This window comes from Amblyomma americanum, chromosome 4 (genome assembly GCF_052857255.1).
Source record: "Amblyomma americanum isolate KBUSLIRL-KWMA chromosome 4, ASM5285725v1, whole genome shotgun sequence".
NCBI classification, from domain to species: Eukaryota; Metazoa; Arthropoda; class Arachnida; order Ixodida; family Ixodidae; genus Amblyomma; species Amblyomma americanum.
Window position 1 is genome coordinate 94,306,250 of NC_135500.1, and position 72,089 is coordinate 94,378,338.

The following is a 72,089-nucleotide window of genomic DNA, read 5'->3' on the forward strand; positions in this document are numbered from 1 at the left end:
CGCTCTCCGGGTATCCAGGACATCACCGCGAGCCGGTTGCCTGCTGATCCTCGGGTGAGGGGATGTACCTGCGCCGCTTTGTGCTTCGGCGCCGACGAGGACGGTCGCACCGGAACCCGTAGTAGGACTCTTGTGTTCATCTTGAAATCTTTAGGTTGTAAGTGCCCTGTAGTGTATGTGTGTGTGTCAGTGTGCAAGAGGGCGAAGTATGCTTTCGTCCTCATCGCTCAAGAAAAGTGTCGTGGTGCTGAATGCAGCCTGTTTATTGCCCAGAGCTCGTGCCCGTGCCTAGGCCCATTTATTACCTTGCTTTTTGCTAAGATTACATCTGTGGCATCGTCGCTATATTTATTTTCGACCTTCCCAACTCGGTCTTGGCAAAAGGTGTACCAATAAAACGCGACGAGCCTGAATTCCCCTCCTGCCTTTTTTATTAATTATGTGGGGTTTCTCATTCCTCCCACCTTTCACGATAGGCACCGTCACAAAGTAAGGAAGAGAGTCGACTGGTTTTTTGCAGCGAAGTACTGCAGTAGCAAATACTGCAAAGCAGGTCAGGCTGACTGATAGTTGGCGGAGTCACCATAATCTCTGTGGTCATTGTCTGATTTGTGATATCGAAGAACAAGACACGTCTACCAACATTTTCAGTGGTTGCCTCTTAAGGAACCATTGGACTCCAGTTAGCGCAGTGAAGCATTTTAGACCTTCGTAAGAAAGTGCACCGACTGCAAGACGAACGCAAGTAGCGCCCATTAACCGGAGGAAAAAAATTAGGAAGAGAAACCTACGTTAGGGTGGCTAGAATAGGGAAGTTGTGTAGACCGAGGCGCTTTCTCTCGGCCGCGCGTGAACCCTCTGCGCACTGATGCCGCTAGGGGAAATGTGGCTCTGCTACTAGCGGCGCGGTATGCTCACCCGGTCATCCGTGTCGGCCTTGCACACGCCGTAGGAGTTAGTCAGTTCAGTTCGTTTCGTCGCCTGTGTTGGAGTGTCTGTAGCAGTGTTTTATCATGCGAGGGCCAGATGCCTTCAACGGCAAAAGTGGCTGTAGACCATCACAGCCATGCTGTGCGACATTGCGATGCGCGGCTGATTTATTACTTTGCATTCTATGTGGCTAGGAAGCGTGTTTTGACAACTCATTGTGAAGCTTGCAGAGCAGCATGTGTCTGTTGTAAACGCAACATTCCCGAAGAACTTCAAGCTGAGGCAAGTAATGAGTTGGACCTCGGGGGCTTTTTTATATCCGTCAGTATCATTTTACAGTCTAGTGAACGTCCTTGAAAACACACTTACAGATGCGTTCAACTGAACGCGCTCGAATGCAGAATCTGCAACAGATATTTTACACAGAATTGGTGATGAGCCAAAAATTCGTTGTTCAACATTTTTAGTGGTTGCCTCTTAAGGAACCATTGGACTCCAGTTAGCGCAGTGAAGCATTTTAGACCTTCGTAAGAAAGTGCACCGACTGCAAGACGAACGCAAGTAGCGCCCATTAACCGGAGGAAAAAAATTAGGAAGAGAAACCTACGTTAGGGTGGCTAGAATAGGGAAGTTGTGTAGACCGAGGCGCTTTCTCTCGGCCGCGCGTGAACCCTCTGCGCACTGATGCCGCTAGGGGAAATGTGGCTCTGCTACTAGCGGCGCGGTATGCTCACCCGGTCATCCGTGTCGGCCTTGCACACGCCGTAGGAGTTAGTCAGTTCAGTTCGTTTCGTCGCCTGTGTTGGAGTCTCTGTAGCAGTGTTTTATCATGCGAGGGCCAGATGCCTTCAACGGCAAAAGTGGCTGTAGACCATCACAGCCATGCTGTGCGACATTGCGATGCGCGGCTGATTTATTACTTTGCATTCTATGTGGCTAGGAAGCGTGTTTTGACAACTCATTGTGAAGCTTGCAGAGCAGCATGTGTCTGTTGTAAACGCAACATTCCCGAAGAACTTCAAGCTGAGGCAAGTAATGAGTTGGACCTCGGGGGCTTTTTTATATCCGTCAGTATCATTTTACAGTCTAGTGAACGTCCTTGAAAACACACTTACAGATGCGTTCAACTGAACGCGCTCGAATGCAGAATCTGCAGCAGATATTTTACACACAATTGGTGATGAGCCAAAAATTCGTTGTTCTGATCATTCTGTTGCACTGACAGCATCGGTTGTACGTCTTTATTGCCTCACAAGGATTGTCTTTTTGCTTAAGGGTATAAATCAGGAGGATAGCGAGAACGGGCAAAAAGAAAACACTTAAACCTTGTGTGTTGTATTACTAATTCTGGACGTTTTCCCCCTCACTTGTAAATAAACGCTTTCCATGCCAGATGTGTTACTTCACTCTCTAGAATCGTCGGAGATTGCTTACAGGGATGAACCCCGAACATTTTGTTTTGAGTGAGGGGCAAGACTTCCAGCTTATTTTGTTATTCATTTAATGCTCATTTACACAATAAATTTTATATTTTGTTATTATTGATTTACCATATTTGAAAGGTTGATGCAAATTGTTTCGTTATCGTGAAGACGCTCCAGCAGAACGACAGACAACGAAAAGACTTCCAAATGAAACTGTTTAAGAAGCTGACTCGCGTCTACTCAGAACTGGATGACTCGGCGGTCATCGGGCTGAATGCCTGCAGTACTTGGCCGCGCTCAATTTAAAGCTTGCAAGGAACCTTCGAGATAAGGAACCAAAAGTAATTACAACAACCTAGAAAAATGTGGAAGCATTTGCACATGGCCACGATCAATGGAGATAAGTCTGGTCACATTTCGCATTAAAAAAAAATGATAAGGCCGCGTGCCAGCGGTTTTGAATTCGAACGAAGAAACGGTGCAAAGATTCAGGGCAATATAAATCGAATTGAAATGGGAAGCTTTCTAGACGGGAAGCTTTACGCACGAGGAGTGATCAATGGCAATAAAAGAGTTTGTGCAGTATGTTTAAATTATGCTAATCATGATCATGTACATGGGTCAGATAGTAAACTTCTTTTGGGACATGACTGGTTTCGGTTACTCATATACGAAATGTTTTACAACTGGGTATACGAAGCCAAGTAGCTCAGCCCAGCTCTGTTTTGCATTAAAAGAGTCCTAGAAATGAAGTATTTCAATTGTCAGCACTCTGATCTAAGTGCCAGCAAATGGAGACGGGGGCGCTGCCCCATCTGAAAAAATGAAAAAATGATTGGGGGAGAAGGGAGGCCCTCCTTGCCCACCCTCTTCCGTCTCTGCTTACATGAGCGTCAAGATGGAAAACATGCTACAGGTTGGCAAGCAGCGACAAAAACTGGTTTGTGCATTGGGGCGCCTTTAGCCAATACGACAGCAGTTTCGAGGTCATATGGCACGCATTACAACCTGCTCGTCTCACCGTAATGGCTGCGTTTCGATGGCGGCGCAAAGCAGAGAGTCAGTGCACGTTTAAGCAACCCAGGTGGTTCAAATTGTTCCGAAACCTTCCACTATGGCGTCCCAGACATCCTGTGCAGCTTGTCGAAATGTGCACGCACAAAACGCGCTTCAGCCCAGCTATTTAATGCAAACTGGGCTCGTGAAGCAGCATATTTCACTGGAATAATAATGCAAGTTGGCGAAACATTATTTTATGGTAAAGATTCATTCTTTGACACTCACAGAGAACGCGCGATAAGCGAAACGGGCTCATCCTCGCCCCAGTGGTAAAAATTGCCAGTGGCTTAGCTCCGCTATGCCAGCATATACGTAGCGAGAGGTACGTTTCCCTGGGTGAGCTTGTTGTGGTTACTGTATGTTTAGCAATGAGAGACAGTGGGTATACACATCTTTCATTCATTTTGCTTGACAGAGACGAAGACTGCCCGGCGATCTGTGAATTAGCATGCAGCGGTCTCAATTTTGTCGATGCAGTATTTCGATTTTGTAGAGCCTCTTTAGTATACACGCTCTATACTAGTTCTCCATTGTGTAGTCTGGACTTGAGGGTCCGAAGCTAAATTAAAGTCAAACATTTTTTTCATACGAGAGTCCTGTTTCTTGTTGAAATCACCCAAAGTCTCACACAACTGTGAAACCGTGCGGTAGGCTGGTATACACGTGGCAACGAAATCAATCGTCTGCTTGACAGATGTTCCCAATGCCACGTAGACTCCATGGATTATAAAGCCGCTTTCCAGAAGCCGAACACAGCAGGTTTCACCATTATTCACCGCGATCGAGGGGAGATGTCTTACAGCGGTGATTACTTTTTTCACATACACATAGCCTCCAGCTTTCTTATTTCGTTCAAGCCAACTGCTAGGCGACAACCTCAGGATCGGAAGAGATGATCTTTTCTTGTATATACCGCCGTTTAGCAGCGGCTGGACTTTCCTTTTTGCATGCATGCCAAACGTTGTGATACAGACGCCCACTACAACTCCGCCTTTTATACGCGATCCTGCTCATGCGACGCGGGGTTTGGGAGATAGAGAGGCGGGCGGCGAGTCGGCGACGAAGAACGCAGAGCACCTGTGGGGTCTCTCGTGTTACCATGGTATCGGCGCAAGCGGAAAACTGCTCATCCGCGTGACGTCACGCTCGGCTCTGACGCTGAAGCGGACGCACGGCCGCGGCGACGGCGAAGCGCACGCGGCACTTTGCTCCTCTTCGGTTGCCATGGCAACGGCGCATGCGCACAACTGTCCTCTCCCATGTACGGCGAAATGCTCGACAGGTAGTCTAGTGTAGCTCTCGCTACAAAATTTAGCCTACGCGATCAGCTCGGGACCATGCTTCCCCGGCCGCTTTTCACCCCTCCCCATTCTAACTACCTTACCTTCGTGCTCTCGATGTTTTCAGCTGCAACTCCACTGACACCATCAAGGTTCTTTATAAAGTTAACCCCCCAGAGCTTCTGCTTCCACGCTAGTGCCAACAGGTGGCGACACAACTGAAGGCATTGCAGGTCCTGCAGGGAAATCATTTCGGCTCGGTCCAATCAGAGCGCGTCATTTCGGGCTCCATAACTGACCAACTCTTTCCACGACCTACTTTCGAGTTTCTGATGTCTTTTTGTCTATATACTTATCCGCGCGACCGTAGTTCTTCAATTCGCGCTGGCTATATAATAACACGCATTTCCTGCTATGTCACAAGCCCCAAAAACATCGCGACCGACCGAGCGACCAGCCAACATATTAGCTGTTTTCTTTTTTCTTTTTATGAAACAGAACTGCTCCCGCATGCTAACTCCCGCATAATATCGTCCCGTAAAAATTGCTTTCAGCTCTTGAGACTGGTAAAACTCGTGGCGGAAAAACAACGATTTCCTCTCAGAAACAAATCCGCTCGCCAATGGCTCCTGAGTAAACAAGCTCCGGATATCGGTATTTATTCATTCAGCAGCATTTGGGTCGAAGTTTTCACTTGTTTTTAATAGAGAAACAAAATGAACCGGGAAAAATTCGGTCAGTTCCTGAACGTCAGGCATTAGAACGTCCCACCATTGTACTGTGCACAAGCTGTAAACATGCAGAATGTATCTGCATGTGGAGAGCTCGGGAGCAGCAACATGCGTCTGGCCTGCCCTAGTACTCTAGTGGTAAGAGGAAGGAGTAATGATTTTCTTAAGCGGATATAGAGAAAATGCAAATTTTTGCGAGGGTGGAGGGAGCCATATACTTAATCTCAACGACAAAATAGTGAAACCACCATCGCACACGCACTAACATGCACAAGTAACTCAAAGCCTTCATGAATGTTTCTGAGAGGAAAGTCCAGGGTGGTCTCTCATATGGTGTTCGAGGAAAAACGCACGCGTGCTTGTGCAGTTCACTACTGTCTCCACGTGATGATACCGAGACACGAGTTGGTCCAAGCATCTCTTGGCGCAAACCAAAAACCCTATACAGCCAACATTTCTGCCTTTTCTCCATCTTTTTACGTGTCGCTTTCAATACTTCACCAATATGTGGGATTATGCAATAACTATGACTGATCTTTGCGGCCGTAAGGATATACAGGCAGGTACGCAACATACAAGAAAATAACTAAGGATAACATATAGCCCTACATTGTTTCGTCGAGATTTTCAAAGAATTGCCTAAGCATGTTAATTGATGCTGTTATTTCTCTAAGCTCTGTATTTACCCTTGAAATGCTATAACAGAGGTCGAAGATATTCCTACATAAAAATAATCTTTAGTGCATCGATCGCTAGGCGTCGGCCTCGACCTGTTTTTATTAATTTTGTTTGCCTCGCACGCAGAGGCAACATGATTGGCCAGCCGGTGTACAGGGAAGGATGGCCCTGCTATCAGTGTGCCCAGAGCTCGACATACGCGTCGGTGGAAGGCGAAAATACGCATATGTGACTGCGTTGAGTCCGACGAAAACATTCCAAAGATAGTTTAAATGTTAGACGCTGTTTATGTCTTTGCTGTACGGGAAGTTTTTTTTTTCTGCATCCTTTTCTTTCCTGCCAAGCGAGTTTCTAACCCTGATATCGGAGTCTAAAGCTGTTGGGATGGGATGCCTGGGATGCTCGCGTGTCAGTAAAAGCCGCTCATGTGCGCACTTTTCGGCTGCGGCTGATGCGTCACAACCGACGGTCCTCGTAGTGCTAGGCCCAATAAGCTGGGTGCTCCACGAAAGAGATTTCTCTGGGAGTTTTGTAACTCGCTTAGAAGCTTGAAAGTTTTAAAGCTTGTTTGTTTAGCATAAAGCATGAAACACGAACGCCCACCTTCAGGGACCCAACACAAATTTCTCGACCGCTGTAAGCTAGCACATATCATGTAGGCGACAGCAAAAAAAAATAACTACTTTATTTAGCAGAAAACATGAACACTAGTGAAAACATTAAGTAAACGCATGTTATTTTTAGGCTAAAACACGAACCAAAACACTAAACATTACAAACTAGAATGTATTGATGCGAGAAAGTTTTGACGGATTAACAAACCCCAGTTTAACCGAAATTGCAGTGGAGTGTCAATGTGTGGTGGTGGCGTTACCATGTCAATACAAACAGGCTGTTTGGTCAGGAGACTTTCCTCTTTTTTTCTAATTGTCCGCGTGAATTTATTTAGCCACCGGACTCGCAGCGGTGATATTGGCAGATGTTACTAAGCAGGAACGATGTGGCACACTACGTTACGTAAAGGTGCTCTTTACACCTTTACACTGAGTTGACAATAATAAAATAAACTCTCATCAGAAAACAACAAATTTTCATTAGTGCTCAGTAAAAAAAAGGAGGGGATTAATTGATGTCACCTAATAGTTAATTTCGTGTTTTTCTTTTCTGGCGAATGCCCCATGCAAGCATCAGTTATCAATAAATGTATTCGCTGCTTAACAGGAAACAGTTAGTTTCTAACAAAGTGGTCACCTTCAATTAAAATGTTCATCGCGCGGAGGGCAAAAACTTCATGAACATCGCAGGAATCCCATGCAAACCTATTGGCGACAACCGTTTTTATTTTCGCGCACGTCTTGAATCGTCGAGCTGCATAGGTCCGAACAGTGCATTTGGGGACGACGAATATACGCTCACATATTTCACGCATCTCCTTTTTTTGTGATTTTCCTTGAATAGAGGAAACAGTGGCAACCATCATAAGAGAAAGAACATCTTATCGGAAGTATCGCTCGAGTTAATAGAAAGTGCTGCGTAATGTTTCCGCTCTCTGTGCAAGGCTCTTAGAGAGCACTGTACTCTTCCCTGCAACTTATAATTCTGAAAGCCATATTAACGCTGCAGCATCGGAAGCCCAATGGGGCCGAAGGGTGTCGTCGGTGATATAACTCACATATTGGCTGGAAGGAAGTGACGACACCAGTCCAGAACCTTGCGAGTGCCAGGAGGAAGCGGCGCCACCAGAATGGACCTTTCCAATGGGCAGGAGAAAAGTGGCGTCACCAGGCAGGAAGTGACGTCCCTACCGGTGAAGGCATAGACAGCTGCTAATGCTGCCCCATTGCCAACAAATATTAGAATTAATTTCCCCTCTGAATTCTGACGCATTGGTGGCGAATTGATGGATCGTGCACAGTACTACAGATGTAGGAGCCGGCTCTAGCTCAGGCACTCTGGTTCGCGGAAGCAAGGCACATTTTATTAATATTATGAGTCTGAAAAATCTGGCCGTTATTAAAGTCATTTTTTTCTTTCTGTCAATCAAGGCCTCAGTTGACCTGCACCTCAGCTAGTCGGGCCTTCCAGTCACACATAATAGGCCTACGTTTCCATTGAAGTTCCATTTCGGCTTCCCTATCGCCGAACAATTTCTATCAATGATCTCTCACCAAACGTATCACACTTAGATCTAAATACTCCAGTAACATGCGCCTGCAATATCTCAGTCCGTCTTAAGTAAGCGTTGAGAGTGTGATTATGTGTGTTGTGCCACTGTGGGTTCCGAGCGGACAAAGAAAAATGTATGGCCGCGTGCGGGGCGAGCCGGTGTGCATGCACGATCGAACGTTGGAGCTCGCCTTCGAGGCGATCGTGGCAGTGGGTGGCTGAGTGGCGGGACGTCTTTTGGAGCTCGGCGTTTACCAAAGGCCAGCTTGCCTGCACCGGCCGGGCATTAAGGTCCGGGGTCTGGCTGCCCGCGCAGGACGACGCCACCCTGCCCGCTTACTCTAGCCTCCCGCAGCCAGGCGGCCTACCGACGAGCACCCGCCTGCTGACTCCAGTATCCCGGTAGCCAGGCGGCCTACAGACGCGCTCCTGCATTCTGGTGCCGGCCTCTGGGTATCCAGGACATCACCGCGAACCGGTTGCCTGCTGATACTTCCCCGGTGACGGGCTGTACCTGCGCCGCCCTGGGCTTTGGCGCCGACAACGACTGTCGCAACTGAACCCATAATAGGACGCTGGTGCTCACCTTGTCATCTCTAGCTTGTAAGTGCCCGTACTGTATTTGTGTCAGTGTGCAAGTGGTCGGGGTATGCCTTTGTCCTCGCCGCTCAAGAAAACATTGTCGTTATGGTGAATGCGTCCTGCTTATTTCCCCGAGCTCCTGGAGCCACCTGGTCCCATTAATTACATCACGTTTTGGCTAGCCTGCCATGATCCGTCAGCGAGAGGGCCGATTGGCAGACCCGTATTCACGCAGAGAGCTAAGCTTGAGGGACGGTGGACCTCGAGCGTGTAGCCAGGCCGGGCGCGCAACTGTGCTTTGTCTGGTGCAGAACTGAGGGACTGGGTAGACAATGAACGCGCAGCACAGAAGGCAGAACGGGCAGCGTAAAGAGAGGAAAGTCGGGAAGCCGCTTCTATAGAGGAAGAGATTCTGTAATTCAATTCAATTCAATTCATTTTATTTTACCAGATGTTTGGAAGCATATCTGGCCTAAAAGCTGTGAAATCACAGCTTGACATGGCCCAGATAACCTCTACAAGACAGTCCGACATAGTTGTTAACAATAGTTAAGAGAAACAATGGAAAGATCTAGAACAGCAGATACTATACAATATTAACTTTGAGTAATATTCAAAACACAAACAAGCTTAGTTTCTAAATATTATCAGAAATAACCCAAGAACACATCATACATAGATATTTGAATAAAACTGTAGATTTGTACAATCCTAACTGAAATCAAGATAGCATACAGGTACGAGAAATAATAGGTCAGTGAAGCAAACATATATCAGAAACGCGACTACTTATAGCCTGGAAAAGGATTCTTGAAGCTGTTTAAATGAAATTATCTTGGCATATTGATGCTGATTTAGTATTTGTGGGAGGTTGTGCTGCAATGACTGAAATTTGTAGATTGTACGGAAATGCGGTATATGCCATAATTCAGTATTACGAGTAGGTATAACTGTTTTTTTCGGTGAAAGGCTTGCAGTTTGTACCCGAAAATTCTTCTTCTCAGTAGTTGAGAAGAAGAAAGGACGCGAAATACGGAAATCATATATGTTCTTAGCACTGACGATTTTGTATGAGGGAAATAGCATTTGGGTCGAGTGTAGGAACGAAACATTGGCAATATAGCGAATGGCCTTTTTTTGTAGTGCAAGTATTTTTAAATGTTTGTTTTTGTTGTGGTAAGCCAAATAAGGCTACAGTAATTTAAATGAGATGAAAATAGAGCGTAATATATTTGCAGCTTTATTTTCGTAGGGAGAAGTGTTCGGCAACGAGAGAGTGCTCCAGTTGTTGCAGAGAGTTTTCTACAGAGGCTATGGGCTTGCGAATCCCACCTAAGATGAGATGAAAAAATAACTCCTAGGATCTTATGTTCATGTAAAATATCAATTTGTTGTCCACCATATTTAACAATAGTATTAAATTTAATTGGCTTGTTTTTGGTCCTGAAAAAATCTGCTTGAGTTTATTTTGCGTTAACTTTTAGTTTTAGTTGCGCAGTTGTTGAAATTCTGCTAATCATGATCATGTACATAGGTCACACAGTGGACTTCTTTTGGGAAATGTCTGGTTTAGGCTACTCATGTACGAAATGCTTTACAACTTGCCAGTCTAACGTGCAGAAACTGCACCGCATTTTTGCAGTGTTTGTCTGGGCCTCGAGCTGAGAACGATGCAGCCGCATAAATTGGTTTATACGTGTACAAGATGGAGGCCTAGGCCTGGGCCATCTGTTTTTGAGCCAAATCGTGAGCAAGTTTTTATTTTTTCCTGACGCGAGTGACCCCTTCTTGCGTACAGTCTTTCAAGTAAGGCTGGGCCATGCGTTACCAGAATGGATTGTGGGAACAGAAAACATTCGAGGTCGGATTTTTGAATACAGCAGAGAAGCGGTAATCAGCGTTCGATTTCTGGCTGCTCGCTTATCACAGCAGTACCTCTCTACTGTAAAAAGGAAAACATCCATCAGGATTTACGTGATGTTGTTCTGCATGAACCATTGTACAGGGCCATGTACCCTGGAGGCCAGGGCGGTAATGTGTTGAAGCGGCTGAAGAAAATGCAGGTACAACTGGCCGCTAAATCATTCGTTTTTAATTTACACACAGAAACATTGGCAGTGAAAACATTTATAGAGAAAAAGGGAATTTTCTGCCTTGGGGCTCAGATTGTTTGATTTGCAAGAAACCAGAGACAATTGATCATGCATTCTTGCACTGCTGGGAAGGCGTTTTTTTCTGGGATGTACTGCTAAGAACGCTCAAGAAAGGCTTGCCTCTAGACACGTATGTAATACGGTATCTGCCTCTACAAAGCGAAGATGGCGTACCTTATGACAAAATATTGCTTTTGGGTCTCCACGCTATTTGGAGCTCGCAAATGGCTGGATACTACTGTGAACCGGATTCGAGGCCTGCCCAAATTTACTTTCGTGATAGTGTGCACCAGTTCATTGAAATGCAAAAAAAAACGCGGCCGATCAAGTTCCTGAATGGCTCTCGAGGGTAGAACCCTTGGTGTCCCTGAGAGACATTTAACATGACGAAGCCAGCCGCAGCGGCTGGTTGAGTGTCAGATTCCGCCCTGAAAGGGGTATCATGTAAATTTCTGTTTGTGTATGTTGTCGAAGCCCGGCAATAAAGGAAAATGTGCCTGTGGTGTAGTGGTTATCAAATCCGCTTAATACGCGGAAGGTCCCAGATTCGATCCCAGGCGGGAACTCTTTTTTTTTTTCTTTTTTTGCCCGGCAGTCACGAGCCTTGAGTGATAAAACGCTCTTAGCTCTAAAAACAGTGCTGATTGAATTACACGCACTAGAGGAAATCCGTCGGCCTGCGCAGCGTCGGCATTCTATTGTGCGCCGCAGTGCCGCATGCTCTCACTCAGGCCGCCAAACCGGTTGCAGGAAACTGACACGGCCGCAAACTTCGATGACCTTTACACCTTAAAGGCACCTCGGTAGCTGTGCTTGTGGTGTAGTGGTTATCACATCCGCCTAACACGCGGAAGGCCCCAGGTTCGATCCCTGGCAGGCACATGTTTTTTTTTCTTTTTTGCCCGGCAGTCTGGCGCCTTGAATGTTAAAACGCTCATAGCTCTAAAAACAGTGCTGATTGAATAACAGGCTCTAGCGGAAATCCGTTGACCTGCGCAATGTCGGCATTCTATTGCGCGCCGCAGTGCCGCATGCTCTCTCTGAGGCCGCCCAACCGGTTCCAGGGAACTGACACGACTGTAAACTCCTTCCATGATCGTTACACTTTAAATGCAGCTCGATAGCTGTGCTTCTGCTGTAGTTATCAAATCCGGGAGTCTACTTCTGTCCACCGAGCGTGACGGACGTGTTTCGATGGGCTTCCGAGGAGCGGTTTCAGAGGCCCAGCCGAGCCGCGGTATCACGTGTACAGACAAGCCGAACGAGGATTACCAGCTGGTTCTGCCACATCTACCTACAGGTTCGATAGTTTTAAATATTGTTTTCTTGCATGGCCATACTCAAGCGCGGCCTTTTCGTGTTGAACATTTCAGAGAGGCTCTAACGCGTTTGTCACTGCTGCCGGAAGTAGTAGCCCACGGTGCTTATCAAATGAATCACGTGTGGGCGGTAACATTCAAGGATGAAGAAGGGAAAAAGAAAATTATGCAGGCCGATGCGTCCCTGTCAAGGAGCACCGCTTTGTGGTCATTGATACAAGCAACCAGGGTGTCCGGCTGAACCTGTATTTTCAGCTACACGGTGTGCGCGATGACGACGTGCGGTTGGCGTTGGCGCCGTTCGGAAAAGTGACCGATATAGCTAAAGACATGTGGAAGGTGAGAGGCTGCGTCGAGAAAACGTCGACGACGCGTTCCGCAACGCTCAAGTTAAACGCAGGCCTTACTATTGAGGACCTGCCGCATCAGCTACGTGTCGCCGAGGATCCTGCCCTTGTTTACGTCCCTGGTAGAGCTCCGCTCTGCCTTCGGTGCCGAGTCACTGGGCATATACGTCGAGAGTGCCGTGTGCCGCGTTGCGGAATCTGCCGTCGCTTCGGCCACGACGAGACCCAGTGTGTGCGTACATACTTACGCGAGCGTGGCAGGCCCGGCCCGAAAGGATGAGATGGCAGAGCACCTGATGGATGAGGTAGACGCCGCGGAAGCCACGCGTGAAGGTAGCATTAAAGGGGCCTCGAAGGATACACCCCTGAACTCCCCGGGCAGGATGGAACGCCGAATGCGGACTGTGGCGTGGTGGACGTAACGCCCGACTATGCTGCGACGACAGACGTAGAGAAGCTACGCGACGTCTCGGGTGGAGAACCAGCTTCCCATCCGCAGCAGAGTACCGCATGCGAAACGGAGGACGTCGACATGCCCCCGAATTCGAGCGTGCCAGCAAAACGGGCGCATGACGACCGCAACGGAGAAGCCATCAAATATATGGACGGCAACGAGGAACCCCCGCTAAAGGCCCTTCAAGTACGGCGGCCGTCTTTCAAACCGAAGCCTAATGTGCCACCTGACCGGAGGACTACGGCTGCAATGCCTCCGCTGTAGCGGGGGGACGCTTCAAACACAGCAGCGGTGTCTCGGTCGGTGATCGGGAGCAGTGTCTGCCTGGAGTCACCTTCTGGCTACTGCGACGTGCACCTAAACAGCGCGAGAAAATTACGGACTTGCAACGTGGCTTCCTTTAATTTAGACGTAACATCTTCGGCGACTTCCACATGCTTTCAGTGGCGGCCAATCTAGAAAGTAGCCTACAGGCCGCGACACTGAATGTGAGAGGCGTTTCAATGCGACGAAAACAGCAACAGCTAAATCATCTTTTATTAGATAACGATATTGATCTGCTGGCTGTCCAAGAAATGAAAATTGAAAGTGTAGAACAAACTGAACGTATGGTAGAAGTTTTCCTTAATAGGTACAACCTGTGCGTTTGTCATGCGGTGGAAAATTCGGGGGGTTGTGTTATTTTGATCCGTAATTCTAGCGCAGTAGATGAATCTGTGATAGCGTGTGAATCGGGGCAGCTTGTTGTCTGTGATTTTATTTTTTCTGGAATGCCATGGAGAGCTATATGTGTCTATGCACCGAATAGATGTCATGAACATGAAGGTTCCTTTAAAAGTATTGAATCGTACGTGGCATGCGAAAGGCGTGTTATATTGCTTGCAGACTTTGTGTCTGCAGACCGGAAGACAAAACTACTAAACAAGCTTCACGGGACAGTAGTGCTGAACTGTTGCTGCAAATCGTTAATGGAAATGGGCTAGAGGACATTGGATCTGTGCTGACACCAGAAGACGAAGCAAATTTCACGCACTTTCAAGGTGTTTCTCATGCAAGACTTGACCGCATATATGTCCCTGTTGAGTTGGTGCCAGTTCGTTGCAGTTATCAAATCTGACATGTAAGCTTTACTGACCACCCTTTGGTTATGGCCACCTTTCGTAGGAAGGAAAAAGTGGCAAAATTCAAATGGCAGCTATGGAAATTAAATGAGAAGTTATTGCAAGATGAAATATTTGTTGCTGAAACAAAGGAATATATCAGCGACTTGTTGCTGAGAACATCGGGAAATTTCATATATGAATGGGAACAATTTAAATGTAATCTTAAACTTGCCGCGATACAAAGAGCGTGTGTACTGAGACACAATCAAAGACAACAAGAAAAAGTACTCCGTAACCAACTAAACTACATGTTAAGCGCAGAAATCTTCAAGCCGGGATCGCTCGCGCAAGAAATAAAACAAATAAAAAGTAAACTTGAATTTATTGATGAAGAGAGGTACCATGGCGCAGTGATAAGGGCACGTGCCGAGAGGCTCTGGCAGGGTGAAACGCCCACAAAACGAGCGTTGAGCGGAGAAAAAGAGGCATGCGGTGGAAAAAGAGATAAACAAAATTTGTTATCACAATGAAGTTAACAGTGAAAAGGCGTTGGTTGAGCGGGCCTTTTTGGAATATTACAGAGAGCTGCTTAGCCAGAAATTAAATGCTATTGGCAACTTCAGAGCCGACTTTCTTCCGCTCATGCCTGTTCTGGATGATGACGTCAAGCAGACTCTTTAGAGGCCTATAAGTTTTGACATTTTCAGAAGCGCTAAAACACCGAGGACGCAGAGGGAACAGACAGGGACGAGCGCTACTGTCTGTTCCCTCTGCGTCCTCGGTGTTTTAGCGCTTCTGAAAATGTAAAATCTGCACCAACTAGCCCGATCCGCTACCCTTCAGGCCTATAAGTATGTCAGAAATAGAAGCAGCCGTTGACGAATTAAGTGCCAGTAAGTCGCCTGGGCCGGATGGCTTTGGTGCCGCCATATACAAGTTTTTTGAAATTTGGAATGGCTACTTGCCTACAGCGCGTGATAGCTGAATGCTATGAGTACAACAGGACCCATCCGTCTTTCAGGATTTCTCATATAGTATTAATACCCAAAACTGAGGACACTGTTATTTTACTGTGCGTCGAAAACTATCGTCCTATAAGTCTAAAAAATGTCGACTATAAGATATACATAAAGGTGCTTGCCAGTCGGTTACAGAATGTTATCACGTCGCTCGTAGGTCCGCACCAGACATGCACCGGATAAGGTGACGTTTTTTTTCTTAATTACAGACTTGGCAAATACACACAATCACTCAAAAAGGCAGCACTGCTATATACAACGAGATAAAAGCTCTAGTCTAATTCTGTCTAGTGTATTGGAGTTGAAAATGCCTCGTAGAGGACAGGTCGTCCAAGACCGGTAACCAATCGGGAGGTTCATTCTGTGCCCTGATGTACATCACACTCTCAGCGAAACACTGCCGAGCGGGACGTATAACTACAAGCTCATGTCTTACATCCATTCTTTTTTCCACACGCTGTGCATGCACCGCAGCGGCATCCTGTCACACGGCACTCCTTCAGGTGAAGCACGTGGCGGGAAACGTATCCGAAAAGGCGTTATCGGCAAATCTCTTTTAAAACCTCGCTGAAGAATATCCCGCCGGAAAACTGCGTCGTGGCAGTCGAGAAAGATATGTTCAATAGTTTCTGTTTTTTTTACAAATATTACAGTTAACGTCTTTTTTTTTGTTTTTTGCCCGGCAGTCTCGAGCCTCGAATGATAAAACGCTCATAGCTCTAAAAACAGCGCTGATTGAATTACGGGCTCTAGCGGAAATCCGTAGGCCTGCGCAGCGTCGGCATTCTACTGCGCGCCGCAGTGCCGCATGCTCTCACTAAGGCCACCCAACCGGTTACATGAAACTAGCATGACTGTAAACTCCTTCGATGATCGTTACACTTTAAATGCAGCTCGGTAGCTGTGCTTGTGGTGTAGTCATCACATCCGCCTAACACGTGTAAGGTCCCAAGTTCGATCCCTGGCAGGCACCGGAAGTCTCGAGCCTTGAGAGATAAAACGCTCATAGCTCAAAAACAGTGCTGATTAAATTACAGGCTCTAGCGCAAATCCCTTGGCCTGCGCAGCGTCGGCGTTCTATTGCGCGCCGCAGTGGCCGCATGCTCTCACTGAGGCTGCCCAACCGGTTGCAGGAAACCGAACCGACCGTAAACTTCTTCGATGACCGTTACACTTTAAAGGCACCTCGGTAGCTGTGCTTGTGGTGTAGTGGTTATCACATCCGCCTAACACGCGGAAGGCCCCAGGTTCGATCCCTGGCAGGCACATGTCGTTTTTTCTTTTTTGCTCGGCAGTCTTGAGCGTTGAATGATAAAACGCTCATAGCTCTAAAAACAGTGCTGATTCAATTACGGGCTCTAGCGGAAATCCGTAGGCCTGCGCAGCGTCGCCATTCTACTGCGCGCCGCAGTGCCGCATGCTCTCTCTCAGGACGCCCAACCAGTTGCAGGAAACTGGCACGACTGTAAACTCCTTCGATGATCGTTACACTTCAAAAGGCAGCTCGGTGGCTGTGCTTGTGGTGTAGTTATGGGATTCGACTTCCGGCCGCGCTAGCGAGCGGACGTGCTTATCATGTGCTCCAACGGAGCGGTGTTAGCGGACGTTTCTGGCCGCGGTGACAGGGTTTTTGATGAAGCTGAACAGGACTACCAAGTTATACTGTCGGAACTGCCCTCAGGTCAGTTTTGAATACCGTCTTTTTGCACGTGGATATAAAGGCTCGGCCGTTCCGTGTCGAAGATTTCAGGGATGCTCTAGCGGATTCTGGTGCGCTGCCCGACGTCATCGCGCTGGCGGCGTACCAAATGAATCATGTTTGGGCGGTAACACTCAAGAAAGCTGAAGCGACAAAGCGCATGCTTCATAAAGAGAGCTCGTCGTCAAGGAGCGTCGGTGCCTTGTAATTAATCCGGATAACCAAGACATTAGACTTAAACTTCATTGGTTACTTCACGGAGTCAGCGACGACGACGTGCGGGCTGCCTTAGCAGCTTAAGGCCAGGTAGCAGAAGTTACCCGAGAGAAATGGCGAGTTCGCTGCATCAGCGACAGAGCGTCGACGACAAGGCTAGTTGCCGTGAAGTTGAGGCCGGGAAGCACGATTGACGACCTGCCTCATCAGCTACGTGTCGGAGGTGATCGAGGTTGCCTTAGTGGTGGTGCCGAATCGGCCTCCGTTGTGTTTATGGTGCGGCAACACGGGCCACATCAGGCGAGACTGCAAGGTGCCACGGTGATCGCGATGCCGACGCTTTGGGCACGACGATACCTAGTGTGCCAAGACATAAGCTTCCACCACAAGCCAACCGAAGACTTATTTGGTGGCGGAGCACATCATGGACACTCGAGATGCGGAAGAGACTTCCAGGAGAGCGGCAGGTGAACCAGCGCTGGTCCCAGCCAGTGACGCACCTGACCGCGCAAAGGAAAATCACTGTGCTAATGTTACCACTGGTAAACAAGTTCATGTGAGTGAAAGCCTGCCCAGCGAAAAGGCTGTTGACAATGACTCCGGTAGTGCCACGAAAACAATTTGGGTGGTGGACGAGCAAGAAAAAGCGCAACCTATGGATGCCACGAGCGGAGGGCCAGCAAAAAGAGTGCATGATGAGACGGTGAGTGCTGGAGACAGCTCCAGCGTGGAACCGCCCCCTCAACACAGCTGTGACTCGGTGACCAGGCTTCAAGTCCAAACAGACAGTTCCCCCTGACCGCAAAGTGGTCAACCAGAAGCCCACGAAAGAGCGGGGGCTTATTGTCCCTCAGCTTAAGCAACCAACATTTGCGTACATCATGGCAGCATCTCAAGACCCAGCACCATGGCAGGGAGTCGGCGTTTCCTGCGCGGCGGGAGCGACTGTATCTGTAAACGACGTACGATTTATGGTACTACATATCGAGGTAAGCAACATGCGGCCCTTTTGCTCAGATAAAACATGGCAGAGAATTTTAAGAAAGCCCTACGTGTAGCCACATTGAACGTACGAGGCTTGGCAAGTAGGCGTAGGCAGTACAAGGTTAGCCGCCTATTCATTGAAAACGACATTGACCTCGCTGCCGTACAAGAAACCAAGGTCAGCAGCCAAGAGCAGACGGACCGCACGGTGCAGGCTTTGACTGCCGGCTACAATGTGTGCATTTCTCATGCTATTGGAGCATCTACAGGTTGCGCGCTATTTATGCGCAAGAGTCTGGGAATTGTGGAGGAACAAGCTTTTTTTTGTGAAAATAGTCGATTTATTGTCCTAGATTTTGCCTTTACTGGGTCTTTTTGGCGTGTAATATGCATTTACACACCCAACAAAGAATGTGATCGAAAGGTGTTTTTGAAAATCTAGAGCCGTATCTGAAATCAGCCAGTAAGAGATCAAAGTGTTAATGTATTGAAAGGGCTGGCTGGCGATTATGAGTGAATAGATGTTGTCTGTCTTTAATCCGCATGGACTCAGGTGAATTTCACGCATTTCTAAGGTGAGAGCCATGCTAGGCTTGATCGCATTTATATATCGATGGATTTGGCACCTTTGTGTGAAACTATGTTATTATATCAGTATCTTTTTCTGATCATTTCCTCGTTGTGTTCAGCCTAGGTTCCAAAGTAAGGAAGTCGCAATTTAACGAGGATCTCTGGAAATTAAATGCTAAACTTTTAGACGACGATCTCTTTGTAAACGATGTAAAACAATTGCTGCACACTGCAGCGAATGATTATAGTAGCTTTGCCGCCAGTTGGGAAGGCTTTAATGCCAACGTAAAACTGAAAGCAATCGAGCGAGCAACGGTGCTGCAACACAAGGAAAAGCAAAAAGAAAAGGATTTGCAGTGCCAACTGAAGTTACTGCTGAACATCGAAAGTGCGCAGCCTGGTTTCTGTATGAAGCAGATAAAGGAAGTGAAAAGCAAACTTAAGCTTGTAAATGAAGACAAGTATAAAGGGGCCATGGTGCGAGCACGCGCTGCGCGATTATGGCTAGGAGAGACGCCCACTAAGCGATCCCTGAGTGACGAAAAGAGTTATGCCCGAAAAAATGAAGTGCACAAAATACTGTACAGAAATAAAGAAACCACCGACCCGAATCTTATAGAAGCCGGATTTTTCGATCAATATTGAGATTTACAGGGAAAGGAGCATACAAAGAAAGAAGGTTTTGAACTTGATTTTTTGCGACGAATGCCCAAATTAGATGATAGCGTTAAGGAAAGATTGGAAGCGCCAATCAGTGTAACTGAAATAGAATGTTTGAATGACCAGCTAAGTGCAGGAAAGTCACCTTGACCTTATGGCCTAGGCGCCGTTTTCTATAATGTTTTCAAAGGAGAGCTCAGTTATTTTTTGCATAGAGTCTTCAAGAAGGCTTATGATACGGAACAATGGCCACCAACATTTAAGACGGCTCATGTTGTCTTGATTACGCAGTGTGACGACGCAACTAGGCTACTGTTGGTGGGGTCCTATCGGCCAATAAGCCTCACCAACGTCGATTATAACGTCTTTATGAAAGTGCTGGCAAGAAAGACACAAGGCGTTATAAAATATCTGGTGTGTCCACATTAAACCTGTGGTATTCAAGGGCGCACCATTACCACCAATGTACACATGGCGAGAAGCATTCTCGAGTGCTGCGACGCTCTCGGAGTTCAAGTTGCTATGTTGCAACTCGATCTGGCGAAAGCGTTTGATCGAGTATCCCATGACATCTTTTTTCAGCTCCTAGAATATGTCAATATTGGGAATATTATCACCAAGAGGTGTCGAAATGGCGTACCCTGAGCGTGCGGCGCACCTTATTGTAAATAAAAGACTTAGAGAAAGCATCACTGTAAAATCCTCTGTGAGGCAAGGCTGTCCATTGTCCCCCTTGCTTTTCGCGTTATATCTTGAACCCTTTTGCTTAAGCCTGATACATAATGAAAGGATTCGCGGTTTCACGCTCGAGGGAGCAGAAGTTAAGGTGCTTGTGTACGCGGACGATGTCGCTATCTTCTGCGATAATCGAGCCAGCGTTCAAAAAGCTGTTCAGGCGGCGGATGATTTCTGCGATAAAACACGATGTCGCGTTAACTGGGACAAGTCAGTAGGTTTCTGGCATGGCGAGTGGGACCAACAACTTGAAGTGTCTTCCAACGTAAAATGGACAGCGCTGCCCTTAAAATATATTGGTGTGCCCCTCCTGCACTGTGATGACAGCGATCAATACTGGAAAGATGAAATAGAAAGTGCTCGGGATAAAACGGTTGCATGGAACGGTCGCAATCTTTCCATGTTCGCACATGCAACTATTGCTAATCTTTTTCTAGTCGCAAAGATATGGTATGTTCTGGAGGTATTATTTATGTCGCGTGTTAACTTACAAAGAATACATTGAGAATTTGCTGTTTTTGTGGGGCGTAGCACATGGGAACGTACGAGCAGGAACAATTGGTTCCATTCGCTTCGTAATGGTGGTGTAGGTGTTGTCCACCTATATTTGAGGCAAATTGTGTCGCGTTTTTTTCTTTCTTCGAGACCAGAATGATGATTTTATGCGCACATTCATCCAAGTACATCTGCGAAATGCTCTCCTCGAGTACATCGTGTCATGTTCTGCTAAAAGAAGTGCAAGGTAGAAGGATTTTGACGCGAGGTTGTTTTGTCTTTTCGCTGGTTGAAAGTGCGTTTTTCTTTGCTGTACTTAAGTTCGGTAACAAAAAAGAAATTGTATAAAGATTTATTACATGTCTTGCTACCCATAACAATGTGCCCACAGCTAAGCTGTGCAGGCTCAGGGCAGGATGTTCCCGAAAGGGCGAAAAGAATGCCAGTAAAACCCTGCGTTAAAAACTTTCTCTTTCAACTCCATAGCAACACACTTCCAGTCAAAACATGGCTAGATAAGAAGGGAATTTTTGTGCCATGGACCGTAAATTGCTTTTTGTGCAAAAAGCCAGAAACGATTGAACATGCATTCATCAACTTTTTGGATTATGTATTTCATTGGGACATCCTTCAAAAGACGTTAAAGAAAGAGCTGCCAATCACACCCGATGGGATCCGGTTTTTCCCTGTAGGTGACGAGGGGGGTTTCCCTTATGACCTCATCATGCTACTTGACCTGCATAGTTTATGCACAACAAGGATGGCATTTAAAAATGCTGATGTAAACGTTCGGCCAGTGAGAGAAAATTTTATAGAAAGTGTTATGTACGTGCGGGAAGCTTAACGTGCCCAACTAGAGCCACCTGAGTGGCTACCCGTGTTCGATGAACGTGCTGCTCTGAAGAAATTTTAAATTCCTGCGTTGACCCGAGCGCGGTCAGCGTGTTTTAGTGGAGTGATGTGGCTGTTGTAAAAAAGTCAATAAAAAGAGTGCTTGTGGCGTAGTGGTTATCATATCCGCCTAACACGCGCAAGGTCCCAGGTTCGATCCCTGGCAGGCACAGGTCTTTTTTGCCAGCAGTCTCGAGCCTTGAATGATAAAACGCTCATAGCTCTAAAAACGGTGCTGATTGAATCACATGCTCTAGCGGAAATCCGTTGACCTGCGCAGTGTCGGCATTCTATTGCGCGCCGCAGTGCCGCAGGCTCTCTCTCAGGCCGCCCAACCGTTTGCAGGGAACCGACGTGGCTGTAAACTCCTTCGATGACCGTTACACTTTAAAGCCACCTCGATAGCTGTGCTTGTGGTGTAGTCGGCTTGTTGCTGAGAACATTGGCAAATTCATATATGAATGGGAACAAATTAAATGCAATCTTAAACTCGCCGCGATAGAAAGAGCGTGTGTACTGAGACACAATCAAAGACAACAAGAAAAAGAGCTCCATAACCAACTAAACTATATGTTAAGCGCAGAACGCTTCAAGCCGGGAGCATTCGTGCAAGAAATAAAAGAAATAAAAAGTAAACTTGAAGTTATTGATGAAGAGAGGCACCACGGCACGGTGATAAGGGCACGTGCCGAGAGGCTCTGGCAAGGTGAAACGCCCACAAAACGACCGTTGAGTGAAGAAAAGAGGCATGCGGTGAAAAAAATTATGAACAAAAATTGTTATCACAATGAAGCTACCAGTGAAAAGGCGTTGGTTGAGCGGGCCTTTTTGGAATATTACAGAGAGCTGCTTAGCCAGAAATTAAATGCTATTGGCAACTTCAGAGCCGACTTTCTTCCGTTCATGCCTGTTCTGGACGATGACGTCAAGCAGACTTTTGAGAGACCTATAAGTGTGCCAGAAATATAAGCAGCCATTGACGAATTAGGTGCCAGTAAGTCGCCTGGGCTGAACGCCTTTGGTGCCGCCATATACAAGTTTTTTAAAGTTGAAATGGCTTCTTGCCTACAGCGTGTGATAGCAGAATGCTATGAACACAACAGGACCCCTCCGTCTTTCAGCAATTCTCCTATAGCATTAATACCCCAAACTGAGGACACTGTTATTTTACCCTGCGTCGAAAACTATCGTCCTATAAGTCTAACAAATGTCGACTATAAAATATGCATGAAGGTGCTTGCCAGTCGGCTACAGAATGTTATCACGTCACTCGTAGGTCCGCACCAGACGTGCGGCATGAAAGGCAGGTCAATTTCTGAGAATATATACTCCACAAGAAGTGTCCTGGAATGTTGCGACGCAATGCAAGACCGCGTAGCTATGCTGCAATTAGTTCTGCAGAAGGCATTCGACAGGGTCAGACACGATATCCTGTTCGCGCTTTTGGAGCATGTGAATGTCGGCTCTGTCATCACTGACGGCGTGCCAATGGTTTATAAAGAGTGCTCGCTAAATTAGTCATAAACAGGGATTTGAGTGAAAGCATACCAGTGCTGTCTTCTGTCCGACATCGCGGTCCATTCTCGCCCCTCCTCTTCGCCCTTTACTTGGAGCCATTCTGTTTGAGACTCCTTACGGGACCAAACATTCGAGGGTATACCTTCTTTCATGCAGAAGTTAGAATTTTGGCCTGTGCAGAAGACATCGCAGTGTTTTGTGCCGACCAGGACAGTGTGCGTGAAGTTTTTAAGGAAACCGCGGAGTTATGTAGGGTAACTGGTAGCGCAGTAAGTTGGACAAAATGCTTACGATTCTGGCATGGAGACTGGGAACACACTCCAGAAGTTTTCTGCCAAATGCAATGTACGATAACTCCTGGCAAGTACCTTAAAATCCCTCCCAAGCGTTACGGGAACAGTAAAGAATATTGGGAAGAGGAAACACAGCGAGTTAAATCTCAGACAGCTAAATGGGAAGGGCACAATATTTCCATATTTTCGAAAACCACTGTGTGTAAAGTATTTCTGGTTGCTAAAATATTTTATGTTTTGCAAGCGTTGTGCATGGCAAGAGCGGCGGTGCAGAAACTGCACTGAGTGTTTGCGAAGTTTGTATGAGCCTCTACATGGGAACGTACAAGCCGGTGCAACCTATTCCATGCCGCACGGAACGGGAGTGTCGGGCTATCGCATTTATTTCTCAAACAAGTAGTTACCCGGCTTTTTTTCTTGCACGATCAAAGTGATCATTTTCTAAGAAAAATAATACAAGTGCGATTACGTCATTCACTACCTGTGTATATACTGTCCACTATATCAAGCACAACGGCGTTAAGTCCATTTTTGCATGAAGTTGTCGCATCTTTTCGTATTCTCCATGCGAGGTTTTCGGGAGAGTATTTGGCCAATGTCTCGCGGAAGATGCTATATAAGGATCTAAGTGATGTGTTCTTGCCGGTACCAGTGTATCGTGCTGTGTATAAATTGGCTTCTGAGCGTGATGTCCTTAAAAGGGTTAAAAGATTGCCAATCAGCGCTTCGGCCAAGTCTTTCTTCTTTCAATTGCATACTGCCACTCTAATAGTGAAGCCATGGGTGCAAAGCGAAGGTCTCTTTGTGCCTTGGAGCGTTAACTGTATAATTTGTAAAAAAACAGAAACTATTCAACATATCTTTTTCGACTGCCACGATGCAGTTTTCCTCTGGGATATTCTTCAGCGAGCTTTAAAAAAATATTTGCTGATAACGCCTTTTGGGATAGGTTTCGTGCCGTGTGCTTCACCTGAAGGAGTGCCGTGTGACATGATGCTGCTGCTGTGCATGCACAGCATGTGGAAAACAAGAATGGATGTAAGACATGAACATGTTGTTATAGGTCCCGCTCTGCAATATTTCGCTGAGAGTGTGATGTACATCAGGGATGTTATCAGGGCACAGAATGAACTTCCCGATTGGTTACCGGTCTTAGCCGAGCTGTCCTCTATGAGGCATTTTTAACTGCAATACACTAGACAGAATTAAACTAGTGCTTTTAGCTCTTTGTATATAGCAGTGCTGCCTTTCTGTGTGATTGTATGTTTTTGCCAAGTCGGTAATAAAGAAAAAAAAGTGCTTGTGGTGTAGTGGTTATCCCATCCGCTTAACACGCGGAAGGTCCCATGTTCGATCCTTGGCAGGCACATGTCTTTCTTCTTTTTTGCCCGGCAGTCTCGAACCTTGAATGATAAAACGCTCATAGCTCTAAAAACAGCGATGATTGAATTAGAGGCACTAGCGGAAATCTGTTGGCCTGCGCAGCGTCGGCATTCTATTGCGCGCCGCATTGCCGCATGCTCTGAGGCAGCCCAACCGGTTGCAGGAAACTGACACGACTGTTAACTCCTTCGATGACCGTTATAGCCACATCTCCTCTAATCCACTTAAAAGCGGAATTTTCCTCTGAGATGTAGGTGGATGTAGTGGGTGGCGCATCTGGAGGGTGAGAATGAGGTAGGGCGGCGGGTCTAGGTTAACGGTGGGTGTTTCGGCAGCCACTACCGAAAGGGCTGAGGGGGGCAATCAGGTGGATGGTGGGTGCTTATGGAGGCCAGCTGGATTTCACACTGCGTCTTTTAATTTGATTTCGCCGTCTCTTTTTTGTTAAGCTGCTACGTGAGCTTCCAGTTGGTGGATGCCTTGTGGAGGCTGAAGAGTGGTTAATTGGTGGTGGGTGGAGCTTCTGGAAGGTAGGGAAGGTGGGTTAGTGATGGATGGCTCCTTGTTTTTCCCTCGTCAGCTGAATAATCTGGAGATGATGCTGTGCGAGAAGGAAGAAGAGCGGGAAAATGGCTGAGGAGCAAGTCTTTATAATCAAAATGATCCGATAACTGACGAGCAAGAAGGCAGACGTATGTGAACAGTCTGGAGCACTGAACTCGACATTTTCGTAAGACGCTAATTTCTGTCATTATAACTCAGTGCGTGAATTTTTTTCTTTTACATAGTAAACAAAGCAGCTACCGCATCATACATCTTGACAACACATTTTCTTTGTCACAAGCTTGTAAGGAGCTGCAAAGCTATCTTGGCCGCCATTTTTCGCACACTTTTGACCCTCTTGCCGTGTACTGTGGCTCCCGCTGCATTACATACGACGGCTTTTGTTGCGCCATTGAAAATAAAATACCCTCATTAGACACTTTTCTCCCCAAGAGAATAGAAGAGCGAGCTCACAATCCCAGTATTGAAGAGGATGCTACTGAAGGTGCAGCCTGACATACTATGAAGAAAGGCAGTGTGTGGAAACATGAGCGGGGTGGTGGTTAACTATATTACAGCCTACACAATGTGCAAAGCCGAGACGGGAGATGGAGGCAGAAACGCTGCATTTAAGGGGTAGGGCAGAAGCATCTCAGTTGCCGCATTCCGACCTCCATGCAGTTGCCGAACTTTGTGCGTAACGCTACCTACCCTTGTTCTTAATCGCTAAGTGATTGTTTCAATCAAGTGGTTGATGCGCAGTTGCGGTCTGTTTTGCGCCGCAGTAAAGAAGGTAATTTTTGGCGTTATTCATTTCCAGAAGAGCGTGGAAACGAAACAAAGGCTAACACATGAACATTTTACTTATATCGATTATGGTGTAAAATACATGATTACAATTAAGACACGACTAGCGGGGGAAAGGCCATGCAGTGCAATGGGCGGCATTTTGCTGCTCCCGACGGCCACCTTGTTCTTGCTTTGTGTTTTGTTGCTAGGAGCATTTCAACAAATTTAAAGCCACTTCAAGGTAGACGTTCTAGCACCATAGCCTGAAAACGATAAGCCTACACGGTTAAAAAGTGTGTAAAATTACAGGCGTTTTTGCCGAAATTTATTGTCGCCGTGCGGAAAAAATCTTTTACTGGAAGTAACAGAAACGTGATCAAGCAAAAAAAAAACACATTTTTTGCTCTTGACCGCTGCAGTCTAGTCACGTGCGTTTCTAGGAAGAAATAAGCAACGAATAGGGCACCTGAAAACCTAAAAACCTTTATTTTAAAGCCTAGAGTGTGGTAAACTAAAGCGTAGCGCTAAATTTTCCGCATAACTATCACTCTGTGGTGCTGCTTTGATGCGGAGCTGCACTTCGCAAGATGGCTGCCGAATGAAGAGCGGTGGATTTTTTGCTGCGTCGATTGGTTCACTTTATTTGGACACATAAGTGGAAAAAACAATCTCTGCCGCTTGATACAGACAGTATGTTTTGGTTTGTGTCACCTGAGGTGGTCTATAAACTGTATTGTAGATGACACGTGCGATGGAGGTTGATTACTATAGCGAAATATTAGGGCACGGGCACGGAGCTCCCATCTCACAAAATGGCGGAAAAGCCCGAGCTGTGTGTAACTATCATCCTCCACCTTGTGGTTTCAAGCTGTCTGTGCTCCGTAAACTGTTCATGGTGAAGGCGCAGCTCTGACACGCACTTAAAACGAGCAGGACGAGTGCTGACGCGCGAATGGCTTGCCGCCGCGGACGCCGCCGTAGCGGCAAGCGTCGTGTGTTTAGTTCCATCGTGCTAGCTTCTAAATCGTGCTGCGGCCTCGCTACAGCAACCACGAAGCCTTTATTTTCCTTGCGTTCATGATTGTCTCTAAGGGCTATTTGAAATATTTACACTGTGTTTTAGCGTGGTGTGCGCGTTTAAATTGAGATCTGCCAGAGGCCGGATTCTCGCTTGGGCATCGGCTCGCGCGATTGACCACCGCGCGGACTGTCGTGATGCAGCCGGCGCACCGGCCAATCGCGCGAGTTGAAACCAGTATCGCAAGATTCCGGCCCCTACGTCAGCTTGTCGTTCCGAAGGCAGCGGCATCGCATCTTGCTCACGTGGGGCTACGGCTGAGTGGAGGCCGTTCGGATGGCGCTATCCTCGAACTCACGAGTGTTCAAACTCTATGCACGCGAACTTTCTCGAGAAGACAAAGCTGCGGTCTGGGCCCTTGCCTAGCTGTCGACAAGCAACGTCGACCCGGAGGCGGATCATTCGTTTCCCGCTTTGCGGTTGCGCATGCAAAATGCATGCGCGGCTGCGCTCCCCCGTGTATTGCGGTGAAGCATGTCTTCGCCTCAGCAGGCTCGGCGACCTGGTCGCCGCCGATGTATCGGCTTGAGCGTCAAATAGATTCGACACGGCTTTTGCTATGGCTGTGGAATATAATCTAAAAATTTTAATGTTGGATATCGTGTTTGCTCGGTTCACCGACTAATGAGAACTACCATATTTCATTATATCACGTATTACGGACTGTTATGGCGGTGAGATGCATGTTATGTTGGGCACGGGCCGTCGATCACCCGTACGTGTCCGTTCTCTTCGAAGGCTGGCGCAGAATTTCAAACGGCGTAGATGCTTGACAGCATGCTCAAATTACGAGCACATTGAGGGCGCAGGTTACTTGACTGCTTTTTAAGGGCTAAGCTTAGACTTCGAGCGAATGCGCATTTATGCTGACGTAGTCCGTCGCGTCGCCTGTCGCCGACGCTTGCAAGCAACCTGGTACGAGTTAGCGGTGCTTGCTGCGCGCAACCAGGCGTGCAGACGTCGATCTGTGCTATTTTGGTAGGTGCGCATCTTTGTAGCATCTCGAAACCAGCAAATAGAGCGTGTAATTTAACTGCATAGCCTATTCATTGAATATCGTAGCAAGCAGCATGGAGGGCATACTTTGAACGAGGCTTTAGCCATGTGTTTACAGCGATGTCCGCCGTAACTTAATAATGAGAATCCACTGAAAACATTGCAGGCATCATTAAACATTTTGTTTGTTTTTTTCACTCAAGGATTAACCAACTAGCCCGATTTAACACTCAAAATCAGTGTTCGTTTCTTCAATTATGAAGCGTATAGAGGGCATGACATACGTATGTCCCGGATAATCTTATAAGTTCGATTTCATATGTACGTCGCTGTGACATTAATGCTGCACCGGGCCTCTACTAGAACTGACTTGAATCACAGCCTGCTGGAATACAAGCAGATTTTAGTGCATAGTCCGTCGCGTCGCCTGTCGCCGACGCTTGCAAGCAACCTGGTACGAGTTAGCGGTGCTTGCTGCGCGCAACCAGGCGTGCAGACGTCGATCTGTGCTATTTTGGTAGGTGCGCATCTTTGTAGCATCTCGAAACCAGCAAATAGAGCGTGTAATTTAACTGCATAGCCTATTCATTGAATATCGTAGCAAGCAGCATGGAGGGCATACTTTGAACGAGGCTTTAGCCATGTGTTTACAGCGATGTCCGCCGTATCTTAATAATGAGAATCCACTGAAAACATTGCAGGCATCATTAAACATTTTGTTTGTTTTTTTCACTCAAGGATTAACCAACTAGCCCGATTTAACACTCAAAATCAGTGTTCGTTTCTTCAATTATGAAGCGTATAGAGGGCATGACATACGTATGTCCCGGATAATCTTATAAGTTCGATTTCATATGTACGTCGCTGTGACATTAATGCTGCACCGGGCCTCTACTAGAACTGACTTGAATCACAGCCTGCTGGAATACAAGCAGATTTTAGTGCATAGACCTGGTGCTTTTCTCCTGGCTTAAGTGTATTATTAAAACAACTTGCATAACGGTGTTTCTAAGGCTGAGATTAACTCTGGCGGCGACTATCAAATCAGTAAAGTGAATTACTCCTTCCATAAATTAACATTTCAATTCCGTGATGTGTTTTCAATTAAGCACGTCTGCTGTAATCAAAGAATTATTTATTTATTTTATTTAGTACATACTGTTGGCCTCACTTTGAAGCCGTAAAAGGATCGGGTTTACACACATATCAAAAAGTGCGAAAAAAGAAAGAAACAGCAGAAAAGGAACTTTTTCACTATACACAAAGGTACACATAAACGCACATGGGGACACTGTTGTTAATAATTTTCAAGATGGTTTGTTAGCTTCGATACAAATCCTTCAAGGGACATCTGGTTCACAATTTCTGGAGGCAACATATTCCACTCATGAATCACATGTGGGAAAAATGATTGAATGTATCACTACGGTATCTGTATTCGGATAGGTGTTTTTCATCTTTTGTTCTTGTGACACGTGTGTTAGGCTCAAGCAGATATCTAGTCTTTTCTAGTTTTGTGCGATCATTCAAAAGGAGGAACAGACACTTAAGCCGCAGCAGTCTGGCCCGTGTGTGGATTGTAGAGAGGCCGGCTTTTTGCAGAAGCAGTGTGGGGGATTCATGGCGACTGTATTTGTTGAAAATAAATCGGGCAGCTTTTCTCTGAACACTTTCTAATCTATCAATATATTGTTTAGTGTAGGGCAGCCAGGTAATAATACTGTATTCTACCACAGAACGAACAAGTGAAATGTATGCCAAAAGTTTTGTTTCCGGTGAAGCAAGTCGAAGGGAACGTCTTATCGTGTAAAGAGCAGAATGCGCCTTTGTGGTAATGTGTGTCACGTGCTCGTTCCATGGTAGGTCCGAGGCAATAATAACGCCAAGATACTTGAACTGCTCTACCTTTGTGAGTGTCTTCTGTTCGATTTCATAATTGTAATTTAATGGCTGTTTCTTTCTAGTGACTGTCATGCAGACAGTTTTTTCCAGTTTGAGGGACATCTGCCAGTTGTCACACCATTTCGATACAGAGTGCAGGGAGTTGTTTAGGGCAATTTGGTCGGCAGTGCTATTGATTTCTTTGTAGATGACGCAGTCATCCGCGAACATGCTTACTGTTGCATCGATATTCTTGCTCAAATCATTAATAAAAAGAAGGAAAAGAAGTGGTGCAAGCACTGAACCCTGTGGCACGCCAGAGAATACTTCCGCCAAGTCCAACTCGCTGTTTTCAAAGAAGACAAACTGGTGCCGACCATTTAAATAGGCTTTTAACCAATTAGTTATTGTACCATTACAAAGGAACTTAACTAGCTTATAGTGAAGCTTAGGATGAGATACCCGGTTGAAGGCTTTTGACAAATCAAGCAAAATCATATCTGTTTGCCCCCCTTTATCGATGGTCATAGCTAAGTCATGGACCGTTTCTAGTAACTGTGTCGTCGTAGACAAACCTTCTCGGAAGACATGTTGATTGGGAACAAATAATTTGTGGTCTTCAAGAAACGTTGTAATGTGCTTCAAAATTAAATGTTCTAGAATTTTACAGACCGTAGATGTAAGAGAAATAGGACGGTAGTTGGAAACATTGGCTGAGTCTCCTGATTTGTGTATCGGAATTACCTTAGCTATTTTCCACATTTCTGGTAGTTCTGCAGTTTCTATTGATTTCTTATATAAAACTAGCAGGTATTTCGAAATGCGTTCAGCGTAACGATTCAGGAATGCATTGGGTATTTTGTCTGGACCTGTCGATTTCTTAATTAAAGCTGAAGCTGGCTACTGTCGTTACTCTATAGCGGGATCGGGCAATTACTGCAAAATATTGCTACTGGGTTGTACGGAGTGAGAAAATCTTATTCTTGCACGAGTGTTCAAAGCGAGACTGAGCGAGCAATACCTGCGTCTCGTCAACCTCACCGTCATCCGCTTTACGCCGCATTGGTTATTACACTTTCAGTACGACGTTCTTGCGGACTGGTCGGTTCATTTTCGAGGACGGTCAGAAACTGTGCAAAAGGAGGAGGACAAGGAAACGAACACTACACCACGGAATCAGACTGCCAACTGTTTATCCGCCCATGGTGTCGTGTACGTTTCTTTACCTTCTGTCCTCGTCCTTTTGTGCAGTTTCTAACCTTCCTTAGTTATTTTGTCATCGGGGATGATGAAGCAGTAAACCATGAGGCCTCTGAGCAAAGTAAGCAAAGCCAGGTGTGATAGCGCAGTCGCATGCTTGGTGGCAACTTATTAGACAGTTATAGTTGCGAGTCCGCAAAGGCTTGGCGTAGGCAAGGTGCTTGCGGGGACGGTAGCTCGCATGTGCAGAACGCAAGCGCAAGGTTTTTTTTTTAAGATTTACAGATTTGTATTTTAAGAACTGTGAGAAATACACCGGTGCTTTCTGTTCGGCCGGACTGTACATACAGCAAAGTGTGCATAATTACAGCCCCCGTCAAAAGCATACAGCCCAAGGGGTTTGATTCTAAGCTGTTTAGTGGGGCTCCGAAGCACATCCAGCAGTCCAAAGCTTGGAAGGATTGAAGACGCGAAGCCATTCCTCTTTCGAGAGGTTACGGCCGCTGGGGTGTATAACGAGGCATATACCAAACCTTACAAACAAACTCCTTGGGCCGTATATTTTATACAGGCAGTGTACCTTACATGGGTCAATAATTAGACGACTAATCAGCTTAAATTAGCTAATAAACTTTGTTATTTCTGCTTTAGAGGGCAAGGTTATATTGCAAAATTTATCCGTCGAGATAGAAGGTTATCCTTGTTTTTAGATTTTTTTTTTTACGCGCAATGTATTTCGAAGTATCGAATGAAAGCTTCTTCAATTGGCTTACCCACATTACCTAACTATAAAATGCCGTCGCTGTGCATGCTATTGCCGACGAAATCTAGTTAACTTATGCATCATCCAATGAACTAACTGCGCCTGTATTTGATGCATGCATTAGAAGTGCGAGAAGCGATTTTTTATAAATGTGTAATGCTGGAAAGCCGACTCAACGAGCTTTCTGGCGCATATTTTTGACAGTCGATATTTCGAACGGTACTGCCGATAAAGAATATTTAAGAAAGAGCTGACATTCGAAGTTGACGGCTATTATTTTGAAATATAACCATTCCTCTAAGATAAAAAATATAAACGTCTATCCCAGTTAATAATTTAACTACTGATAGATTTGAGGTATACATAATGACTGCCTTGCTGTACAAACCAGCTCAGAAGACCACACCGACGTAACTAAGTACTTAAAATAAAAATCTGGAAAAGTGACAAAAATCACCCTGTATATAAAATATCAGTGGGTAGGAAAAAATGTATCTGTCCCACTCTTTGTCCGCCGCAATTCATACACGCACTTAAGGTATTGGAATCCGGGTACGGCATTCTGGATTTCTTTTTTGATTGGAGAGGGGTGCGTTCTGCCTTGGGAAACTGTGGTAGCAAGAGGTAAGGCAGAAAAAAACCATAACGATTTGATAAAGCACGTTTAACCTTGTTTTATTATTCAATCCTCCTCATTCATAAGGCCACATGCACTGTCGGGGCTATGAGTTTCTAGGACGCATGAGCTACGAACGAAGCCGACAGCGTTATTATTACTGACTGGATCTAAACCTCACTTGTGGAGACGAAAGTCTGTCTCAAGTTCCTTTAATATGTGGGAGTAAAATGATGCGATCACTCAGAAACCTGGCGCTTAATTGGCTTTACTAGCCTCCTAAAGACTTCTGTTTCCGATGGTATCCGTATGACCGGAAACTCCGCAAACACATACGCCTCGTAAACAATGAGAATGTAGAAGCACCATTAGCACTTTCCGCCTAGCAGTATCTGCGAGTCCAGCTGATGTACGGTTTTCGTTAGAACTAATCTTGCTGCTTTATCGTGATGAGGAGCTTGCCAAGAAAGTTTGAGCAGTGATGTGACACCCCACAAAGCCAGAGTTTTTTTTCTGGGTGGGAACAGGTAAGATTAGTGTGTGTTTTTTTTTTTTTGCTGAAATTTTACTACTCAGAACGTAGCGGAGCATACATGGGACCTGATTTTTTTTAACACATCATAGTTTGTTTTGCCAAAGTCGGAGTGTTACGCAAGTGTACAACATGTATATTTTTGTCTTTCAACTATAAAAATTAAGTTTTTAGTTATTGTACCTGGTCGTTAGTGACAGCTCGTGGCTCTTTGGTTCAGGGCTATTGCAGCTATTAATCCTGCAAGAGGAACGAAGGTTGAGAAGACAGGCGGAAAGCAACACTACCTGGCACCAAGAGTTGCTGCAGTCGTAATAGCACTCAAAGACTACGACTTTTAGATTGCTGGCTTGCGTTGCTCTTTCTCCGACAGCACATTTCTTTTCCAAAGTAATGTGTTTTATTATTGCATTGATAAACATTGTGCTCACAAATAGTCTTGGAGCTGGGAGACTGCTTAAATATCATGGTCTCATGTTTTCACTTTCATCTTATACAGTGCTCCTTCATATCAAGCTGTTTTGTTTTTGGTTCTCAGGCAATGCTATACCGATGAAAATAAGTATGTTGTGCAAACGTTTCATATTGAGATGTTGTTAAATTAGCTACAGGCAACTTTCCTCGAGCAGCGAATTATGGAATCTCACACTTGCCTTGGTGTAAACGGCGTAAAGATCGTATTTGTAATTTAATGTGCACTTTTTTAAATACTTGCAGAGAAACCGTACTTTGTGAGAAAAAGCATTGAAATAAAAGAACGACAACCAGGCAACAGAACTTTGCATTAATTTGAGCCATATTTTCTGCAAACCAAAAATAAAAACGTGTGTAAATTAACAGGGCAGTTAAAAACAGACAACTGAATTCAATTTTTATTCACTGGTTTTCTGTACGTGATAGAAAAGAAACACTGCAAAATAACAGAATCCCCGAAAACAGAAAAGTGAATTTCGCAGACATTTTACAAGCTTTCAGTAAATGAGGAAGAAAAATATTAAAATCACAGACTTACTTCGAAACAGAAAATGTAACTGCAAAAAAATTTTACACGTATTTTCGGTAAATAATAAAAAAGTGACATTGTAAATAACCGAAAAACTGGGAAACAGAAAACAGAGCTGTACAGACACTTTCTGGCAAGACAGCTGCCAGAAAATGTCTGTTTTTTCCGAATTTTTTTTTTACAGTGTAACCTTGCCCTGCGGCCTCTTCGAGGCGGAGAAGGGTTTCTTGTTTTCTGCGTATCAGCTCAGCTCGGCGATTTTTCCGCCCCCCGCTGTCCAGTGGTGCCTTATTTTCTATGCTATTACGAATATTCAATGACCTACCACACATGTCTCAGATATATACTCGTCGTTCGCGGCCAGATTTTCAGTACTTTTCAAAAATGTACTTTTTTACAGAAAATGATCATTCCTTAGCTTTCATTAAGTCGTCATTGGCGTTTTCCACAAAATTGTCTCAGGAATCGATACTACGAAATTTAACAAATGTATGCTAATTAGCTTAAACATTTTAGCCACTACGCCCTTATTTGATGGTGATTAGAGGATTTTCGAGGGTCATCAGGGCAGCCACATCAATTATTAGATGTGTAAGAAAGTAATTACCATTGTCGCCACACGATAGGAATTTCGGCCGACCTGACGCATCAGCCACGCTGCGGCCGCGGTGATCACCTAGTCATGCCTGTGGAATGACATAGCTCGCAGCGGACGTTTGACACTCCTTTCGCTCTCTCCCTCTGTCTATCACAAAATCTGCCAAAATGACACACACACAACACACGCACACACATGCACCCACAAGCACACACGCACATTGCTGTTCCTGTCCTGCGTGTTCGTTTCCGTTGTTTTTTTTTATAGAACATGAATAACTAACGCGCACAGCGATTCGCGCTTCCTCGTGTGTCTAGCGGCGGGATGCGACGCACAGCTAGATTAGGCGGGCGAGAGATATCCGTGGCTTCGTCTTCCTGCGGCCTGTGCGCGATCTTTCCGTGCGCCTGGACTCTGGACAGCCCAAAATTCCTTTCCACGTTGCGCCAAGGACTATTACAATTCTGCACATGTAATAACTTATATCGAGTGGCCTGACGATCGGCTACAATTCTGTAACTGCAACCAAGATCTTAAATGGTACAATTATAAGGTTAATTAGCAGCATTTACTTAATCACCGTGGTAATCAACTTAGATCACACCCCTTTAACGTCCGTTAATCTGTCGCTATGATCACGAATCAATCATTATTTGTTGGGTCATAGTGCCAAAGGTAACAGGCGTTGTCGAAGTGCTAAAAACTAATACGGAGGTTAATTACGTTGGCCTACACGCATCTCAAATCTATGGAGCCTAACGTTAATAGTTCAAAATTTAACTATTCCATATTAGTTAACCAGCCTGCTAGTTAGTACGTTTTAGTCTACACGTCTGACGATGCTATGCAGAAAAAAGCGCTCTCGTAATTATAAAAGCATATATTTAAAAACTGTGTAAAGTCTCAGGTGAAACACCCTGTATACTGTCTTGCCGAAAAGACCCCGCTTTATGTGGCTTTGCTGGCTGCTTTCTTAGGCCGAAGGCTGTGCCAACTTTAAAGTGACACTGAGGAAAAATACAAACTGTCCTGTCTGCTTGCGTCGACCCCACTTTTTGGGCGCTGATCACAGAGGCTACGCTACTGCGTCATTCACTTCAAAATGGCGGAAACTGAAAATTAATAATAATAATAATAATAATAATAATAATAATAATAATAATAATAATAATAATAATAATAATTTGTATTGGGGGAGAGGAAATGGCGCAGTATCTGTCTCATATATCGTTAGGCACCTGAACCGCGCCGTAAGAGAAGGGATAAAGGAGGGAGTGAAAGAAGGAAGAGGTGCCGTAGTGGAGGGCTCCGGAATAATTTTGACGAACTGGGGATTTTTAACATGGGATTTTTAACATGGGGATTTTTAATTTCACATATCTCGATGGACACACGAACCGCGCCAAAGGGAAGGAATAAAGGAGGGGAGTGAAAGAAGAAACAAAGAGAGAGAAAAACAAAAGAAAGAAAGAAAGAAAGAAAGAAAGAAAGAAAGAAAGAAAGAAAGAAAGAAAGAAAGAAAGAAAGAAAGAAAGAAAGAAAGGAAGAAAGAAAGAGGCGCCGTAGTTGAGGTCTCCTTTTTTGGACCTCAGGAGTTCGAATCAACAGGCGGAAAGATTTTTAAATATCGCTTGTCTTGTCGATAAATGCGTCTTTCGCGGCCGACAAGCGTCAAGATAGCCAGAAAGGGCCAGATAATTTTTATTGAAAAAGTAATTGAATGGTGTCGTCCTCAGTACTTTACGCTTGACATAGCTTTTCGCTGTGCTATGCGAAGACTATGCTACGCGCGCCGCCGCGGTGGTGTTCAGTGGTTACAGCGCTCGGCTGCTAACCTAAAAGACACGGGTTCGATCCCGGTCGCAGCGGTCGAATTTCGATGGAGGCGAAATTCTAGAGGCCCGTATACTGTGCGATGTCAGTGGACGTTAAAGAACCCCAGGTGGTCGAAATTTTCGTAGCCCTTCACTACGGCGTCCCTCATAGCCTGAGTAGCTTTGGGACGTTAAACTTTCATATAGCATAACATACCATATCATAGCGTGCCATATGCTACACACCCTAGAAACTATTTCCGCTGGTTACTATTGCCTCATCTGAATATAAAATTTGCTACAAAGGAACCAAAAATGCGAAGAGTTCAGCCATCACTGTTTTTTGCAAGCCAAAGAGAAGAAAAATACACCACCATAGGGAAAACAAACAACACGAGGGCGTTGTCTCAGCTCACGCCACCTATTATCTACGAGCGCTTTCCTTAATCTTGCTCCTTTTTTTTTTTATTCGGTCATCTCATTCAGCGCTATCTCACTTCTCGTCATTGCTTCCCTTCTCGTTATTTGCTTAACGTTTTTTGACGACCATGATGGTACTGATGAGGGGGTCTTGCACGGCCTTGAACCCTCGCGCTTTCGCCTTTTCCACTCGGCCTCCCTGCGCATGCTCACCTCACCTGCTTGACCCCCTCCCATGGAGGAAGGAAAGAACTCAGGAGGAGCGGTTACGTCACATTTCTCGAAGCCGGCTCCCACCTGCTCCCCCTACTCGGCCGCCCTCTCAGCGCGCGTATGCATGCGCAGCAGCTTCACGCAGAGGCTTCACGTACGTAGAGCTCTTACGGGTGACCAGTGCGCATGCGCAGAACGCAAAGAGTATGCGCGAGTCTCACGTACGTACGTGAGATTCGGATTCTTACGTTACGGTCTTTGCGTTGCTTGCGTACGTGGCGTTGACAAACATGGCGGCGCCCTGCCCGCCGCTTCACAGCGATAACAGCTTCGTCGCTAATCCCTCGACGCGATATCGTGTTCTAAACTGTTGTATTCGCCTTCGATTTGCCCATTCTTACCCTAGCATAAGGTTTCAAGCGACAAATAGCTTTTGTTTTTCAGACAGAAGGGCAATTTTTCAGCTGTTAAGCCTGACGAAGTAGCTTTGGTCGTCTTCATAGCAACCGTCTCGCTATGAATGGCTTGGCTTAAAGACTTGTCTTGGATGATTTAGGCTACAACCAGTGTCTGTGTTTCTTAGTAGATGGCGCTGGGCGTAATGCGTGGCGTGTTTCGCGTACGTGTAAATATAAGGGTTTCAAAGCACCTGCGTGGAGGCTCCGTAGACTTCTCACGTTTGCGTACGTGAACCCTCTACGTACGTGAAACTAAAACTCTCTAATAGAGAGATTTAGTTTCACGTACGCAGAGGCTTCACGTACGTAGAGCTCTTACGGGTGAACAGTGCGCATGCGCAGAACGCAAAGGGTATGTGCGAGTCTCACACACGTACGTGAGATTCAGATTTTTACGTTGCGGACTTTGTGTTGCTTGCGTACATAGCGTTGGCAAACATGGCGGCACCGTGCCCGCCGCTTCACAGCGATAACAGCTTCGTCGCTAATCCCTCGACGCGATATCGTGTTCTAAACTGTTGTATTCGCCTTCGATTTAGCCATTCTTACCCTCACATAACGTTTCAAGCGACAAATAGCTTTTGTTTTTCAGATATGAGGGCGATTTCCCAGCGGTTAAGCCTAACGAAGCACCGCTCCCACGCTGTTCGGCTGGCTTGGTTTTGACTCGTCTTGTCTTAGAGTGGCTTCAGCAGTGTCTTCATCTGTCAGTAGATGGCGCTAGGAAGAACGCGCGGTGTCTGTCGCGTACGTGCAACTAAAAGGGTTTGAAACGACATGCGCGTATGCTACGTAGACTTCTCACGTTTGCGTACGTGAACTCGATACGTACGTGAAACTAAAACTCTCTAATACTGGCTGCGCCGCCGTCGGCCAAAGACTCTCAGTAGTCCTTTCGAAAGCGCGTGACTTCCGGCACGCGTGCAGCTCGGATAGCGAAGGCCTCTCCTGAGTTTTCCTTCCGCCATGCCCCTTCCCGAGCTCCAGGGACCGTCATCTTCTACTGAGCATGCGCAGTTCATGCTGGCGACGGCCGGCGCAAGTGACAGATGGCGACAGATGCAAGCGCACACTAAAGTAAATAGAATTCTTGAAGTACCGCAGCGGTTCTCTCGTCACCGCTGCGCTGCTTATTGGTCAGTTTTCTTGACGTGGTCAGGCGACGGCATTGACGTCCCATTCGGTTCAGTAGCTGACAATTTACATATGTCGTGAAGGCGCAGCTCAAATATGGTTTAGAACCAAGCTCCAGCGATATCTTTTAAGCCTGCGGAACTGAAGCACGAAAACGAAATGTGTGGAGAAACACAAATAAGGGAAATATGGTTTGCTACATATTTTTGATTTATAACCATTTCAAACATTATGTCAGTTACTGGTTGCAAAAATCTTTTAAATTAGTACATTCTGCTAGAACGCTTTTTACTTAAAAACATCTGTGTTCTCGTTGCTTCACAGCAGCGGGCAGCAGCTCTTATGCCATCCACCTTGCCAATCTGCGGCTTGCTTGCCTATATCTGCCGGCCTTGGCCGACGTATCTCGCCATCTCGTAACTTTGTTACGCGCGACAACTCGAATTTTATCAGCGTTCTTTTCAAGTGCTTGGGTACTTTTTGTCCTCATGCTGCGTTCTTGTCGGCTATGTCACAGCTCTTGTCTTCTGCCATACTAGCCAAAGTTCCAGTCGTACGGTTTTGAAAGCTGCTATCTTCGGAAACACAATATGTGGTTCGCGACGAGGAGACCACAGCACGAGAACTGGCACGCCGTAGGAAAGTGCCGAAGTAAGAGCAACTCCGTTGGCATCACATTGCTACTATAGGGTGTTGCAGTCGTTTTGGTACTGTGGTACGCCCTTGTGACTGAGCGACTCTTTTAGCCAGAGAAGTATCTTATAACGTTATTCTGGGAGGTATCAGATTGCACTTTCGGATGATCGCTTGGTAGTTTGTACGAAAGCGCATCTTCCGTAGTGAATTCTGTTAATTTCCTGCACGTGCCGTAAGAGTGAGTGATTGTGAATCATTGAGTGAAATATTGCATGAGAATTATAGGTCTTCGTGAAAGATACTGTGACAAAGAAGACGACGAACTGTGCAGTGGCACGGGCGGGAACGCTCGCGCTAGGCCAGCGGCCATTAAAGTCACCTCATTGCCATCGATCATCGGGTCTCTTTCTTCGGCTGGCTGCCACGTAACAATACGCTATGATAAGCGTGAATTTGGTAATGATTTGAAGTATACAGGTGTTTCATACCCTCCTGAATGCAGAGCATTGCTTTCAAAATAAAGAAAACTGTACCCCATGTCACTTGTAAATACAAAATTAGGGCTGTCTCGAAGGTTGCGCTACTTACAGTTTAATCTATTAAAAACTGCGACGGAAGAGGGTTTCGTGCAAATTGAGAATTTTAGATGTTATGATGACGTTATACTGACCTCCTATTATCACAGATCAGAGAACAGAGTGCTCTATGCAACATGTCATGCTCTGCTCCCTTTGCAATATGACGCATGCCCAGATAGTATTTGTATTTGTGCGGTAGCCACAGATTATCTTTAATTAGGTCGGTTTTCTTTTATTGAAATCTTCCTCTTTAATCTCCGGAAGGATGTGCTTGCTTCAACGTTTCTTGTGACTGCAAGTTGACAATTCGTGTTTGTTTTCCTCCCGTTCCTTCCCCTGCTTTCTTATTCTGTAAGCGCTTGATTTTCTTTCATTTGGTATCCGTAGTTTTTAATTGCATTGACGAAACTCTCTGTCCTGTGTTTCTTCTAAAAGGCAGCCGTAATTTCACCGGTAAAGTGCAGCGCAATATATAGCACTGTTATACTATTTATGCAAAGCAGGCAACTCGTTCTCTGCACGTGCAAAGTTTTAACTCGTCTCTTGGCTTAGTTCACCAACCTCTGGTTGTTTCACTATTGCCAGTCTTGTGTTCTGTTTTCCAACTAATAAATTATGGCTTTGGTTAAAAATTTGCACCATTTTCCCTTTTATGTGACCTAATTTCAATCGACACCATATTGGCACAACCCATTGCTCGCGAACTCGCGCGTTTAAGAACGGCTCCCTAACAAGGAACTATAACTATACTTGTAACTCTGCTTCTCAGGCGTACAAATAGTTGGGCCTGTTACTAGGTTAATACGTTTAAAATCAGCGCGGCACAACAGGCAAGGACGAAAGATGGGGGCACAACGAGCGCAGACTACTCAAAATAGCGCGTACTTTCATTTTTCTTCGTTTCGTGTGTTAAATATTTATTTCTCCGCCGTAGAAGAAGAAGAAGAAGAGGAAAAAAGAAGAAGAAGCTGGACGAGGAAGAGGAAGAGGAAGGCGCTGACGACGTGTTCTTGCTGGTGCTTGGCTTCGAGCTCAACTGTGGTGTCCTGGTGGTGCCTACGTGGTCATCTCTGGTGAGGCCGTTCTGCGTGGGGGATTTGGCCAGGTCTCAGGTTAGGTCTGTAGGCCAGGTTAATGTGCATTTGAGGGTGCATTTGGCTCAGGTATGTCGCTGACCTCCCCGGGTGGAGGGTTGGCAACCTGGTTTGCCAGCTTGCCCACCCAAAGCTTGCCGCTAGAAAATTTTCGTAAAAATGGAATTGACATCATCCCTGTGGCTCTTGTGCCGATCGGTGAGGGAACGATAAAGATGAAAAGCTCCAAGGTCCTTCAGCAGGAGCTAAGATCTCTCACTACGCACTACCTCCAGATCTCTGAGGTGCGAACGTTCGGCCGGAGAGGCATTGTTTGCTGGTCCGCTGACATTAATTGTGTCACAGACCTGCTCCAGTGCAAAATTTTTCAGTCATTAGCGGTTAAAGCCTTCATCCCGGAACAGCTCGCATGTTCCAAAGGTATTTATTTGTGATACCCTCAAGGTACAAAGTACATTTCAGAGGGGAAGGGCAGTTGTTAACAAGAAAAATAAACAAAGCACAATTCATACAAAACTATAGAACAACGGAGGCAGGATAAAAAGAAGTGAGCAAAATGAACACGGAACAGATTAATAAAATAGTTTAAGAACAATACTAATACGTGGAGAACACAACACTCCAATAAAATATAAAAGCGATCATTATGTAATCAGAGTGGTAAGTATTCTTCTAAATTGAGTTGAATCAGTGATGCTAGTTAATGATGCGGGTAGGGAATTCCATTCTTTAGAAGTTAGCGGAAAATATGATTGCGCACATGTCACTGTGTTACAATGAGGCACTGTGACCTTGTGTTGATGATCACGACGGTGAGAAATGAACGGTGCTGGTTGAATCCATCGAGAGCGAAGTTGAAAATTGGAGTAGAAAATCTTATGGAATAGGCAGATGCGGAAGTGCTTACGGCGGGTAGCTAGGGGCAGGAGGTTTAAAGACTTTTTCATTTGGGTGACGCTAGAAGACTTTTTCATTTGGGTGACGCTAGATGTACGATGGTAATTGCCTAAAATGAATCTAGTTGCACGATTCTGGACAGTTTCCAGAACCTGTGTCAGTGAGACCTGTCCAGGGTCCCATATAGATGAAGCGTATTCCATTTGCGGTCGTACGTAGGTCATGTATAATAATGATTTTAATGAAGATGGAGCAAGTGTAAAATTTCTTCGAAGATAACCAAGCGTTTTGTTTGCTTTAGATGCTATATGTTCTAAATGAAGTTTCCAGGACAGGGTGTTAGTTATATGTATGCCAAGATACCGGTACGATCTTACGCTTGTTCGTGGCGTGGACCCAGTATCTTCCCCGCAGGATATACTGGAGGAGTTTCAGGATGCAGGTGTGGGGGTTCTTTCTGTCTACCGGTGCAGTAGAGAATTCAATGGTGTGCGTGTTGCGACAGAGTCAGTTATCACTACGTTTGCTGGTTCCTCCTGTCCTTCTGAACTCAAGGTTTGACCGATAGTGTATCGTGTGGACCCTCTGCAGCCCCGTCCTCTTCAGTGCAACAACTGTTGGCGTTTCGGTCACAGTGGTAAAGCGTGTAAGTCGGCGACCCGCTGCCGTGTTTGTGGAGAAGGGCATTCAGATGACAGCTGCGCGTCTGATCAGCCCCAGTGTTGCCTATGCAAGGGCAACCACTCAGTTGATGATGTCAACTGCTCGAAACGAGCCGACGAACAAAGCCTGCTCGATATCATTCAAGCGAAACGATGTTCGAGAGCAGATGCTTATGCACTTCTGGATCGGAGGGATACTACATATGCCAGCCGTGTGCGAAGCTCTGTTGCTGATATACCGTCAAGTTTGACTACTTCAATAGTGTCCTCAGTAGAACAGGCTCTTTCTGTGGTGGTCGAGCGAATGCTGGGCAGTTTCACCGAGGCTCTATCTCTACTTGTTGCTTGCCAATCTCTGCCTACTGAATCACATGTTTCGGCGGCTACGCCGGCATCACTCCCAAGTGCTGCTAGTAAGAGTCATTCCATGTCGCCTCCTACCGTGCCCCAAGTACCGCCTGTCAACAGCGCTCCTGACAGTGTCACTCACGTAGATACTTGTAGCATGGACGTTGAAATGCTCACCACTTCCCAGAAGCGTCGAGCTTCTTCCTCACCCTCGAAGTCAGCTGTTCCGCAAGTCAAAGCAAAGAAAGGACCCCCCAAATTAATTCCCCAGACTGATGTGGTGAAGGAGGCTCTTGATGCCTCTTTAACCAGTCGATAATCATGGCGGGTCTAAAAGTTATGCAGTGGAATTGTCGATCCGCACTTTCTTCTTTACCGGATCTTGAATTACTTCTTCATAAACATAATCCAGATATTGTGATTTTACAAGAAACGTGGCTCTCTCCACTTAAATCATTCACATTTAAAAAATTTCGTGTTTTCAGGGTAGATCGCGTTAATGGCAGGGGTGGTGGGTTAATAACTCTGATCTCTACAAAAATATGTCACCGGGCATCAATCTCGCAGACAGTTATGCGCCTTGACTGTGAGTTGTTGGCGGTTGAAATCTCCCTTCCACAGTGCGCCACAGTCACTATTGCTAACGTCTACTTCCCAATCGGTGTTCACAGGACAGATTGTTTGGATACCTTACAGAGCGGCGCAAACAGCACAGTCATCGCAGGAGATTTTAATTCGCACCACAGTGTCTGGGATAGTCGCTCTGACTCCTGCGGCCAGCTTCTGTGGTCCTGGATGTCAATTAATGCAGTGCGCTGCTGTAATTCCGGAGCAGTAACCTTTATGCGAGAAGGATCCCGTTCAATCATAGATTTAACATTAGCATCTCGTGGGGTTGGCGTATCTGCATGGTCAACTGAAGACTCAGGTACATCTAGTGACCACTTTCCAATAACCTTTTCTATTATATCCTCTACTATCAGAAAAGGTGGTGCAACCATGAAATTTGTAAACCACATTATGTACAAAAAATTGATATCTGCCTCACTCCCCTCCATAGTTAGCTCAGGTCGAGCACAAAGAGCTCAGCGGACCATTACCTTTCTGCAAGATGCTGCTGAGAGCTCTGTATTCTCGGTGTGCACTACTGCTCCTGCCAGACAGCCGTCTCCTTGGTGGACGGAGGAGTGTGAGAAAGCTTATCGTCGTAGAAAAGCAGCCTGGAAAAGCCTTTCCTATAATAAGAGCCCAGCTAATTGGATAAATTATAAGTTCTTCTCTGCATGTTTCAAAAGAACTGTTAAAAAGGCAAAGGAGGATTATAATCAAAATTAAAACACGTATCTCTCGAAACCCCAGAATAAGAAGGCTCTCTATAGATTCATGGCGCAGAATAACAGCTCTCCGGCCTCCAATCGCATAAGGTTAATGTTAATGTCTCCGTAGGAGGCTAAGCAAAACCTTGAACGCATCGCGCAGGGACTGGCCTTACGTTTCCAGGTACAGAAAGCAGAATTTTTGCACACTCTCACACCCAGCTCGGACTATCCTGAGGTCGACGTGTCGGAGCTCCTGCAAATTGTTTCCTCGATGCACTCTGCTGCTCCGGGATCTGACGGGATTACTGTGGGCATGTTAAAGATTTTAGCGCACGACTTTCCAACTCACCTTCTAGATATTGTAAATGCGTCATTGGAAACCTCTTGGATTCCTCACAGTTGGAAAACTGCGAAAATAATTTTACTTTAAAAAAATGCAGACAATGGATTTCAATTAGACAATATTCGGCCGATTGCTTTAAGCTCAAATTTAGTAAAGCTAATAGAAAGAGTAGTACACAGTCGCCTCACAAAGCATGTTCATCATATTAACGGCCTCAGCCCCGCACAGATTGGCTTTCGTCGCGGTTGTTCCATATGGTCCGCGCATGTGGATCTCGAGAGCCGAATACGACTCTCAATGCGCCAGAGAGAAGTTTCGGCCTTGGTGACGCTTGACGTTGCGAAGGCCTATGACAGCGTGGAGCACACAGTCCTCATTAACAATCTTGCTCAACTACAACCACCGCATTACCTCTACGCCTGTATTTGTGAATTTCTAAAAGATAGATTTCTCTTCTGTACAGACGGATCTTTTTGTTCTAATACCTATGGTCAATCAAGAGGTGTGCCGCAAGGCTCTGTTCTTTCTCCGCTGCTTTTGAACATATTAGTTCGGGACATCCCCATTCATCCTAACGTTACAGTTTATGTATACGCAGATGATATAGCTTTTTCGCATCAGCAAAGGATATTCATGTGCTCTACGGGTATTTGCATTCATATCTGAATGCTCTTGAAGTCTGGTTGGACCAAATCAATTTATCATTTAATGTCAGCAAATGTGGCGTGCTGGTATTTCCACCCGACGCTCCTATGTACATCTCGCTAGCCTACCGCTCCACTCCAATTCCGCAGGTGGAGTCGGTTAAATACCTAGGCGTTACTTATGACCAAAATTTGGACTGGCGACATCATATTAAGAATAATGTTATTAAAGGGGAACGTGCACTGGGCCGTTTGACCCGAGTTGGCAATAAAAAGTTTGGCATGCGTCGTGACACGCTACTGTTGCTCTATAAGGCTTATATGAGACCGATTCTGGAATTTGGTTGCCCCTTGTTCTCTGGTAGCGCGAACTACAAGCTGCAGCCATTAGCCTTACTGGAAAGGCGTTCCCTACGGCTATGCCTCGGGCTCCCAAAATCAGCTTCCAACGCTGTCCTTTATCTGGAAGCCCGTATCCCCAACCTCTATTCCCGCATCCAACTTCTAACAGTGCGTACTTTCCTCAAGTCTTTTGACCCGGCCCCAGGCGTTAGTATTCCAATTTTTGTATCCCAACCACACCTTTTTTTGACTAATCACTGGCCACGTTATCAGCTTCCGCAAGTTAGGTTCACGCAGAATCTGTTAGCTCCGCTTCAGGTTGATCTGATCTCCTTGCAACGAGTTGCTGACACGCAGGCTGATTCCGTCTTCTATTACGACTTTATTTTCCCGTCCCATGCGAAGCATATGCCCGCACATACCCTAAATGGTCTTCTTTCTGAACACCTACAGAATTTTCCACATCATACTGTTCTCTCCACTGATGCCTCCGGCAGCTGTGAGAAGGCGGCGATTGGCATATATTCGCTGGTTCAAGCTTGGAGCTACTCCGTTCGTATCCCTGATTATACTCCTATATTCTTCGCAGAGTTTTTGGCCATTGGTTTGGCTCTTCTCAAAATTCCCAGACATGTCGCACGGGTTCTTATTATTACAGACTGCCTTTCAGTTATTGTCTCTCTCCAAAATTGGGAAAAATCTTTCTTGACTCGTTCACTTAGGTTTTTTGTTCCGAGCACAGTGCACGAGATCCGTTTGGTCTGGGTACCTGGGCATTCAGGCGTCTATTTTAACGAGGTGGCTGATTTATTGGCAAGGTCAGCTCTCAGCGCACCTGTAATATATCATGTCCCTCACCTCATTCTGTTAGCAGCTTCACGTTTCCAGCGGTTCCAACATATTTCAGCCACTTTGAGTGATCCGTTGCTCAATACCATGGATTTCAGCCACTCAAAGTTCCCATGGAATATCCGGTGGTGTAAATCAAGGCTTTTTGAGGTGTCAATGACGCTTCTGCGATGCAGAATCCCTCACTTAAATTTGTATTTATGCAGATGTGGGTTCGCTGCGACAAACCTTTGTGTATCATGTTTGCAAGTTGAAACGATAGATTATTTTCTCCTCTCTTGCCGGCGCTTCGCAGTTCAGACAAAGCAGTATTTGGAGGTCCCTCTTTCGAGGTTAGGACTCCCTGTGTCTCTTACGGTTATTCTTTCGTTCGGTGCGAGCGCAAAGGGATTCCCGTTAAGCAGTGTATGCGGCTACCTTCACGATTACATAAGTGCAACTAATCGATTATCTTGTTAGCTATGTACAAAATTCTTTCGCATGTCCAAAAAAGGCTAAATTGATTCTATTCCGGATGACTCATACCTCTTGAATTCATTTTATTTTTACAATTTTTTTTATCTTGATTCATTTTTCTGACGTTTCCTTCCCCGCGCAAATGCTTCATTTGCATTCTACTCTATACCTTGGCAAATCCCCCCCCCCCCCCCCCCCCCGTGGGTATGTGCCATATTACTTTAGGAGAAGAAGAAGAAGAACCATATGTAGGAGGCCCCCTACTCCCCGCCCCTGGCACGCAGGGCTCAAGGGACAGGGCCCAGGACCTCCGCAACTAAAGACAGGCGATGTTAGTGTTTCTTCGCGGCTTCTGTCGCCAGGTGGATGACTTCTCGCTGTTCGGCGGGGGACTCGCTTCGCAGAAAGGCCTCCCAGGCATCTCAACTTGTAATGTTCTTCCTGACGCCTGGGTAGTCAGGACATTGCCAGATTATATGATCAAGATCACCCCTTTCTCCGCAGATTTTACAGTTATCAAGTCTATCTTCTATTCGCGTGAGGAACAGCTAGACTGGATTTGGGCAATGCCAACTTGCAGGCGTCGCCAAGCGACAGCCTCCCTGTTGCTTAAAGTTCGGTCCAGTGGTGGCAGCGACCTTCTTCCAACTCTATAGTGATTGACGATTTCAGTGTAGGTTTGCGCGCGCTCATCCAGTCCCTTTAGTCGGCTGACTCTACGGTTATCCGGAAGTATAGAGAGCTCGGGCTAACTCGTGTGCCGCCTCATTGCCTGGGGCTGATTCTTGTGCCAGGGTCCAGATTATCGTAATGTTACGTCGTACGTCATACGAGGACATGACGTAATATTTTTGTTGTCAATTATGACATCATTATTTAGTGGTCGACTCCAAAACTGGCGTTGGATCCACACCATAAGCCGTCATGTTTTGGACGTGTTCGCTTCAAAGCAAGCTACGCTACCACTCGGCATATGATTTGTACCTGAGTCGGCGCAGCGCTCATGAGGCAGCTGGCTGGCACCTTAGACGAAGTAGGTTTCCCAGTATCGCTATGTGTACCTAAAACACACACAGCATGGCATCTCGGGCTCGCCGAAGATGCCGAGGTCTTGCGTTTTCGTGTGCAGCGACGGCAGAGAATCCGCTAAACCTTTAATTGCGATCCCGATCGGGACGTCCGACAGCAAACAAGGAGCTGTGTGGGTGGACCGCATCCGGCGCGACAAATCTGTCCAACAAAAGACATCCGGCTGTGCGAGATAAGTGTCGTGCGAGCTTATCGCCCACGACCTAAGCCAGTATTTTCGTTTATCCTGCATTCTACCACCTTGGGGTCACCAACGGGCCTCCATACAAAATCGTATGGTTTTCACTCTTTTTTTGCAGCAGCAGCCATATTTTCGGAGACGTTGTTTTACGATCTTTCTTTCTCCTCGGTTCACTGACATTGCTTCACGAGGCGCGTAACTAACTTTGCAGTTTCGTAATACCTGTTGCTTGTGTGGATTTCTTCCCCTGAATCACTATGTTCACAGAGTATTAATGTATTCCAGGCAACACATCTTGAAATATCGGCAGTTTGCAGCGTTATGCCTATATGCCTTTATATCTTTGCGTGCGTGCATGCGTGCGCAATACATATCTTCATGTTTTGGGAAAGCTATGCGTGATTCGCTAGCCATGCTGTCCCTTATTGGCAGGATCACTTTGCACGCAGCTAATTTTTGAAAGGGAAAAAAGCTGGGATGAAATTCAGTTCCTATTAGTTTCGCTTCTGCCCCTCCCAGAAAGAAACGAAAACTGGCGGTTCCACGTGTACGTCCTAATTACTTACCTATCGTTACTGCAAAAGCTGTACAGCAACATGAACAACTGAGCAAACTTATCTTATTGCTGTATTGAAAACCTATTTAAAATAACATGCAGGCCTGCGGTGCCACTTTACCCTATCTTGCTTTTTTTCTGCAAGCCCCTACGCTTACCAGCAGCACTCACTGAAAAAGAATTAAGTCCAGCCGATTCTGATATCCATCCTTTAGTAGTCGCGAGCTGACTTATCAAGGGGACATCCGGCCGCGCAATTAGAATTCTGGCAGCGCGCACCTGCGTCCTTGCGGTCATCCAACCAATTCCAAAAGAGGAAATGGGGGGTGAGAAACAGCGAGTGTAAAGAAAACGCTTTTTTTTTTTACGTGCCACATTTCTGAGCCAGCCCATTTACTATAGGTGCACTTGCGAGCATATTAAAAAGAAGTGCTTCAGTAGCATCAGGCGCCATCTGTGCTGCTGTTATCGAAGCAAGAGTATATGAAGCATTAGGACCAGCCTGCTTCTTGCAAACGCACGCCGAGAGCGTCGAGAAAGCGGCGTGTTGGGCTATGTCTTGCGGCGCTCTGAAGACTAATATAGCCTCATCTATACCGTTCTCTGTTTTCATTTACCAATAATTTTATTCATTATTTTCTGGGCATAAATACGCCGGATACGTAGGACGTACCCAGCGCTGTGCCAGCCTTTTTTCGCCTGGCACAAGAGGAAGGGCATGTAATGCGAAGGCAAGATAACCGTTGCTCCTTAAGGGTAACGGAGTGGATTCCAAGAGAAGGCAAGCGTAGCAAGGGGCCGCAGAAGGTTAGGTGGTCGGATGAGATTAGGAAGTCTGCGGGGATAAGGTGGCTGCAGCTGGCAATGGACAGCGTTATGGAGAGGAATTTGCCCTGCAGTGGGCGTAGTCAGGCTGATGGTGATGACGATGATGATGATACGACGCGTTTCGCCTCACCGGACCATTGCTTGGAGCAACAGCTAAAATTTGTCCTCGCCGCCGGCTGATTGCGGCACTTTCAGAGATCTAACGACTTCAGCACACACCGGCCACTTCAAATATGCTTCACTTCACATAATTAATTGGCGCCTCGTCGGGACGTATCCCTCCTGAGTCGCCGACGGGCGTTTGTTTTCACCCAGTTTCTTGGTAGCAGACGAATTTTTACTCCCCCTAGGGCGATGGATCTTGTGAAAAGGGCGGCTCCGTTCTTTTGTATGTGCCAAGTGTCTTTCCTGTCGCCCTGCTTATTATAGTTCGCTGAGTGGGAAGATAACGTCAAGTACCGGCCAATACAGTGCTGTGGCTACCTCTGAGTTCGTGTTTTGCGCTGTTGTACCAGGAATCGACTGCTCAGGCTTTTTCACAGACATGCGTTGAACGTATAAAAGCCCTAGACCACGCGGGTATAGCATCAGACATGTTGCGATCAACGGACATGCGGCAGGCTTCCAGCTGTATGCGATAGGCACAAAAATGAGACCGTTTTGCCCGTGAGCGGAGGGTGCGTGTGATTAGGGGAGGAAAATTGCCAGCTGGCGCTCTGGCCATAAAGCCAGAGAGAGGGGGGGGGAGAGTGAGGCTCGCGAAATTGTTGCCATCCTGCTTCCTCATTTGAAGCCTAGATGCCGCCACCAGCTTCACAGAAGAGAACTGTCGAGGTCAGATGGAGCGGCTTAGCCTTGCTGAAGTGAGCTTACTAATGCTTATAGTACCCGTTACATACACGGGGTGGCACCACTGGAGACTCAGCACGTGCTCGGCACCGCCTAATCGTCCTAAACCTTAGTGGTGGACCTTGGTGCACCGCTGCACCGGCTCAATTTGCGCTTTGATTCTTTTGTTTTTTACTTTGTTTAAATTATTGCCAGACACGTCCTTGTCAGTTGAAAAACCAGTTGAAAACGGGTATTGGCACGACGGCGTCATCAGCTTCATCATGATGTAGCGTTCTGGTGGTTAAACGGCATTTTCCTGCGGTCTCTAAGGCCTCGCTTGCAAAAACCCTCTGAAATTCGTGATTCTACGGGTATAGCTGTCCGATGAAGTAGAAGGTCGCCTTTTGCGAAGCGGGAATATTTTAATGCGAGAGCATTAGGAGGGCGATGACCGCGAAAAATTTCTGGTGTCCGTCGTCCGGTGCCAACCATGGCAGGTATGTAGCAGGAGCAGGAGTTCCTACTCTCCACCTGCAACCTCTCCACCGGCGATAACGCCGCTTATAACAAAGAACATGCTATAATTATACACCCGCTGTAACGAAATACCGACTATAATAGAAGACCAGCCGTAATGAAACACCGGCGCTATAAACTTGGTAAGGACGCTTCAGTGACAGGTGATAGTAATTGGGTTGTGGTGACGATAGCGGCTTGGTTAATTTACAAGTAGCGGTAGTGGTCGCAGTTGCAAATTTCATGCTCCAGTCTGCATACGTGTAGCACAAACGAAGGTAAGGTAGAGAAGAATGATTTAGCATTTCCTCCGCCTGAGTCCAATTGATCACTTTTCAATCTTTTTCTCTTTCTTCTCCAGCGTACCTGTCGCAATACTGCGAAGAAATTTGAATGAATGGCTGTACGAAATTACTTTACACCATTAAGGAAACAGTTTTCTCAGTGTTATGATTCACTGCTGCAAATTTCCGAAACGTCCTGGGACCTATAGCATTTCGCAGGCAACTTACTGTAAATTACTTCATTTTGGCGAGCCTCTAATTTGCGCATTTTTCGGGAATGGCATCCAGCTTGCGCAAAATACGCCGGCTGAATAATTCTTGAATAGCCCAGTTCCCCAGTACTAGCGGTCATCTAATAGAGTGTCACGGTGTTATAAAACTGCCCCAGATTTTGTGGATTTTGATTATAAGATGGCATTTAAGATGTTACTGTTCAGTAACGGACGACATCGACTTGTCCAGGTGACACTGTACTGAAGGTGTGCAGAGGGGACATGCTATAAGCATCTCTATGTCTATCGATTCGTGTATGTAGAAGTCAGGGTCAGAACAGAACAAAGGGAAAATGAACTATTTCCTGCAGATATACATTCCTTAGCCTGTAACGTTAACTTCTCCCATTGTCCTGTACACCCCGTCTTATAGTCAGTCACTCCATATCATTCATATTTTCAGTTAATCACTGCGACAGCTGTCTCAATAGACAAATGTAGAGCTACGGTGCCGATAAACTTAAAATATCGGTAGCTGCAAGGACAATAAATGGTTTTCATTTTAATTTTTAATGCTTGTGCTGAACTGCCCATTCATCATTTCTGCTGGCAACTTTCAATTTGCTGATTTGGCCGGTTGCACAGTGACGGAAGATTGTTAATAATGGCCCAAGATGGCTGTATGTACCAGTCAAAAACAAAAAAGTTGCTGAAGAGCTAACAAGGTAAGAAGTGGGGCCAGCTTTTTTTTCCATACGAAGAAAAGCCCAATATCCCGGTAGTCTTTTCTTCCCGAAGAAAACTTATCGGCATGTGCGCTATAATCGACAACACCGAAGAACGCAAACCGACGTGCAAAATCGCCCACGAAATAAGATTCGTTGAGGACGCCAAGGAATCATCTATGACGTGCCGCTGATATGCGGCAACAGGTACAGTACTCACGGATTGAAATAGGACATTCGGAGCGCGTGGCCGTCGCTTCATGGAGCGCCGCCCGTAGACGCTCATGGAACCAAGGTGGTGCATTGTGGTATGGCGCGAGAGGGAGAACATCTACAAAGCAGAATTGTTCCTTCCAGTAGCCAATGAGCCGGCCTGTGGCTTACCACATGCCTGCGTGGCACTGCAAGGCTAGCGCTCCGAATGTCCTATTTCAATCCGTGAGTACTGTACATAGGGATAAACCGGAAGGTACATCAGCACTATACTGAGGGTACACGCCAACTCGTGTGGCCAGATAACGCTCCGCGGTAATCTGGCTTCCCACTGTCACCATTGCAAGTGGAACCGTCATCACAATGACCCAGCCACCCAAGGTCATGCCAAAACAGAATCCGAAGAAATATGCAAACCTCACCTGGACGACACCACGATACTAGGTCACGCGAATCCAAAAACTGAAAGAGAAATTATGGAAGGCTTCAAGATCAGGACCATTGAAACAGATACTGCATCAGCACACTGTCAATAGCCCTCGAAGATAGCGAGATAGATGAATTGAAGTCACTGGCCAGATTACAGACAGGAAGTTGAAGGTATTCTTTTTAAAATTCAAATTGTTTATTTCTTTCTTCTCGCTTTCTTGTCATCCTGTTCTGTATAAAAGCGCCACATCATGTAAAATAAATCAGCAAAAAGTACGCGCTTCGTCCATCTGTGTTCACGTCTTTCTGTACCACTTAGCGCGATTTCCTCACAGTAAAGAGCACTGCCAGAAAGAACCCCACCTTATCAAAGTACTGAGCAGCATGAATTTAATATACCGGCCCATGGATACTCCGACGTTGCGACCACAGAAAGAATAATCGAAACGCACAGAATAACAGCAGGACAGCACTAAAACCTTGGGTGTAATTACACTATGTAGCGTCTGAGCGGAGGCTGCTGTTATGCTTTACGAAGCAACATAAAATATTCCTTCGGCGAAACTCGCTTTTCTTCGTTAAATGTTCTTGGCACTTAACAATGCTAAAGCGTTACTAGTTCCATTACGAGAATAGCCGGTGGCGTGTGTGGGTATGTGTACTCGCAGATAGTACAGAAATTCCCAGCGATAGAAAATATGTAGGGTGACGTCACCAAGCAGCCGTACAACGCATGCACTAAGCCGAGCACTGCCACTCCACATAATCGTTATACATGTCCTACATCAATTTATATTCTCTACACTGGCCAGCCTCCATTTGGCGGCAGTTTTCTCGACATTTTTGCCAAAATTATGATGCAACCATTTTTTGTACAGTGCGCCGGGTGGCGTCATACGATTTCTCGTTGCATATAGCTTACAAGTGCTAATCTAGTTGCAGGCTAGCTTGCGACCAGGATTCGAATCGACGACATATGCACCTTAAATTGTATCAAACTGTGATGCAACCGTTCGTCGTACAGCGTTCCGGGTGGCGTAGAAAGTGCTTCAATGTATGTACAGACATTACGCGTAAACAATGTACCCAGGAAGGGTACTGCTTTCGCATTCCCAGCACTTAAGCAGTCCTAAAAGTGTCCCTGCAGATTTTTTACTTTAAAACCCTTCACACACAAAACTCTATCTCTTTCTTATGAAACTGCCATCTAACATAATTAATAGTGCACTTGTTTTTACTTCATCTAACCTCATTTTTCCAAACATTTAGTCTGCCTCTTCAGTGCTGGTTTCTTCTTTGTCACTCAAACACCTTTGTCTCTCGACCATTGCACGCTAATATATGCTGTGACCAGTCGTAATGAGCAGGCGGTAGAATTTTTGAGGGCGTGCTTTATTCTCATCCACCCAAAGAACTATGTTCTAATAAAATCTCCGAACTGCTTACGCTCCGTTCCTTAGCGAGCTAAACTCAGCGAATGCTGCCGCTGTGCTGCTGCCGTTCTTTTGCCAAAGAAAAAGACCGAGAGACCTTGTGGCTACCTGGCCTACCACATCGATCGCAAAGAGCGCACTGTCACGTGTCTTGCGCTAATCATGTGAGCATCGTAAGTGTCGATATGAAACGAGACCGTCACGTGACTGACACCGAAGAATGAATTCCTGAAAGTCATGGGACCAGTCAAGCGACTGGATTTTGACGTTGTACGCTGTGCATGCGTCGCATAGGTATCCGTATCACAGATAAAGCTATTAAGAAATATCATCCGCCTGACTACGCCCACTGCAGGGCAAAGACCTCTTCCATGCCTCTCCAATTAACCCTGTCATTTGCCAGCTGCGCCCACCGCATGCCCGCAAACTTCTTAATCTGATTCGCCCACCTAACTTTCTGTCGCTTCCTACTACGCTTGCCTTCTCTTGGAATCTGCTCCGTTACCCTTAAAGGTGCACTAAAGAGGAATCTAAACTCGTTTTTTTTTTTACCGCGGGAACTCTAGCTACACGTTCCGGGCATTATAAAAAACTTCAAATTACAGTTTCAGTCACACACAATATAGCCGCAAATTAGGCCCACGGAAATAAAAATACACGTGGACTCTGATTTACGTATCACACCGGCGATGGCAGAGCGGCAAGCCGCCATGGTACTTGCTGACGCGTTGGCTGACTCCTCCTACCTACCGCGTTGAGTTAAAAAAAAAAGGTGGGAGCCGGGATGCTAACCCGAATTAATTAGGGCAATCGGCCGCACAGGACAATAATTCGAGGTTTCTAAGAATGGCCAGAAACGTGTAGGTAGAGTTCCCGCGGTAAAAAGACGAGTTCAGATTCCTCCTTAGTGCACCTTTAAGAACCAGCGGTTATCTTGCCTTATATATTATTGCTATGAAATTTTGATCTGATTTCATCTTTATGTCTTAAGCGAGCCGCGCGAATTCGCGTACACATGTAGCAGACTCATTTTCTGGGAATAACGCCGTCCTTGCGGCTGAGTGATTATGGCGATCGGCTCCTGGCCCGAAAGACGCGGGTTCGATCCTGGCTGTGGCGGTCGAATTTCAGTGGAAGTGAAATTATAGAGGCCCGTGTACTGTGCGATGTCATTGCAAGTTAAATAACTCATTTCCGCAGCCCTTCACTGCGGCGTGTCTCATAGTCTGAATTGCTTTGAGACGTTAAAGCCCGAGAAACCATAAACCATCTTCTCTGCGGATTATGCTGGGAAACCACAGGCGTGAAAAATATATCACTGTACAACATACTTCTGGCAAGGGAACGCGAAAATGCAAATCGCTTTTCGGAAGACAAAGGTTATAACGTCTGCGCAAGATGATATGAGAAAAAGAATCGCTTCTGTTAAACCATGTCGTAATAATATGTCAGAAAATATAGCACGCAGTGAAATGCGGACTTGAGAGGAAACAGTCAGAGGATATATACCGGATTTTCCGAAACCGGGCCGACCTTTCCGTGTTTCGCGTGCGCGCGTGTGTGTGCGCGCGTACGCGCGTGTCTGCACCACGCCTTGGCACAGGCGCTGCGTTCTTCCCGCATTATTCGCTAGGTGTTCAGCAATTAGACTTCTACTCCCTACACATGACGCAATTATCTTGCGTGCGAAGGCGCTCCTGGTAATTAGGGGCTTCCAGTGTAAACGTTTTCATGTCCTCATCGCTACTGCAAGAAAGTTGGCAAGCGCGCATACGTGAGTATGCTGGAGCAAGACAAAGGTTTGCCACAACGACGGTGACCTCGATTCGCTCCGTGAGTGAGCCAGTATGGATAAAGGGAAATGACAGTGCCATGACACTGTTCAGTTATCTGCACAGACAGGTTGTCATAGAAGATTTTAGAGGAAATCAACTGCATGGCGGGTGTAGAGAGGTCCAGCACTGCCACCTGAGAAAGGGTGAGATCGAAAGCGAACAAGCAGCAACCACCCGAGCATTCGCATTTTTCTATCCTTTCACACTTACACTTGTTATCTTGAAACACGGCTGCACTCTAAACAAAGGGAGTAAAAAGGGAGTTATACTGGCCTCTAGCGCACACCCTTTTATAAAAAGGTGCGCGCTAGACGACACTTTACTCCCATATAGGTGTATTTTTGTTTAGAGTGTAGTTTTCCACACAGAAGAGCACCGTCTGCTAATAATGAGCTTAAAGGTGATTACCGCATTCTTACTGCAAAGACGCTATTTACGCTAAAACGCAGCTTTAAAAAGCTAGAGAAGTCAGGAATTGTAACGTGGATTTCACCCTAACTGGCCGCTTTCGCAACTAAGCTGCGATGTGGCGACTCACCTTTTTTGGTGCAGATCCCACGAGCTGCAGTGTGCTGCGCTCTTTCACATGTGTAACGCAAGAGCTTATTTGTAATTGATGTTAATCGAGAGAAACTGTTGTAGGACATGCCCGCCTGCTTGGTCTCATTGAGACCGCAATATTTGCAAATAAATAAAATAAATATGCCTTCCATTCACTTTAAAACGGTAATCACGAAGCCATTTTAGGTGCAACACCATTAGTTTGAATCGAGTGTCGGGGAGTTTCTAAATACGTTTTTCTCTGCAATAAACGCGGTGTTTGATGTCGGAGAAACATCAGCATACAAAGAAAGGACCATGGAAAATATATATTAATCAGAAAAAAAGAAGTGAAATGGAGTTTTTCCAAGTCTCCCTTTACTAGCTGCTTGCCTTCTGGAAACCACACCGTTCCTCAAGAAGAGTCATCAGGTGAAAGGACAGGACTGCGTTTTCTCTTCCTTTAAAAAAAGGGGGTGGGGAGCAGGTGAAAGTATCTTGGTAAATAGTGGACAGAGTTTGTCTCATGCTTTCCCTTACAACGCGGTCAGATATCGGCAAGAGGGGGGGGGGGGGGGGGGGGGTGAGGCACACGGGATCGATCGTCTGCGGCTTTTCCAGGTCGGCTCTACTGCATCAGCGAGAAATCGTTCATTCAACCACATATACGGGTTCTGCAAAAGGCGTTGGCAACGTCCTCTCACTTGCGGTCATTAAATACCGGAACATCTAGCGAAACTACGGACTGGACGCTTTTCGTGGCTGCTCGCCAGCAAAACGATTACTCACGTACAAACGTACAAAGCGAGAGCTGTAGACCTAGTATCTTGGCTAGTCTTGACTCAAAGGGCGAACAATATGTTAATGACTCTCGAGCGGAAATTCCCGAGCGGCGGCCGCGTGTACAGGCGGCACAGAGGCAAGCGCATCATCCGAGATTGCATCCTCACTGGATTCACGTGTAGCTCATTATAAGAAGGGAACCACGTGGAAAATTCGCTTGAAGCCGTCATGAGCGCTAGCGATTCTATGCGAATCTCCTGCGCCTACGGCTTGTTATTGTTTCGGGAGAAAACTATGCAGCGCCATTTTCGCCTGGACAGCACGTAAAAGGGGACATTATATGGGTCAAAAGAAATTCGTAAAACTAGATAAGAAGGTTTCAGCGGAAGGAAAATTAAATATCAGCACAGATGAAAAAAGTTGCAATTACCGCTCTTCGCGAGGAATTTAATTCGTTTAGGACGGTGAAGAAAGATAAAAGGAAATAATCGAACGAGAACAGGTCGCAAACCATGAACAATAAATAAACGGCGAAGTACAACCAAGTAAATGTACATCAGAAAAATCACTGCCAGAGGAGGGAGTTCACTAGACATTATCGATACAACCTTGTTAGACGACAATCGGTTTTACTTCCGACATATTCAGGTGAAGAAGGGATACATTTAGAAATATTGGTTCTGCCACTACTCTCTTTTACTTTCGGTGATTATTCTGCATCTCTGATTCATATACAGGGTAACTACACAAGCGCGTCTCCTTCTTCTCTTTTTCGGGATATCATTGTTTACATGCTCGAGTTTAAGTAGTCCTTTCTCGCGTTTCTTTTGGGCTGGGAGAATACATTAAGAAAACCTGTAAAGGCGTGTTATAGTTTCGACTGATCATAATGTTCCGGCCACAGAAAAAAACATCTCCGAAAAACGAGACTACTGATGGCGAAACCTTGACTTGTGAGTGAAATTCAAGGAAATCTCTCTTAGCCGAATAATTACTGATCATTATCCTCCTTACCAAATGTTAAAACTGCGCTCACTACCTGGCCACGACGTTTGAACAGCGTACAACTGGCATCCTAATCTGCACTGGTTTTGATACTGCTACGCCATTCACGGGACGTTTTGCAAAAGAAGGTTTCATTAAATATAGAACCAATATTGAATTTTTTCTTTGTCTTGAACGCATTAATAGCTCTTACTCGCAAAATTTTGATAGCCTTTTCTTTTATGGCACTTTCTTTTCCCGGAAAATTCAAAACTCCTCTTGTGACTTTCGGTAACTTTTTTAGAAGATGTTTGTAAAGTAAATAAAATTAGTCTTTGGACCGGCAGCAGAACCAATTTTGCTGTTTTTAAGCGAAAAAAATGTAAGTTATACACATTTTATTAGGTGGCGAACGTGACAGTTTATACTTAGCCTAGCTCCAACAGTCAGAGCACTTGAGGTAAAAGGTCTCAATTACGGTACTACATGGGAACTGGGCCTGAGTAGCAATGATTTATTTCAAAATAAAACAGAAAATTGAAATAACAGATGATCTGCTGCCCGCTTCATCGACCAACGCCACTATAGAAGCACCTGAGCTTCAGCCAGCTCAAATAAAAGGGACCGGGAGAAGACAGATAGAGGAAAAGAAAGAGTGTAGCGATAGAGAGAAAGGACGGGGGACGGAGGGATGACACAATATAAAACTGCCCAATATATATAACACCGCGCGTGCAGCGATTCACAAGCCCGAAAGGGTAACTGAGTCGGCGGGCGTGCATTTTCGCATTGTGCCTGCGCGCGTATGTCAACGAAAATGAGTTCGTCGCGCGCTGGCACAAACCCGGCTCATTCATTAATATTTTAAGCTTTTTGGTACAAACCTTCGCTTACATTTAGCCTTTCTTTCTGTGGCAGCGCGTTTGAAGTATTCTGAAAGAAATCATCGAGATCCCAGACACGCTGTTGACCCGGGACTAGTTCGAGACAAATTAAAAAGAAATTATATTGAAATCTGGTATAACGCTGATAAAAAAAAGACCGCCATAACTTGGTTGGTGCGATAATGTTCGCTTCGTCGTCCAGGAGGCGCTAGCTTTCCCAACGGTGCAGTCAGGCATCGAGTGTGTTGAAATATCCGGGAACTGGAATTGCTCGACCGGTTGCAGAAGTAGGGCACTCCCGGAGAGTTCGATCGACGGCAGCTTCATTGTGCAGCTCCCTCAGCTGTGCTTGTGGTGTAGTGGTTATCACATCCGCCTAACACGCGGAAGGTCCCAGGTTCGATCCCTGGCAGGCACACGTCATTTTTTTCTTCTTGCTCAGCCGTCGTGCTGCTAGCAAATTCTTCATTGCGGTGTCTCACGCCCCGCACCTACACTTGGGATATGAGAGACGCTGTAGCAGAAAGATCCAGGTTGTGTTAGGCCACATGTACCTCTTTAACGCGCGCTTACTTAAAGCAGTGCACGGACGTTTTTGTATTCCATCGACAGCGAAATACGGCCGCCGCGATCTGTATCGAACACGTGACCTCGCGATCAGCGGTGGAACGCCACAGCCATCGAGACACCGAGGCAGGTTAGCTGTTCCGGTGGCGTCTAGACTTTGTTATTAAGTGACTGGCTTTTAAGTTTCGTGAATAATATAGCGAAAATTCCTGCACCACGTTGAAGGGTAAAGCATCCGTCAAGTATAATTATCCGAAAACGGCTTCCTATAGCTAGTGGACATTTTTGTTCCTCTCTTAATTACTCTACTACAACGAACAACTTGGCGGATTTCATTGCGCACCACAATAATAGGCGGCTAGAGCCCACCTAACCAATTGGAGAAATTTCACTCTACTGTGAACTCCGTCGAAGACCACGGGATAAGTAAGCTGGAGCAGCTGTGCTTGTGGTGTAGTGGTTATCACGTCCGCCTAACACGCGGAAGGTCCCAGGTTCGATCCCTCGCAGGAACAAAGCTTTTTTTGTTCGTATTTAGAACACAGTTTTGGTAGTTTTTGGAATCATGCAGGCCTGTTATCCTAAAACCATTTTATTTAGAATTGTGTGGCATCACGCTAAGTGGTTCACTCGAAATAATAAAAGAAGCAGCACGCAAAAAAGGACACAAACATAAACGAAGCACAAAAGAAGCACAGATAGGCGGTGAATGCAAACCGTGTTTAATTTTTTGATGAAGCAATACATATGAGGATGATAATGATGATGACTTTTTTTATGGCACACGGGCATCTGTGGCCAAAGAGCGCCATAGCATAAGTTGTTTTTGTCTACTCAAGGTGGGGTCAAAGACCCGTTTCCAAAGCCTTTAGCTCTAAATAAGAGCGAGCTTCAGGCCAGGGGAAAGCTTGTACCATTGTATCCACGGTAATGGGTACCCGGCGGCGCTGGGGTTCGAACCCCCTCACCTCCCGCATGCGAGGAGGACGCTCAAACCACTAGGCCACTGTTGCGGTAAGAAGTACCATATAGCTGATAAAGTTATACTCTCAAAGGCTCCCAAAAGCAAGACATCAAGGTCTCGATTACTGCTGAAAATTTAGGTCATGTTTCCAGAAATTGCGGGCAGACGTGCTGATCATTCTTCAAAATTTATTTGTAAAATATGAAGGCTCTGCGTTTGAATAAAGGAACAAACTACTGAGCAAACACTTCTACTCAATGCGGAATATAGGCAGAAATTCTTTTCTCAAGGCTAGTTCCGGTAGACTTTCTGTAAAATCATACTAAATAAACAGCTTCACCGGTAACACTTATGAGAAAAGTAGCAGACAGCAACAAAATATATCAATAGAATGCGACTTATGGGCACATGAGAGACTTGAGCTGATTTGTAAAACTGATAAGGAATTATAAAGGAAGTGCGAAATGCCTTCCTTCATAAGCGTCTGTCAAGTGTATACTGATCTCCGGACGGCTTTCTAGCGTTTTTACACTTTTTGTACCTTTATCAATTAGTGCCGCAATAACAGGCGGCTTCAGATCTGCCAACCGATTGCAGTAATTACACTACTGTGAACTCCGTTGAACACCTTTATATTATAATTAAACTGGAGCAGCAGTGCTTGCGGTGTAGCGCAATAGAGAAAAAAAAGCAGTGGTGTAGGGGTATCACATCCGCATAAAACGCAGAAAGTGCGAAGTTTGATCCGGGCAGGTATATCGCTTTTCTTTTCATCCTGTTCGTCTTTAGACGCCAACTTTAGTGGTTAGTTCCTGAAACAAGACGCCCGTCTTATAATAAAACTACTTCATTGATAATTTCACCTGACCAGGTTGCGCGGTGAGACAGCCCTTCCTCATAGAGGCTCCCCAAAACAAGCCGGCAAGATCACGATTATTGCTGAAAATTTCAGTGATGTTAATAAATATTATGGGCAGACGTGGTGATCTTTCATCAACGTTTAGTTGTGAGATATGAAGGATCTGCCTTTGAATCAAGGAATTAACTATTGAGCAAACATTTATACTGAGTAGTGAATGTGGGCACAAATTCTTATCTCACAGTCTAGTTCTGGCAGAGTTCCTACAATTGCATACAACAGAAACAGCTCCACCGGTAACATTTGTAGGAAAGGTGAGGGAGCGCAACGGAATATACCAATAGATTGTCAATTACAGGCACATGAAAGACTTGAGCTCATTTTAAACGCTGTTGCGGAAAACTACTAGGAGTTGTAAAATGACTTAAGGCAAAACATATTTTGTATAATTAAAGAAAGCAACGATACATTTATCGGATGTCACCTCTACTAGAAATGAAATACTCTTGCAAAGAATTCTTAGCACAGAACACTGACACCATTATCACTAACAGCGCAGCAACTGTGATATTTATTGTTACTGTTAATCAACTATTGACGATACAGGCTAATGGCGGAAATGTAATGAGTTAAGTAGGCGACGGTTTTATATAGTGGCTTTCGGCTCTCAAGAAAGAAAATGCGCCGCAATCGGTTTTGATTTATTCCCTATGATGATAAACGAGTTTTTTTTTATCAGTACTTCCACTAGAATGTCACGTAGTCTTTAGGGCAGCAAGAAAAAAGCTGAAGACTTTCAATAGAAACAGAATTTTACTCGGCGACGGAGATACTAAAAAGTACACTGAGCGCTCTTCGATGGTCAGACTTGGTGTCGCTCTTGGTCGCGCTGGATTTAAAGCTAACAAACTTTCAAGCCAAGGCACAGAAAGCACCTAAGCCAACCTACAATAACCCAGAATCAATCAAAGTAAGTTTGGTCACGCCTAACATCAAAGCCTGAGTGACAAAGCCGCGCCTTTGAAGCTTTAAGCATGAACAAACACAACGCTTTGCGGGCGTATTTTTTTTTAGGTGACATTTTCAACACTACTTGTTGCCCGTGAGGCAAAGCAGATTAAGACCTATTTGTTGTATTGATCCTTCTTTGTGCAGAACACGGCTGTCTGTAGGCGTCACTAGCATGATAAAGGGAACATAGGCAAGTCCGCAGTTACCGCATTGATGCCAGCTTCATTTAAACTACTAAAACATCCTGCGGAAGAAAAACAATGTCATTGCTATTATAAGAAACTATCTGCAGTTAAATTAAGGAAAACTGATGTAAGCTTCACAACAGGGTATGAAAGGAATAGAAAAAAATGCTATGCGCCTGTAATAACAATTTTAAACTGCAGTGAAATCGTAACCGAGCACATCTTGACACATAAACATACATGTTGTGATAGAGTCGAATGACTGATTGTAAATCACCCTGACCTTCCGGTCATCCCGAAAAAGATTAGAAAAACGCAAGGGAAGTTATTTGGATATTCGGCCCTTTGGGTTCGATCGCATGCAGTCCATTTTTTTACTCCAAATCTTGTGCCATATTTAAGTGCTAAGGAATAGAGAAGTGGCTATCTCTCTTCAAGCTTTGTTTTTCGGTCGGTAGTTGAACTTACTGTTACCGCCTGTTATCCTTGATGTTTTGTGAGGGCTTGGTGCACGGGTATTCCCCAGGCAGAACTGTAAGGTTTGAAGCGAAATGGAGAGGATTAAAAAAAAAAGCACACATTGGTTCTTCTAGCGCTATGGACAAAATCCGAACCTCATATTCACAAAAATAAACATATGGGCGTAGTTTGTTGTAATGTAAAATCATTCTGTTGGCTGCAGCTTCCTTTTCACTTCTCGGGCAAAAGTCAGCGAATGCAATGGTTTATGTTTATCTTTATTGGGGTTTAATGTCCCAAAGCGACTCATGCTATTAGGGAGGCCGTAGTGAAGCGCTCCGGAAATTTTAACCACTTGAGTTCTTTAGCATGCACTGACATCGCACAGTACACGGGCCTCTAGAATTTCGCCTCCATCGTGATTCGACCGCTGCGGCCGTGATCGAAGCCGCGTCTTTCGGGCCAGCAGCTGAGCGCCATAATCACTGAGCCACCACGGCGGGTTGCGAATTCATCGATATATCAAACACTCACTGTAGACTGAGACCTAACGAGTGTTCTATTCTGACACCAGTGGTGTGTCACGAGAAAAAAGGAATGCCAATTTCCAATAAATAACAGCGGCTCAGTAACAAGAAGTCACTGCGGTGACAAATTCAAAGGAAGAAATGTGTGGGGAAAGGGAGGGAATTGCTGAGGAGAACGAAGATGAGATAAGGACTGCTTTATTCAGCAGCTTCCCAAATAAACGAACGGATCGGCTCTCAAGAGAATTTATTTCTTTAGCTTACTTTAGCCACTACCAAAGATCACAAAAGAAAGAAAAATGCTAACTAATATATTGAATTCTCTCGTTCAAATTTGTTTATATCTATCAAAGCCAGTTGCTACCCGCCCCTTTGTTGGTTTGAACGTCCCTGCCCCCGGCCTGTCTGCCAGAGGTGGGGTCTGGATGTGTTTAAATATGCTTTACATGTTTTCTCTTCCATTTATTGAATTTAATCATACATGTTTGAATGTCCTGTGTGTATTCGGGAATATTGGCTGCTCTTACCTTCGAATGTTTGTAACATTGAACCCCCGAAAGCCTTCCCCCCATTTTCCACCCGTGTGCTTTAGATGAGCGGCGAAGGCTTGACAAGTTTCAGGATCCCACTTTTATTGGCTTAGCCATGTCATAAAAGATTTTAGGGTGTCTCTTCTCTTTAAGATATCGAGTTTCCAATATTTCATCTTTTTTTCAAGTTCTCTGGAGATCCTTCATCTTAAAGTCTAGTTATTGCAAATTTTGACAGGAAATAATCGAAGTCCATAGCTTCTTTGGAACATCTGCAATATCAATTGGTATTACCAGACTAGGATAGATAGCAAGAAAATCTACCCTGTCCCGATACAGAATTTGCAGTATGGTGATTGGTTGGAAAATGATGTGATATGCTTAACGTTTTCTAACCCGTTGGTGTACTTTAGTGCGTTTTGCCCTTTGCTTGTCATGTTCCTTTTCATTATATAAATAATTCTGTTTTAGCGATTTTAATATATTCTTGAGTCACACTAAGATAGACCTGGTCTCCCGGATCTGACGATAATTTGGCTAGTACACCGGCTTGTACACTTCACCTAATTCCACCATGGCATTTACCTCATGTTAAGGAAATACTTGATTCATTGAGTTTTTGTAGTTCCATTCGGCGTATTAATAGACTGGTACCTTTTGGGTTCTGATAGCATTGAGCGTGGAGAAGCTACCTGTCAATATTTGCAATTTTTTATTATTTTTTTTGGAATGTAATCTATTGCCTCCGCCTCAACGTTACTACTATATTCTCGAACGTGGAACTGTCTTTGTTCTATAACCTGGCTTGTGCTATTGCAGAGTACATAAGCTGCCCCATGCTTTATTGTTAATTTTAGATCCGTCAGTAAGGACCGCCATATCTAATATTGCCTTTGGCTCTCTGTGTGCCTAAACGTTGGTTGATGATCAAGTTGGTAATCGCATAAGTCGTATTTTTGGTGATCTTTCACCCTGATGATTTGAATCCGTTGTATTCTTATCATTGGCTTTGAATAAGTTGGGGATAAAGTTAAGTTCTTTAGGTGTACCCGTGTCAAGCTGGCTAAGATGTTTAGTGCGATGTTAGAATACCTTCTCTATGACCTTCTGGCCGATGTAAGTGAGAATCGTTGATTTATTTTAAGTTCGTCTTTTGTTATTATCTTGGGACTGTACCTCACCGGTGCTGCATATACTATTATTCTCTATATTCCCATTGTGTATATTTATTTCGTTCCTCTCTCTTCATCCCTCGAGCAGTTCCGAAGTTAGTAAGTGTTTGAAAGTTTTTCCTTGATATATTTTCAGTTTGGAAGAAATGAAAGTTTATTATTAAAGATACTCATCAGAGTTTAAACGCGACTGCGTTAAGGAGCTTGTGTCGCAGAAAAGCCGGTGTCGTCGGCGTCGGCCGTGAGCGAAAAATCCCTCCTCCTCCTCCTCCTCCTCCTTCTCCTCCTTCTCCTCCTCGCAATGTACGCTCCTGCCCCAACAGATAGCGCGCGACGGCAGCGCAAGAAAAGGGACGCCTGTCACATATTTCTGTGGACACCCGAACCACGCCGTAAGGAAAGCAAAATGAAATAAATATTGATTTTAAGGAAAGGAAGTGACACCTCTGCCATATCTCTCGTTCGGGCGCAGCGGGGCCCGGGCGGGCATGGAGAAATCACGCGGTGAGCGGCAAACAACGCAGCGCACATCCAGAGCGCGTTCACCACGAAGCTTGCGGCTTTCTGCCCGTTCGTTCGGCGCGGAAGCTATGCTGGCGTTCGTGGCATCGGGTTCGTCGAGAACTATGTGCGGACGAACTACGACTGCAACTTGAGTCCCGCGCGTTTCAGGAAGGCGCCTGGCAGTGCTTCTACGTGGTTTGCTGCTCCGCGCGTTTTTCACCGCAGGTAGCAAAGCGATTTGTCTAACAAGCAAGGCATCGCGCAGAACAGGCGATAGCGTTCCGTGGACTCCCTGGCAGCGCTGCAACACGCTGTCGCATTCCACTCTTAAAGGCGAAGCTTAAGCGTTGTTGTTGTGGTTTATTAAAATAATAATATAAAGGAAGGGAAAGATTTTTGCTAGCCCCGGCATCTGCCATCGATACTGAAGCACCTGAGCTGGGGTAGCGGAAGTAAAGGACAGCAAGCAGAATGGAGAAATAAATGAAAGAGGTGAGGGGACAGGAAGAGAGGATAGGGGGAGATGATATATACACAAACTATTTACACAATAATGAATGTGTACAGGTTGCACGTGAGATCAGTTCATGATGAAGCAAACACAAGAAGTGTATAACATAAAATTCGTTTCTTGTGTTCCTATACTGCCCAGCTCGCGCAGGCCCTATTAACGTTATGCATTCGGAACGCCCTCAGAAGGTGTCAAAGAGAGCATCAGTCTTTCTTTACCTCCGTCCTCCAATTTTTTTTATTTCTGTGACTGCCATTTTTTTCTTGCCATTATTTTAATATTGTAGGGTGACAGCGCAGCCCCTGTCAATGGTGTCAAATTTTTTTAATTTTCTATTTGTACAAAATACAATTTTGAATTTGTGTTTCTTTTTGCCCAATCTTCTAATCTTGAAACGATAGTTCTTTATTCTGTCTCTGCCTCGGATTTTGATCTAAATTTTATGACCAAAATAATATCGTTCGTAAACATCTGTAAGCTTACATATTGGGGTAAGTTTAATGGGAGAATTGCAGAAACCAGTTAATGCCAAAATTAATCGACAACGGACGACGCTTTGGTTCCCGTTTCTGACCTCCTTGGTGATGTCTAATGAGAGATGGTCATCTTTCTGCTGTTTGTTATAGATTCAGTGATTTGAATTATATTCTGGGTACATTAAAACACTTTTAATTCTTTGTACTAATTAAATAGGATTTTATCGAACTTTGTCGATTTATCGATATTATTGATTTGATATCTTGTCAGCTGTAGAGATATAATTGCAGCTGACATCAAAATTTCCATATGTATTTCTTTAACTTATTCCATTTAGGGAGTCTAGCTGAGGTGTTGTTCTGAACTCATAAAGATGACGGAGGAATGGCTTGTTAAGGTGTAAGAAGCGATATACTATTCTTTTAGTTACATTTACTACTATTTTACAGGGTGTAGAGTTAACAACAATAGGGTCCAATTTCCCTGCCTCTTAACTCTTACCCTTTCCTCCTGCTTTCGGTATTATACTTTTTTTATTGACTTGGACATAAAAGGAGGTGTTGGTGCCTGATTGTCGCGCCGGCTATGCACATAAGTGAACACAACACTTAAAAAGGCGACATAACGCTTAACAAAACACAGCTACGTCACACACAATTAACAACACAAATAATACAACGAACATGTCATAAATTCTAGCATAAAATAGAAATATAAACTACAGGTAATGACATTATCTAGTGAAATAAAATGCTGATATACTATAAGTAATGATATGTACTAATCACAGTAAACGGTATAAGAACGAAAAATTCAAGAAATGACAAAGAAACAATGAGCTGCAACAGTAACTATGTCACATATATTAAGGAGCCAAAATTAAATTTTAAAGAAAAAAAGGTGTGAAGAAGACAACGTGAGTTAACCGAAGAATAAAGAAGAGGAAGAAGAAGCATTCGGTGAGGTGAAGAGAGATGATTGGTGAAGAGAAGACGACGACGACAAGGCTTACGTGGACTAACACCGAGGCTATAAAAGGGCGAGTGATAGCGAGGCACGGGGGGGGGGGGGAACGGCAGAGAAGCGGAGGCTCCGGCGGGTCAGGGACACATCGGCTGAAAGAGAGCGACGCCGGCTACTGCTCCGGTGAGCTCGCGTTCTACGACATCGCATCGTGGACTTCCTGCCGTGCCTGAGCCCGTTCCGGGGAGTCAACCGAGGACGCTACCACCTGCTACGGCCAGGGGTATCTTCAGCGCTGTTGCCACCCATCCTGGTGGTGCCCCCACGCCAACAATACCGGCATCACCTCCACGGGCGCTTGGACCGGGAGCTTGTACGACGCAGCCAGCGACGCCAGCCCAAGCGCATCGAACGCCGCCAGCAACGCCATCCCAAGCACGGCGAACGCCGCCTCGACGCCGCATACTGGATCCATGCAACGCCGCAGCCACACCGAACCAAACGTGAGCACGAACGCCGAACGCTAGTAGTAGACGCTGATAGCAGCGTGCCCGGGTCGTGTGTTATAGTATTTGTGTTGTGTGTTAGTTTTGTTAGTTTTGTGTTCTAGTGTGTGAGTCACGTAGGGTGTATTAAATGTGCGTTAGTGTGGGTACAACCGTCGCCTAGTCCATTCTTTCGGTCCGAGTGTTCTCTGGAGAGATCCGTGACAAACTATTAATATACATCGGATACATCAAATGATTTCGAAGACACTAGAAAGCACCAACAATAGCGATATCACATACATCAGATTCATAAAAGAAGCACACATAAATGATCTAAAATAAATTATTTCTATTGTATATAAACGATGAGTGGACAGCACATGCCGAGGTGAACAATCATATAATTTACAAGCAATATCTAGTACTTTCCGAGGATGCTACTGTCCTCGAGAAAAGATTTCAGTGCTATGATCGCCCGTTTTTGTAGTGCATGCGTCGGTCATGAACCTAATATTTTTTGAAGACTGAAAAGCTTTTTATGAAAGGTGGTCAAGTCCCCTCTTCAGTCGTGTGCTAAAACTGCCGTGCTCTGGGCAATGCAGTAGCAGTGAGGTACAGCCTAGGTCAAAAGTGTTAATGCCAAAGGCTTTTCACTTCAGCCGCATAACAGAGTCAGTCATTCCAACACTATAAAAGACCGAATGGCCTTGAAATGCTAGCAGAAGGTTTTTTTCTTGCCTTAGAGAAGTTTCCTGCTTCAGTTGTGCTTTGAACGATCCGCTACACGGAACATTGTAGGAACATTCATTTCGCTGGAGATGAACGCTGTAGCCTTAAGGCTTTTGACCAAGACTGTAAAGCCGCCCACAAACTTAACACGAATAACGGAACGCGTGGCCTGGACTGCCGTCAGCGCCACGAAGCGATAGTCATCGAGTGCGAGATAATTGTCTCAGTAAGTTTACGGTGGCTGGGGATAGCTGGTGAGGAGCTAGCTTTGACTCCTTTTTCCTATGTGCGTGATTCCCGCATGGGTAGCGCGCACGTCACGGTGGCGTTTCTGCGCTTTTTGCTCGACGAAGCGGCCTCCGCGGCCCCGGCAACGCTCTTATCAGTTTTCTTATCTCAGAAATCTGAAAATTCGGTCAAAGTGAGCAGCGCACCAGCTATCGTCAGCCACCGTAAACATACCGAGAGTATTACCTGGCACCGATGACCACCGCTTCGTGGCGCTGACGAAAGTCCAGGCCACGCGTTCCGTTATTCGCGTTAAGTATGTGGGCGGCTGTACATCCTCATCCTCGTGACCACATGCACATCGTGGTTTGTCTGCACGCCCGATTCTATGAAGAAAAATGATTCGTGTAGGCTCTTCCCAACAGTAAGCAGTGAATGAGTTTCTAGACTTCTGGTGAGTAATATCGGTATTGTTAACCCTGAGGGGATCAAGGTGATAACTATTATAATTATATAATTTGGCTTAAACCACTATTTTTCGCTCATACTTATTCTCGACTCTCCCCAGTTCAGCGCGAAATAACCGATTCGGGCACGAAGGGTGTTCAAAACAAAGACCTATGGCTTCTGTATGATGTCTCTAAATACCGTATCGATCTTGTCTGGCATAGGGGCTACATTAGTTCGGAAGGATCTCATTGTATGGTCAATTAAATCATCTGTGTAAGGTATTTATACTTAAGAGTTGCCATTGACATAAACTGTCTGTGTGTCTGTAATTTCTCAGTTATCTAGCTCTGAATAATAACATGAATCCAATGTATACTGGACACAATCTTCAAGTGCATTTGATTGCTGTCCATCTGCCACAATAAGGCTTTCTACTTTTTATGTATATTGAGTTGTTTCCTACCAATGCTGTATGGAAGGGCAAAAATACTACTGGCAACATTTTTACGTAATCTCACACAACCAGTGCAACGCGCACAGGCGGCTGAACTGAAAGTGCGCGTAACTGTGCAAAGTGGGCATGTAATAGGCGTTGCTGGCGCGCCGAAGCCTAGAACTTCTGGATGGTGCGTTACGCTATTTAAATGCCAAAAGAGGAACGCAACTTCAATTGGGAATTTCCGTTGCAATGTCGCAAGCTAATCAGAGATACCGATTTTTGAGCGAAAGCCTTATTTGGATGGGTCAACCCGTAGCACGACCTTTGGATGTTTCTATGCATGCGGTGTTGCTGGGTTTGTAGCACGTGCAAGTAACAAATACAAAGAAGTGAAATAAACATCGACGAATATGATTCGAACCCGCTGCGGTGCGAACAGATCAGCTTCGCGGGCCGCTGCGCGAGATCACTAGGCTATTGCCGCCGACGAATACGCCATGCGGTAAACTGCTACACGCTCTCGCGCTTTGCTTTGCACATTTTCTTCACCTCATAATCCTAGCGCTACTATCAAACTTATATCCGTGCTCTGAGTTATGTGGCGGCAGTGACAGAGAGATACGCGCAGCACGCGCTGGCATGGACGACGTTGTGGCTGAAACACGGCACTAGAGCAATACGCGTACGCGTTGACAGCATTGTTTCAGAAACGCGGCAATGGAGCATAGGTCGCCGGCATACATTGGCTAAATTCGCACTGACGATGAACAAATTGACTACGCGCATAACTGGCTCCCTGGGTCAGTGGAAACCTCGAGCGCGCTTTCAGGTATGTGGCGGTGGTGTCTATCTTCAAAAAACTGCTTTCGCGCAGTATTTCGTGCTTAGAAATGCTAAACAGCCAGCATTTTCTTAGAGAAAGCTTTGATAATGATGATTATGAATTTTTATGGCGCAAGGGCATCTATAGCCAAAGGGCGCCATGGCACAATGTTTTTTCGACTTTTCAAGGTGAGGTGAAAGACCCATTTCCGAATCATTTCACCCTAAATAAGCCGAGCACTAGGCAGGGGAATGCTTGTGCCCATTGCATCACTGGTGGGTACCCGGCGGCACTGGGGATCGAACCCCGCACCTCCGGCATGCGAGGCGGATGTTCAACCACTTGGCCATCACTTTGAAAAAAGTTTTGAGAAAGTTTAGAAGTTTTGAGAAAGTTTTGAAAAGATATCAGCGGGCGTTGTACTGACATTAACTTGGGTATGTTACACTCGCATGGTGTTCATGTCGTAACGTTGGACTTATATTCTATCAACAAACTTTCTTTTGCAGATTATGCCAGAAAGTCTGGCGATCGCTTAATCAGGCCCACGCTGCAAAGCCTTGCATCTCATTAGTAGTTAAGTAGGATGTCGAGTGAACCACTGCGGCATAGAGAATGTGTCGCAAAGCACTTGCCCTCCGGGACACCAACCGGTTTCACTGCACCTTCCCTCGCCCTTCTCTCTTGAAGCTAGCATTGTTATCAGCGTAGAACAGCTGCGCTTGTGTTGAAGTGGTTATCACATCCACCTAACACGCGGAAGGTCCCAGGTTCGATCCCTGGCAGGCACACGATTAATATTTTTCTTCTACTAGTGCAGCCTACAAACTGCATTTACATTTAGCTCTAGTAGCTTATTCAGTTCTTGATCATGCGTCTACTAACTCCATACTAATCGTCCGTGAAATATTTTATCCAGTTCTTTTTTATAGCTTCTCAGGCGGATCATTAAAAAGAGAAAACGAAGCAAATTACAAGCTGTTGC

General features: G+C 45.5%; 5 non-coding genes and 1 pseudogene across 5 annotated transcripts; all 6 read left to right on the forward strand.

Moving 5' to 3' along the window:
* Window positions 1–11,812: 11,812 nt before the first annotated feature.
* On the forward strand, window positions 11,813–11,885 carry TRNAV-AAC (transfer RNA valine (anticodon AAC)). Its single transcript has one exon. It is a non-coding gene; the product is annotated as a tRNA-Val (tRNA).
* Window positions 11,886–12,434: 549 nt separating this feature from the next.
* On the forward strand, window positions 12,435–13,091 carry LOC144129679 (uncharacterized; annotated as a pseudogene).
* Window positions 13,092–16,440: 3,349 nt separating this feature from the next.
* TRNAV-AAC (transfer RNA valine (anticodon AAC)) lies at window positions 16,441–16,513 on the forward strand. The gene has a single exon. It is a non-coding gene; the product is annotated as a tRNA-Val (tRNA).
* Window positions 16,514–21,594: 5,081 nt separating this feature from the next.
* On the forward strand, window positions 21,595–21,667 carry TRNAV-AAC (transfer RNA valine (anticodon AAC)). The gene has a single exon. It is a non-coding gene; the product is annotated as a tRNA-Val (tRNA).
* Window positions 21,668–59,563: 37,896 nt separating this feature from the next.
* On the forward strand, window positions 59,564–59,636 carry TRNAV-AAC (transfer RNA valine (anticodon AAC)). Its single transcript has one exon. It is a non-coding gene; the product is annotated as a tRNA-Val (tRNA).
* Window positions 59,637–60,227: 591 nt separating this feature from the next.
* On the forward strand, window positions 60,228–60,300 carry TRNAV-AAC (transfer RNA valine (anticodon AAC)). Its single transcript has one exon. It is a non-coding gene; the product is annotated as a tRNA-Val (tRNA).
* Window positions 60,301–72,089: the final 11,789 nt, after the last annotated feature.